The sequence below is a fragment of the Balaenoptera ricei genome, chromosome 14 (assembly GCF_028023285.1).
Source record: "Balaenoptera ricei isolate mBalRic1 chromosome 14, mBalRic1.hap2, whole genome shotgun sequence".
In the NCBI taxonomy this organism is placed as follows: domain Eukaryota; kingdom Metazoa; phylum Chordata; class Mammalia; order Artiodactyla; family Balaenopteridae; genus Balaenoptera; species Balaenoptera ricei.
Genome location: NC_082652.1, coordinates 26530379 through 26591326, shown reverse-complemented (window position 1 = coordinate 26591326; position 60948 = coordinate 26530379). Strand labels below are relative to the sequence as shown.

General features: G+C 54.6%; 2 protein-coding genes across 6 annotated transcripts; both read right to left on the bottom strand.

Moving 5' to 3' along the window:
- Positions 1 to 314: 314 nt before the first annotated feature.
- Positions 315 to 24386, bottom strand: PPM1F (protein phosphatase, Mg2+/Mn2+ dependent 1F). 2 transcript variants are annotated; one of them, XM_059894230.1, is made up of 8 exons: positions 24335 to 24386; positions 19282 to 19524; positions 14151 to 14272; positions 10356 to 10558; positions 9644 to 9832; positions 7007 to 7150; positions 4966 to 5059; positions 315 to 3808 (listed from the first exon to the last, which is right to left on the bottom strand). In XM_059894230.1, exons 2-8 carry the CDS (start codon positions 19521 to 19523, stop codon positions 3501 to 3503), a joined length of 1302 nt encoding a protein of 433 aa, XP_059750213.1. In that variant the 5' UTR covers position 19524; positions 24335 to 24386; the 3' UTR covers positions 315 to 3500. The 2 variants fall into 2 exon arrangements, with proteins under 2 accessions (XP_059750213.1, XP_059750214.1); XM_059894231.1 differs by lacking the exon at positions 9644 to 9832.
- Positions 24387 to 26904: 2518 nt separating this feature from the next.
- TOP3B (DNA topoisomerase III beta) lies at positions 26905 to 44786 on the bottom strand. 4 transcript variants are annotated; one of them, XM_059893944.1, is made up of 19 exons: positions 44709 to 44785; positions 43873 to 44038; positions 40525 to 40702; positions 39311 to 39442; positions 38144 to 38250; positions 37536 to 37610; positions 36211 to 36407; positions 35666 to 35822; positions 34821 to 34934; positions 33332 to 33422; positions 32474 to 32628; positions 32264 to 32369; positions 31447 to 31593; positions 31192 to 31365; positions 29635 to 29763; positions 29268 to 29417; positions 28819 to 28919; positions 28099 to 28300; positions 26905 to 27457 (listed from the first exon to the last, which is right to left on the bottom strand). In XM_059893944.1, exons 3-19 carry the CDS (start codon positions 40592 to 40594, stop codon positions 26979 to 26981), a joined length of 2586 nt encoding a protein of 861 aa, XP_059749927.1. In that variant the 5' UTR covers positions 40595 to 40702; positions 43873 to 44038; positions 44709 to 44785; the 3' UTR covers positions 26905 to 26978. The 4 variants fall into 4 exon arrangements, with proteins under 4 accessions (XP_059749927.1, XP_059749928.1, XP_059749926.1 ...); XM_059893945.1 differs by lacking the exon at positions 43873 to 44038 and having other exon boundaries at positions 44723 to 44786; XM_059893943.1 differs by lacking the exon at positions 43873 to 44038.
- Positions 44787 to 60948: the final 16162 nt, after the last annotated feature.

The following is a 60948-nucleotide window of genomic DNA, read 5'->3' as shown; positions in this document are numbered from 1 at the left end:
CCATGTCCCCTGCGTTGGAAGGCGGATTCTTAACCACTGGACCACCAGGGAAGTCCCCTGACCCCCCTCTTGCCACCCCTGGAAGAGGCTCGCAGTGAACAGCTTTCCTGCTGCTAGTGCTGGCGGGCTCCCAGGGACGGGAACCAGGCTGGCTGGTGGGCCAGAGGGGCTGCAGGCCGGCAGCGCTCTCCCGAATCATCTGCTCGCTTTGCAAGATTGGTAGATGATCCCCCAACAGCTTCCAAACACACCCTGGTCGCCAGGGACCAGGAGCGAGGAGGCCAGAGAAGAAGGCAAGACTCGGGACTCGGGGGTGGGGTTCAGAGCTTATGGTTTATTGACGCGAGCACAGAGGCCCCTGGGACTTGTCCCTTGGATGGGGAAACAGCCACCCTGTCTGGGAACAAGACCTCCTCGCACAGAACACCACTTCCAGGAAGCGCACCAAGATGTGCACGGATAAACCCTGCAAGGCCGCAGGTGCATTTGGCAAAGCTGTGGAGCCTCGGGGAAGAGCGCAGGCCTCCGGGGCTGCCCACTTGGGGCTGCAGCCAGAATCAAACCCAATAGCTCATTCTGCAAAGGCCCACTTGGTCTCCATTTGGCTCGGGTCGGGGCCAGGCCCAGGAGCAGCGCAGCTGTACCCCCACCCTCTGAATACTGCAGACGTGGCCAGGACACCTGAGTCCACGGTGGAACTCTAGCTGCAGGGGAAGGGGCAATGGGGGGGGCCACATGATGGCCCAAGGAGGACAGGGGTCGCTAGGTGACCCAGGACCCCAGACAGACAGCCTGTGCTTCTCCTGTGAGGCCTGCCCCCCGTCGCTCTTCCCCCTGAAACACACCAGTTCCTAGTCCTGGATGCTGAGGATGGGCTGGGTCAGGGAGGCCGCGTTTCCCCCTGGGATTTCGGCACTGGCGCTGGCCCCTCTCCTGGGCCTCCCCCACCCCTGCTGCCTGGGAGCAGCCCCACCTGCGAAAGCAGGGCTCAATAGCTCTGGCTTTTGTTTTCCATATAAGGAAGGCGCTGGCATCAGTAGCTTGATTCTTTCCCAGCCCACTTACTGTTAAGAATAGATACTAATAATACTTAATCACCCCTCCCTGCTGGGGCGGGGGAGGGGCCCTTAGTCCTGGCAGCATCGCCCCAAGATGCCCCAGTTTGCCCAGCACCTCCGGAATTCCAGTGGCGGCTGCACAGACTCAGTGCAACAGACTCAGTACAGAGGGGACACTGAGGCCCAGGGACGCACAAAGATAATGACCGAGTGACAAAGCTGGGGCTTGAGGAGGCGACCAAAGTTTCCAGACCAGTGTCCCTGGCTAGTGGCCCTCTTGGGACTATGACCCGAAGAGGAAGTGGGCCAGGACTCGCAGAGGCTGAAGGTGTCCAGTCCAGAGGGGAGGATGGCTCTGTGCCCAGGCGGTGCACGAGGCAGGGCTCCCTCAGGCCCCCACCCCAACCTGAGGGCTGGATGATCCCTGTCCTGGGAGGGGCCGACGAGGGGGCCTCTGGCTCCCAGAAGGCGGGGCATTCAGGTTAGCCAGAGCAACACCTGGTCACTGGGCCACCAAAGCTGCTCTCTGAATTGTGACCATGCTAAAGATGCTTTCTACCAGGAGCCCCTGAGCACGTGGTCTCAGCCGCTTCATCCCTGCTGGGACGGGGTGGGGGGGAAACGCTGAGCCTGCAGGTGGCATCCCCCTGCTTCCTGGGGACTGGCCTTAGGAGGGGCTCTCACCGCCCTCCCTTCCCTGGGTGAGGGGGGCAGAGGCTCCCTCAGTGCAGCCGGGATCAGGGTGCGCCCTGCACAGCCTGTCCTGGGCCCTGCTACTGCAGGTGGACTCTGACCGCCTCCATGGGACCCTGCAGCCTCAGGGACCCGGCACCACGCCCCCTCAGTGACATCCTCTAAAGCCTCAGCTAAGCCACCCACTGACCTTCCCAGACCTGCCGGCCTCTGCCTGTGGCAGCCTGCCCACCACAGGAAGCCCAGGTCCTCCCACCAGGTACCCCTCTCCCTGGGCCCTGACCTCTGCCTGGAGCCCTTGCCCGGCCCTGCGCTTCCAACCCTATACCCACTCAATGGGAGCCAGCAGGCAGGTGGGCTGCAGGCAAAGCAAGGCAGCAGAGGCCGCCACCCACAGGCAGAGAAGGACAGACTCCCAGTGGCATCCCCCCTGCCTCCAAACACAGCCGGAGACCCTCAGGCTGCCTCGGCCTTGCAGAGCCCTTTAGGTGTGTTTCCTGTTGAAACCAGTTCAACTACCAACACACATGACCTTCTGGAACATTCCAAACAGCAGCAAGGACCCGCCCACTGGCAGAGCTCAGTCCCTCAGCCTGGGGTCCAGTCAGAGACGTGAGAGGCAGGGCCACAGTCACCCCGACTCTGGAGCCCCGAGGCCCAGCCCACGTTCTCATCGGCGCATCACAAAGGCAGAAAACTCTTCCGGGAAGAATTCTGGCCAAAATTATACCATTTTGACAAAACAAATCCTGCTTTTGAAAAAACTGAAACGTGCTATCGGAACCAGTCACAGGCCTGGCAGTTCCAGCCTTGCCTAAAGCTAGCTGTTTAAGGCACTTGAATGGCTTATTTACACCACCTGGAAAAGTGTGTGTTTCAATCCTGATTTAGGGGAAAAAATCCAGTAATACTGCAAAAGAAGTTTCTCAAAAAAAAAAAAAAAAAAAAGCAATTCTTAAGTTTTCTAAGGAATAAAATAAGTGCTGAGCTCTGCTTAAGTTATATGACACAACGGGTCCTATTGGCACTGACAGAACAAGGACAAAACCTGAAATACTGCTTCTGAATTAGACTTTTCCCCGGAAAAAAAAAACCACAAACAAGACACACGTGTCTTTGTCTGAGCGTTCCCTCCCTGGTGCACGAGGGGTGAGCGGGAACCAGGGAGGTCACTGGTGGGCACCACAGATCAGACCCCTGGCGCCGGCCCCCTTCCCCATGAGGCCACCCTCCCCACTTGGGAAGCCACTTGGCTTGGCCAGGACCTGCTGGGCATCAAGACCAGCCAGGAACATCAGTCCATACAAGCCCTCCCAGTAATGGGCAGTGAGGGGCGGATGGGAAAACTTTGCTGGACACCCAGGGCACTGGAAAATGTCTGCGGCTCCTGGTTCTGCCCAAAGGTCCCACACACAGAGTCCTGCTACCCTGCGAGCATGCCCAGTGTCTTTGGTTTGGCTGTGGCCGCTGCCTGTAGCCTCTGGTTCCACCCCTGCCCGATGGGGCCCAGAGCCTGTCCACTTCCTGGGCCCCTTCTCCTCCGTGAAGTCTCCTTCTTGGGCTTCCTTTGGACATCCCGCCATCCCACTGTCACCCCGTCTGCTGTGAGCAGGCGATGCCCCTGGCAGCCACCAGGATGGGGTGACGCAAGCAGGGCCAGAGGCCGTGGGTGGTGTCGCCTGCCCACCTCCTGCCGTGTCCTAAGGCATCCGCGGGGGAGGATCATGGGGGTGGGGGGGCCCGGACCTCCTAGCTTCTTGGCACAGCGTCAGTCTCTGGCTCCAGCAGGTCTCGGGGGTCCCGGAGAAAGACCACCATGACCGTGATGTTGTCGTGGGAGCCCCGCTCCCGGGCGGCAGCCACCAGCTCCTCAGCCACGCGCAGCCCGCTGCCCTGCTGCCCGACCAGGTGGCTCTGCACGAGGCCGGCCACCTCCTGGTGGGGGACCACGTCGAAGAAGCCATCGCAGGCCAGCAGCAGGTAGTCCTCGGAGCCCGTCAGCTCCCGCGAGGCCGTGTCCGCCTCCCCAGACACGTAGGGCTTCTGGAAGACGTCCCCTGGGCGCGGGAGAGAATCGTGAGGGCCACGCCCCTGCTGCTGTCCCTTCCCCGGGCCCTGGCCTGCCTGTGGCCACCCTGCCTCCAACACAGGGTGAAAAGGTAGCTTCGCAGGGTGCCAAGTGCTCCAAAGGAACAGAGCAGGGCGATGCGACAGACTTGCCCTGTGTCCCCGCGGGCAGAGTCAGAACCCAGCAGGGCCAAGGGCAGCCCCCTACAAGAGCTGCCTCACTTCAGAGGGGACACAGGCTGAGGATGCTGTCCGGGTGTGGCCCTGGCCCTCCCCAGTCCCTGCGCTCCCTGCGCACCCAACGGGCGCCTCAGCCGAGTCGGGATGCTGGCTCTGCCTCCCATGCACCCTCTCCCAACCCCCTATCGCAGGAGAGAACAGGGCACAGCCTCGCCCGATCCTGCCCTGGGCTTCTCTCCTGCTCAGGCCTCCCCTGAGGGCTTCCCGCTGGTCCTCCTCCCCCGCTGTGGCCCACTTCTCCCCAGGGCACGAGCCAGACATGTTGCTCCCTGACACGGAGCTGCCCAGTGGTCCCCTCTCCAGTCCCGGTCCCCTTGGAAGGAGCCTGACCCTTCCTGGCCTCCACGTGGGCCACCTCCCGGGGTCCAGCTGTAAGGAAGGCACCATGTGTGTCAAGAAGCACAGAACATTTCAGGAGGCTTGGAGGGGCCGGGGCCACATCTCAGCGTGTGGTGGGGGAGCAGGAAGGGAGCGATTTCTTAGCCCTGGAGGGAGGTCTGAGCCCCAGACCAAGGCCCGGCAGCCACAGGAGAAGACAGGGTGGGGGAGGGGGTGCCGTTTTTCTCACTTTTTTTTTACGATAGAAAAAAGAATCATCAGCGTGAAAGGTGGGTAGGGGAGGGTGAGCCTCATTTATAGACTGTCTACTAAAAATTACCTTTAGCACATACAGTAACTGCCAAGGGTTTCCTCTTAGATCTTTCTCAGAAACTGTTTTAATGAATATAACTTAAGCTGCAATTATCTGTGCAGGATGCAAGTTTCCAAGGTGGCTACACCTGTGCTCTGGATTCACCAGAGCCCTTTTGCAATCTGACTGATGAGCAGGTGAAGCTGCATTCCCAGACCGCCCGGTGAGCACAGTCCCGGGCCCTGGGGCCCCCTCCCATCCCCCTCACCTCCTTACCGATGGCTCTGGAGACGGCCAGGGTCCCGTTGACCCTCCAGCAGTCCATGTGGGACACGAAGCCACCCAGTGCCTCGATGCGGTCCTTCTCGTCCTGCGGAGACAGCCAGGGTGGGCCGGGTAGGCCGCGTGTGCCGATGGGGTGCCCGCGCTGCCCAAGGGGAGACCAGCTGGTTCCACGGCAGCACTGGGAGCCGCGGCTTTGATCAACGCCCAAGGGAAGCCTTAGTGAGGCAGTGAGGAATGATGAACAACCTAAATCATCCCAAAGATGCAGGAATGGCTAAGCAGGTGATGGTGCCAACGAAGACGGACGGCCAGTCCCCGAGCAGCCTTTCGGGGTCCAGGAAATGCTCACGGCAGCAGAAAGAGCCAGAGCCCTGGGGTCCAGGTGGGGATGCTGTGCCTCTCTCAGTGGACCAAGCATGTGTACCTGCAGCCACTCTGCAGGGCTAGATGAAACCTGAACCAGGCCCTGGACGAGCCCTGTGCCCCTGCGTTCTTGTCCTTCTCACCCCACCCCTACCCCCATCCAGGCGCTGTCCAGCTCCACAAAGGACGACGGTGCTCCAGGCCTAAGAGGACAGCACAGAGGCCTGGTCTAGCCATGAGTCCTAAAAACCGTTCGGTCCTATAAACTCCCCCGAAGGAGAGGTTTCCCAGACGTGAGCCTGCTGCCTGAAGGGCGGTAACACAGCGTCTGTGCTGGAGCAAAACCCCATTGCCCCGTGCCCTCCCCTGTGGCTCCCACCTCTGCTACCTCACCTGTACAAGGCTGGGGCATCCTGGGGCTCGGGGCACCCCTATCTTCACCTCCTGTCTCCTGGGACACCTACCGCCTCGGCTGCCCTCTCACCTCATCCTTCCCACCTGCCCGAAACAGCTTCCCCAAGGGCAAGCCCAGAGCTGGTGGCCGGTGGGTGGGTTCCCAGCGGCTTGGCTCAGCAAGGCTCCCTGCCCACTGCTTCCTCTCACCAGCCCCACCTCCTGCCCACTCGCCCAGGGCTGAGGGGCTGAGTGGCTCACCTGTGCGCTGCCCAGGCAGGTGGCCGTTCCTCCTATGCTCCCTGCCACAGGGCTGCGCTCTCCTGCTTCCCCACTACCTCTGATGGGACTCGCCCAGTCTCCTGCCACACCCTCCCCACTGCAGACCCTGCAGCTCCACGCGTGGCCCCCGGGCCCATATCCCCAGCCCCTCCAGTCTTCACGGGGTGTCCCGCCAGCCCCCGCACTCCCAGGGAACATCCCAGCCCTCAGACCCAAAGCTCCCCGAGCTCCCCGGCCCTCAGACCAAAGGCATCACCACCCTCTTAGAGGCCCAAGGCCTCTCTGGCTCCCCATCCCAAAGCCTGGCCTCCCTCTTCTCTGTCCCTCCTGACTTGACAGGCAGGTCCTCCCCACAGCTGGCCAGCGACTACAGTGGCGTCTTTGTGACCCAAGCCTCAGCTTGCCCTCCGCTGGTCCGATCATTCCAGAAGCCATCAGATTCCTTACAAAGTGCCTCCTGCCCCAGGAGCAGCAGCCGTGAGTGCCTCAGTGGCCGGTCCTGGCTTAACCTGCTCTCTCCTGGACTCCAGGCCTGGCCTGCCGGGCCCACACCTGCCTTGGGATCCAGCTCTGCCTCCTTCCCTCTCATTTCCGCATCTCCCAGCAGCTTGTCCATGCCCTGCAGCTCTCAGCCCCAAGTCTGGTCCCTTCCAGCTCCGACTCAGCGTCACCTCCTCCCCCACAGCCCAGGTGGCTGACCACTCCCCACCTGTGTGCAGGAGAGGACCCTGCCCGTTAACTCCACTTACTGAGCCGCCTGCTGGGCAGAGGGCCCAGCTCTCCCCCGCAGCTCTGGGCTCCATGTTGCTGTGACAGGAAGGGCTCACGCGGGATTCCTGCCAGCTAAAGCCCCAAGCGTTATGGGACCCCCAGCCACTCGAGTCAGGCGGGGAGCCCTCCCCTGGAGGAGCACCAGGAGTTTCCTGGGAAGATGGTCCAGGGCTCCTTTACGTCCTAGTCCCCCTGACCGTCTGCCTGCCCGGGGGCCCCTTACCTGCCGCTCAGGTCTGTGTGGCTCCATCAGCTTCACCACCTGCCCCTGCTGCACCAGGACCACCTGGGAGTCCCCGAGCCAGGCCACATGCAGGGTGTTCCCGGCGATGAGCGCGCACACCCCTGTAGTGCCGCTCTGCAGCCGCTGCAGGGAGAGGGCGCACATGGGTGAGGATGGCGAGGCCGCCACAGGCACACGCCCCACGCTGGCCAGACACCGACCCCGGAACAGCGCTCAGAGGGAAACAGGAACAGACCGATGCACGCAGGGACCACGCAGCAGGAAAGGGGCATTTACATCAAGTCAGCAGAGCAGACTCTGCTGTTTCACGGTGTCAGAAAGCAGACAGGTGGGTGTCTGGGGAGCAGTGGGGCGGGGGCGGGGATGACCAAAGACAGAAGAAACTTTGGGGGTGATAAATACATGTTACCATGGTGAGGGGCACACGGGCATAGACACATGCCAAAACCTACCAGACGGTACTCTTTGGACAAGTGGAGTCTCTTATATGTTAATTACGTGTCAGCAAAGGTGTTTTTAATAATACAGCCTAAGCTAAACACCTCTGCCTCAGAGACTCCTTTCTTGACTATGAGCAGCAGCCCTGAGGTCCCGGGTGGCTGGGCTCCCACCTCAGTCTTAGACCTGGAAGGTTTTCTGTTTAGATTCAAATCCAGCCTTGTTGATTCTGGTGAGGTCTGTGTTCAGAGCATCTGATGACAGTGCCTCCTGCCCCCACCACGTCTCCTCCTGAGCCTTGTCGATGGGGCCAGGCCTGAGCTCTCTGGGCCTGTTTCTCCATCTCAGAAAGGGACACGATCTTAGTATCCACCCTGCTAGGAGCACCCCCGAGGTTCCGAGGTGAGATTCAGTGGGCAGTAAGGTCAGAGGGACCGGATGCGTCCTTTCTTCTTTCAGAAACAAACACCTCATCGCGGTAACTGCCGACACCAGCAGCCTAGAGAGACCTGCCCGGGGGGTGGTGTTTGGGGGGTGGGGAGCATCAGGTGGACCACGTGTTGCTGCTTCCCATTATTGCCCTTCGACGATGGTGCATTTTTCACAAATTGAAGGTTTGTGGCAACCCTGCCTCGAGCAAGTTTATCGTCACCATTTTTCCAACAGCATTTGCTCACTTCCTGTCTCTGTGCCACATTTTGGTAACTCCTGCGATATTTCAAACTTTTTCATTATTATTATTCTCTTTCATGGTGATCTGTGATCAGTCATCTTTGATGTTCCTACTGCAAAAAGATCATGACTCGAAGGCTCAGATGATGGCTAACATTTTTTAGCAATAAGGTGTTTTTTACAGTACGTGTGTTGTTTTAGATGTAATTCTGCTGCACGCTTACAGATGAGGGTACAATGTAAACATAGCTTTTATCTGCACTGGGAAACCAAAACATTCATGTGACTCGCTTTATCCCAATATGCACGTTACAAAGGTGGTCTGGAACCAAATCCGCAAGATCTCAGAGGTCTGCCTGTATCGGTGCTGTGTTTTGTTTTCTGTACTTTACGATGTTTAGACAAATCAAGGGCCTTCTGAATCCTGAAGAAAGTACTCCTCCCAGGGCTAATTCTTTTTTTTTTTTTTTTTTTTTTTTTTTTTTATTTTTTTATTTTTTTATTTTTTTTATTTTTTTATTTTTTTTTTTTTTTATTTTTTTAAAAGACTATTTTTCGAGGGGATGATTTTTTTTTTTTTTTTTAATAGCTACTTTATTATTTATTTATTTATTTTTGTTTTGTGTTTTGGGTCTTCGGTTCGTGCGAGGGCTTTCTCTAGTTGCGGCAAGCGGGGGCCACTCTTCATCGCGGTGCGGGGACCGCTCTTCATTGCGGTGCGCGGGCCTTTTCACTATCGCGGCCCCTCCCGTTGCGGGGCACAGGCTCCAGACGCGCAGGCTCAGCAGCTGTGGCTCACGGGTCCAGCTGCTCCGCGGCATGTGGGATCTTCCCAGACCAGGGCTCGAACCCGTGTCCCCTGCATTAGCAGGCAGACTCCCAACCACTGCGCCACCAGGGAAGCCCAGGGCTAATTCTTAAAGAGAGCAAATGTCTCACCAGGGAGTGTGCCTTTTCTGCACAAGCCAGGTGGTCTGAGCCCATGTCCTCAGCCACCTCCTTGGTCCCTTGCCAGGCCAACATCTCCCTGGCCTGGATGGCTGGGGACCACCCCGTAGCCCAGAGCCTGTCAGGCTTATTCAAACCATCTGGTCCTCAGCTTGTGACGTGCCTGCCTACGGAGGTCACGTTGAAGCCTTGGGGCCACGCTTTCCTCTCTCTCGGCCTCCTGGCTGACCCTGGTGCTCCCCGTGTGGCCCTGCGTGGGGTGGCGTCTCCTCTTGGGAACCACAAGGCAGATGCCTCTGCATCTGTCATCCCAATGTACCTGATTAGGAGGAAATCCTGGGTGCATTTTAAGACAAGCTGCCCTTCCCCGTAAGGCCCTCACACCCTCTGCTGGAGCGGGGGCAGCCTCACACTGCTTCTATTCAAGGCCCCTTCCAGGCACGAGTGAAAGGACACGACTGCCAGCAGGGCTGAGCGAGGGCCTTCTGCCAGCACCAGCCACTTCGGCTTCCTTCCCTCTGCGAGGCCTGGCCCCTCTGGCCCCACTGCGGTTCTCACCTCTCGCCTGGCTTTCCAAAGGAACATCTCATCGGTGCAGCGGAAGGCTGCTTGCAGGGCCCCCGTGGGGTCAGTGGGCAGCTCTGGTCGGTGGGCAGCGACAGCGTGCACGTGCACAGATGCGTACCTCGCAGCATCCACCCCTCCGTGCCCATCGAACACGGCAAAGTAGGCACGGTCCACAGAGTCCTGGGGGGGAGCGTGGTGGGGGTCACAGTCCTGCCGGCCCTGGGCCTGACTGAGGCCGCAACCTAGCCAGAGACTCTGGTCTGGGGGTGGAGATGGGCACTTCTGGGACAGGGTGTGGCAGGACAGCACGCTTTCCACCACTGGACAGGCTACATCGGGGGGTCTGGGAGAGGATGACCCTCGGGAGCCTCAACTTATGCTCTGGGCCCAGCTGGGGGGAGCATGGGATGAGGGGAGAGGTGCCAGGTGGCTCCCAGTGGGTGGGGAGAGCAGGCTCAGCAAGCAGGGGTCCAGGTGCATGTGGTGCTGGGGCCTCCCGTTCCTTAGCCCGTCAGCCGGGAAAGCCAGAGGCTGGGGGCTGCCCAGGCCCAGGAGCGCTGGGACCTGGCCCCCTGACGGCAGCCGTGGTCATCCCTCCTGTCTCGGCTCCAGCCGGCAGCCCCGCTCGGCACCTAGGGTCCTCCCCCGACCTTGCAACCTCCCCCTTCCCGCCCGGCCCTCCCTGCCCAGGCAGAGCACTCACCGATAGGCCAAAGAGCAGGTTGAAGGCAGGGAGGCACACGTGCCGGTCCTCCATCCTGCGGCGGGCGTTGCGGATGGCGTGCACGGAGACCAGCCACTGCCGCTGTGGGACCCGGGCAGCCACGGGCACCTGCTTCTGCCACTGGCTGCACACTTCCCAGAGCCGGTCAAAGAGGCTCCGCGCCAGGCCCACAGCGTCCAGCACTGAGGGGCAGGACAGGGGGCTGTTAGGGAAGCGCCACCGCAGGCCCTTGGGGGCTCCCCACTCTCCACGCCCTTCCCGTGGCCCCTGTAGCCCGTCGCCGCCCAGGGCCTCCTGAGCACAGCAGTCTAAGAAACCGCGCGGACAGCCTGTGTCATCAGCATGAGAAGTGTCTGGTTTGGCAACACACACAAGGAACAACCCCCCCCCAACATGGCGAGGCCACGCCCCTCATGGGAGCCCACCCCAAGGAAAGAGCCGGATATGCAAAGATAATTTAAAAACAAGTACAGAATCATTTATAATTGTGTATTAATTAGAAATAATATACGTCTAACAACAGAGTAAATTATGGTTTGTTCTCCCGGCGATGAATTAAGCTGCTATTTTTCACAACTAAACACGTAACTGCCATTTGGCCCAGCAATTGCACCCTGGGGCTCGAATCCCAGAGAAATGGAGACTAGTTCATGTGAGACATGCGCCTGGTGGTCCCAGAAGTGTTATCTGCAACAGCCGAAAGATGGAATCAGCCCAGACATCCTTTAACAGATGAACGATAAACTCCCAAACATCGCACCCCGAACAGTGCTCACAGGAAGGAAGGAAAGAGCTACTGACACACAGAGACCTGGGCGAATCTCAGGGAACCATGCTCAGTGAAAAAAGCCAATCCCGTGTGATTCCATTTATACGCATCCTTGAAACGACAAGATTACAGAGATGGGTGGCTGTCAGGGGTTAGGGTGGGGAGGGGGTATTAGGGTAGCCATAAAGGTAACATGACATCCTTGTGGGATGAGATTACGTCATGATCCTAGTCGTGATATTTCACTAGTTTTCGAGATGTTACCATTGGGGGAAACAGGATAAAGATGCAGGGGGTCCCTCACTGTTATTTCTCACAACCGCACGCGAGGCTACGGTTACCTGAGTTTAATTTTAAAAAGTTAAAGGGTGAAACAGAAATAGACTTTGCAAGCATATGAGATGCTCATGTCACGACATTAAAAAAAATTGATATTAAGAAAAAATGTGGGGCTTCCCTGGTGGCACAGTGGTTAGGAATCCGCCTGCCAATGCAGGGGACACGGGTTTGTGCCCCGGTCCGGGAAGATCCCACATGCCACAGAGCGGCTAGGCCCGTGAGCCACAACTACTGAGCCTGCGTGTCTGGAGCCTGTGCTCCGCAACGGGAGAGGCCGCGACAGTGAGAGGCCCGCGCACCACGATGAAGAGTGGCCCCCGTTTGCCGCAACTGGAGAAAGCCCTTGCACAGAAACGAAGACCCAACACAGCCAAAAATAAATAAATAAATAAATAAATTTATTAAAAAAAAAAAAAGTTTAAAGAAACAATGTGAAAAAAAAAGAAAGAGAGGAAATTACACATATGGTTTGATCATGAGAACGTGAAAAGCCTTCGACCCGCTTGGGCCCAGAAGAGGCGGGAAAGGCATAAACCCCATAAGGTCAGCAGTGGGCATCCGCAGGGCTGGGTCTGTGGCTGAGGCTTTTCCTTAAGGACACTTTTTTGTGCTTTTCCCATATTCCACTACAACCAGGAGCTGGTTTTAAAATTCGTCCATAAATGCTTTGCTACTTCTCCCTTCGAGAATGGGGCCTAATCCCCTCCCCTCGAGGGCAGGAAGGAGGACCTCGGCCCACAGACTCCCCAGGCCGCTCAAGGGAACTGCTCGCTGGGGCAGGGCGGGGTTGTTGGAGGCTCCACCTGCCCGGCCACACAGAGGTCTCAGTCACACCTCCGCCCTCAGGAGTTGATTCTTTTTTTAAAAAAATTAATTTTTATCTGTGTTGGGTCTTAGTTGCGGCATGCGGGATCTTTTGTTGCGGTGCGCAGGCTTCTCTCTAGTTGTGGCATGTAGGTTTTCTCTCCAGTTGTGGTGCGTGGGCTCCAGGGCGTGTGGGTTCTCTCACTGAGGCGCATGAGCTCAGTAGTTGTGGCGCTCGGGCTTAGTTGCCCCGCGGCATGTGGGATCTTAGTTCCCCGACCAGGGATCGAACCTGTGTCCCCTACATTGGAAGGCAGATTCTTTACCACTGGACCACCAGGACAGTGATTATTATAAGTCCCAGGGCAGTGATTATTATAACACCCGAGTGATGCCAGTTTTGCAAGAATGGCTTCGAGAGACTGATTTGACTGTGTTCTACTCCCATGACAGGGGTGAACCGTTGAGGGCGGCGGGCCCAGGCCTGCTTGGAGGGCAGGGCCGGCCGAGATGTCCTTCCCCTTCCCCAGCCCGCAGAGCCCCCAGGCCTGGCTCTAGGGTGTCAGCCGCGCAGTTCCTTCCCGCCAGCAGGTGGCGCTGACTTCCCGCTGGACGTGGGCGGGGCTGGCGGGGCGCCCCTTTGTGGGCCGCGCGCGCGCGGGCAGCAGGCTCTGCAGAGGACAAAGGCGGTCTGTCACCCGCACAGCCTCAGGGCAGGAATTCGGAGCTGGGCTGGGCTGGGCTGGAATGCAGCCGGGCGGGGAGCCAAGGAACAGGGTGGGGGGCGAGGCCACGTGTGTCCCCCCCTCCTGGCTCTGCCCTCCATGTGGCATTAATGCTGAGTTTAAAGGGACATAACTGGATAGTAATTACGTGAGTGGTGGAGGTGTCAGGTAACCATCTGCAATGCATAAATGGACCGACTGGACACATTGTGCACTTAAATTACACAGTTACAAGTCAGTTATGTCTCAATTAAAAAACAAACAATAATAAAGCAACACAGTCCAATAGGAAATGGCAAAGGAGGGGAAATCTGCTGAGGCTCCGGCTGCCCCCGCCACCCCCCACCCAGGGCTGGACCCCAGGACCCACCCTGCTTCTCTGCATCCCGACAGGCCCACAGCCCCGCACCTTCTCCAGCAGTGTGGAGGAACTGAGACCCTGCTCAGGAGGGGCTCACCCAACACTCTGCCAGGGCCTGGCCCACAGGCCCTCACTCTCTGCAGTTCTGGTCCAACGTGAACCGACTTTTGGATGGAATACAGTTGGAAGGAACTACTAGGAAAGGGACAGAAAGGCCTGCAAAACAAGGGCCCTGCCTGATTCCAGGCTCATTCCCATCCTGGGCTCCTCTGGCCGCTGACCGCTGTTCCAGGAGCAGGACACAGGCCTCTGTGGCGCCTCCCCAGGCTCTCAGGGACCCTGGAGTCTCCACCTGACAAGGGTCCCAACCTGGATCAGCTGAGACACGGCCCGAGCTCTGGGTTTTCTACCACTGGACCCCAGGACCGGCTCCCGTATCACCACCCACTTGTCACCCGCTGAAGTGGAAGAGCGTGTGGGTGAGGCCCGTTGGCACCTCGGGCTCCTCCTGTGTGACCCGGGACAGGGCTGTTTGTCTCCCGGGCTGCGGCGCTCACGCCGCTGGCTCCATGCTGGGGAGGTCTCTCCCCGCATCTGGGCTCTGCCACCCTGTCGTGAGCACATGAGCCCGGCGCTGCCCACAACCTCCCTGTCTGCCAGCAAAACGGGAAAGGAAAGGGGGGCCACGTGAGCCCTGACGCTCCCCTGCAGCCTGGCCCCCATCTGGCTGGAGAGTGTTGCCCAATAAGCCCAGGGCCCCAAGAGGGAGAACTCACGGGTCACAGGGGCCTCCTCCTCCTCCTGCTCCGGCAACTTCCTGAACTCAGAAAGGTCCGTCTGCAGCAGCTGGGAAACTGCCTCGTGGGCCAGGCAGGCAGCAAGTGGCGGCGGAGCGCTCCTGGGGGCACGAACCCGGAGTGAGGGGCTGGCTCCTCAGCAGGATCCAGCACCCCAGAGCCTGCCCCACACTCCAGGCAGAGACCCCCAGCCCCTTTCTGCTCCTGGAGGCCCTTCCAGAGGTAGCAGTGACCGCTCACACTCCACGTGCACCCACGACAGGCAGCTCGGCCTCTGGTCCTCGTGCAGCTGGATGGCCATCCACGCAGTACCATTTATGGGGCCCTCACTGGGGCTGGTGGGGAGGGGGAGTCACAGACGTGCGAGCTGCCTCTGTTGGCCTCAGTGGCCAGGCCAAACTGCCCGACGTCCAGCCTTATACCAGCTCCTGGTCCCCAATACCAGCTGGGGACCCTTGGGGGTTGGGGAGTCCTATAAGCTGAACTGTGTCTCCCAAAATGTGTATGTTACAGTTCTAACCCCCAGTGCTTCAGAATGTGACCTTACTTGGAAACGGGGTCGCTGCAGATACAATGAGTTAAAATGAGGTCCCACTGGAGTAGGCTGGGCCCCTAATGCAGTAATGCTGGTGTCCTTATCAAAAGGGGAAATTCAGACAGAGACCCACAGGGAGATGCCCTGTGAAGGTGAAGACTGAGCCTATAGCCGAGGACCTCCAGCAACCGCCAGAGGGACCAGCCCAGCCGACATCCTGCTCTGGGACCTCCAGCCTCCAGAATCCTAAGACAATACGGTTCTGTTGTTTAAGCTGCCCAGCCCAGTGGTGCTTTGTCACGTACGCCCCAGGAAAGGAATCCAGGGAGCGTGGGACCCATGGGCAGTGTCTGGAAGATCAGGCTGTGTGCAGCCCAGGGGGTCCCTGGGCAAGGCAGGCTGTTGGGACAGCTGGTGAAGGGGAACCTGGGGAGGCAGCATGACCTTGGTGTGGCTTGAAGAGAGACATGATATGATCCAATTGGGCTTTTTAATTTTTATTTTATTTTTTTATTTTTATTTTTTTTGCACTTTGATTATTGTGCTTTGCTTTACTGCACTTTGCATACACTGCATTTTTTTTAACATCTTTATTGGAATATAATTGCTTTACAATGGTGTGTCAGCTTCTGCTTTATAACAAAGCGAATCAGCTATACATATACATATATCCCCATATCTCTTCCCTCTTGCGTCTCCCTCCCTCCCACCCTCCCTATCCCACCCCTCTAGGTGGTCACAAAGCACCGACCTGATCTCCCTGTGCTATGTGGCTGCTTCTCACTGGCTATCTATTTTACATTTGGTAGTGTATATATGTCCATGCCACTCTCTCACTTTGTCCCAGCTTACCCTTCTCCCTCCCTGTGTCCTCAACTCCATTCGCTAGTAAGTCTGCATCTTTATTCCCATCTTGCAATTGGGCTTTTTTAGACCTCCTGGCCTCATCTTGGAGGGTGGGCCTGGCAGTGGATGGGAGGGGACAGAGCAGGCATTGGGCAGGGAACCGGGCGGGTCCGCAGTGAGTCTCAGGTTCCACTGAGGTCAAGAGGCCTGTGGCCAGTGGGCACGTGGTCTCGGTGGATGAAAGGGGTGGGGCAGAGAGCGGCCGGAACAGCTGGAGAAGTGGGGTGACCCCAGGGGTGCCACCTGGGGCCGAGTCTGGGAAGCAAGACCTCGATGGCTGCTTCCAAGGTCAGACAGGCTGTGCAGAGCAGAGCTGAGGGTCAGCGCAGGCAGGAGTGGGAAAGCAAACAAGGGGGATGGGAAGCCTCCAGTACGGGACAAGAGGGACACTAGGCAGCTCCGGGAGGTCGGGGGGTGGAGACACCGAGGCCAGTGGGAAGCATTATAGGAAATTCTTTCCACAGGCTCCAGGGCCTGCCCGCCTAGCCCCCAGCCTCGGGGACCCGCTCCAGCCACGAAGGCCCCTGGCTCCCCGAGTATAAGGGGTGGCTCCATCCCCCAGCTGTCCCTGCAGCCTCTAGGACTCATCCTGCATCCTGGCCTGTTCCTGAAGGCTGGGCTGGGTGGGTGGGCACATCCCTCTGGGCGTCCCTGGTGTGTGTCTACAGATGGCCTTAGGGATCTACTGGGATGAATCTGTCATTTTTTAAAATGAGATAGTGACTCAGGGGAGCAGCCTCCGGACCTGCCTTTAAAAAACAACCAGCCATGGACTTCTCTGGTGGTGCAGTGGTTAAGAATCCACCTGCCAATGCAGGGGACACGGGTTCAAGCCCTGGTCCGGGAAGATCCCACATGCCACAGAGCAACTAAGCCCATGCGCCACAACTACTGAGCCTGTGCTCTAGAGCCTGCGAGCCACAACTACTGAGCCCACGTGCCACAACTACTGAAGCCCGCGCGCCTAGAGCCCATGCTCCGCAACAAGAGAAGCAACCACAATGAGAAGCCCCAGCACCGCAATGAAGAGTAGCCCCTGCTTGCCGGAACTAGAGAAAGCCCGCGCGCAGCAACAAAGACCCAAAACAGCCAAAAATAAAAATTAATTAATTAATTAAAAAAAAAACAAAAAAACAACCAGCCAAGTCATGAGAAGTGCGTTCCTCTGCCGTGTGGGGATTTCCTGCCAGCCTCTGGGATTTCCTTTTTCAGGGCGGGGAGAAGTGCACCTCTGCTCCCGGCGCTGGGGGCAGGGAGGTGGCTTCCGGCCATGGGGAGCGGACAATGCCTGGATGTGGGCCCCAGCCTGGCTTCCTGGCCGCCCTCCCGTCTCATCCAGGGGTGATGCCCGGCGCCCCGAGGCCCTTAAAGATGCCAGCGATGCCTCGGAAACCAGGACTAGGTACCCAAGAAATAAGAACTGCTCTTATCTGGCCACTTTGGGGTTTCCAAGGAGCCTCCAGTCTAGAAGCAGAAATGAAAACGCACATCCGTGGCTACAGTGTCAGGGACGCGCCACTTAGGGACCTGAGAGGTGACCGCTGACCACAAGGGGAGGATTGGAGGTAAATCACCGCAGCCCCAACCTCGTGATCTGACTTCTGGACAGTCTCACGCAGGATTCCATTTACAACCCGAAAAACCCCGCGGACCAACACATTCGGGCCTGGATAGCCAAGAACCTGCACACAAGCTGCTGGGACATGCGGGTAGGGGCCCTGACTGCCAGACGTGTGTAGACGTGTGACACGTGTGACATGTGTCTACACAGTAAAGAAATACTGTGACAAAAATAAATCCATTAAAATGGCTGGAAAATATGAGACTTTAAAATACCACGTTTTAACATCCTTCAAGGTTGGGAATTCCCTGGCTGGTTAAGACTGTGCTTGCACTGTCGAGGGCCCAGGTTCGATTCCTGGTCAGGGAACTAAGATCCCGCAAGCCGTGCGGTGGAACCAGAAGAAAAAAAAAAATCCTTCAAGGTGGATTCATGGGGGGCCTACAGGGGCCATGGGAGCCCACCTGCACCACCCCTGTCAGCCTCAGGCTCTGGGGCTGTGAACCCTGGCCTCTTGCCGACCACCGATGGTCTCAGGCCTGCTATGTTATCTGCTAATTAATGGGAGCTCAGTCACCCCCTGTGCTCAGGGCCTGGCACTCTCCCCACCCCCCAGCCTCGCCCACTGCTCAGCCTTGAGGGGCCCCGCTCTACCTTGAGAGTTTCCCCCTATTTGAGGGGGAAACTTGAGGCACTCGCCCTTCCCCATAACTAAACTCACCCCCCAAGGCCCTGCCTGCAAGAAGGTCCTCTCGCCCTCCTCATGCCTGGCAGGGGCACCAGCCCTGCCCAGTGGCTGCTGGGGATTCAGGGCCCCTCAATGTTCCTTCTGTCCCCCAAGTGCCACTGTGGTGCCTGGTGGGCGCCAGGCCCTCCCTCCTCTGCGTTCCCAGCCCCTCGTCTCTCCCATATCCAGCACCCAGACCTCCAACGTGGCCTCGTCAGGCCCCAGGCCCGCTCGGCTCCACTGATCTGCTTTATGCCACCTGCCTCTGAAATATTTTCCCGAAGCAAAACAAAGCAGCCCGCATCGCCCTCTGCACACACCACACCGAGGGACAGGTCACCGGCATTTCCCCCGAGCTCCACGGACGCGGCCCTGGAGTGGGCCCGCAGCCTTTACGTTCCCATTGCTGACTGTTACGGGGCCTCGGGTCCCACCAAGCAGGTGCCCCGGGGGTGCGAGAGGGTGGGGCTGACCTGCCACAAAGAAAGAGCACTCGGGGACACGGAACACCACCACAGAGGCCGGGGCGTGTCCCAGCACAAGGGGTAACCCAGTGACTAGGGCTGGTGGGTGCGGCCCCTGGGGAGGGACGAGGTTCACAGGGGCCGAGTGACCCACCAGCCCTCACCCACGAGCCTCCCTTGTGGCTGCTGGTGGCGCACGGCTCCCCCGACACCTGCCAAGCTGGTCGTGTCCCTCTCTGAACCTTGTCTTCACGGCCTGTGAAACGGGGACAGTGCCACCACCTCTCAGGTCTTGGTGGCCAGGGGACTGCCAGGCCTCAGGCCAGTCTCTTAGCCTCTGCCTCCCTGACTGCGAGACAGGATAGAAATGGGACCTACCGCTAGCACCCATCAGGGGTTGAACTGTGTCTCCCAGAAAGGTCCGCTGAAGTCCTAACCCAGTGGCTCAGGACATGACCTTGTTTGGGATTAGGGTCTTGGCAGGTATAAGATGAGGTCACACAGGAGCAGGGTCCCTAATCCAAAAGGACTAGTGTCCTTACAAGAAGACGAGAAACACAGACAGACAAGGAGGACGCCTGGTGACAACAACAGCCAGTCTGGGGTGATGTGTCTACAGGCCAGGGCACACTCAGGACCAGGCGACACCAGAAGCTAAGAGGAAGGCCTGGAGCGGCCCTGACTTCCAGCCCCCAGGACAATGAGACGGGGCACTTCTATTGCTCTAAGCTGCCTGGTCTGTGGCGCTTGGCGGTGGCAGCCCTGGGAAACCCACGGGGCTGGCAGGGGAGTTCTGCGCAGACCGAAGTCAGCAGGAGTGGAAGGCAGGGGGTGAAGGCAGCCAGGGTCAGGGTCGTGCCCTGTGCTCCCCTCCCCCTTCCATCCTGGGCCCCTGTCCCGGCACCCACACCGCTCACCTGCTGCTCAGGAAGCCCATGGCCAGCTCAGCCAGCTCGCCTTCCACCTCCTCCTGGCTCAGCATCGTCCCTGGGACCTTCCACGGCAAAGGGCTCTCCGGGCCCAGCGGGGCTGGGAAGTCGCGGAGGAGCACGTCCAGGAAGCTGGGGTTCTCCTCTGCCTTCTGGCTATTGTGCTGTGGGGTTTCTGAGGCCATGCCCAGAGCATCCCGGGGGGCTGCTGCTGGGTCGTTGGTCTTCATTCTGGGGAAAGACGTGAGGGTTGGCAAGAATACAGTCGATCGGCGCCCTGAGCTGTGGGTAAGCGCACCCTCGCCCTACAGCGCTGAGTGCCTCACTTTCTCTGCTTCCCCTTGAAGCATTGAGGGGCAGGGGCGGCACCAAGCCCGGGGCTCCAGGCAGAAGAGCAGGGCCACTGGGCCTCACACACAGTTCCGGGGCCCACGTGGGAGGGACAACCCTGAGAGGGGACTGGTGGGTGCGGGGGAGCCCAGAGAAGTGGCTTCAGGAGACAGAGCCCGGGGCAGAGGGATGTCCTGAAGGAGGAGGAAGGCATGTTCCTGTCAGAGGACGGCCGGTGTGGCCAGAGGCAGGCAGGAGAGGGACCCAGGGCCAGGCCATGGAGGCAGGTGGATACGGCCAGAGCAGGGGTTCCACCTGACCCCGGACCTGGGCAGCAGGGAGGTGAGGAGGTGATGCCACTGGGCCTGGGAGCCTGGAAGTCATGCCCAGAGGGGGGCAGGGCTACCTGACGGCACGGTGGCAGGGTCATCGTACAGAGGGCGTGTGGGCAGGAGGGAAGCAGAGGGTTAACCCAGGAGAGTCAGGGCCTTTGGGACATGGTCAAGCCTTATAAGTCCTCTCAGGAGGAGTCCCAGGCCTCCTGAGGCTTAAAAGGTTTGTCCACGTCCACAAACGCCCCGACTGTCCTGGGCTTCAAATGGGCTGGAGGATGGGGGATACAGGGGGCTCACTGCCCACTAAGGATCAGAGCTCCTAACTCAGCACAAGTCTCCTGGAAGAACAGAGACAGGACACAGCAGACAAGCAGGCACGGGGGCGAAGGGGAAGGGGAAGCAAGATGTGTCATCAGTGGAGGGTCTGGAGGGCAAAGAGTGAAGCGTAAAGGGAGGTAAATTAAGAAAGAGGGAATTCCCTGGAGGTCCAGTGGTTAGGAGTCGGCGCTTTCACTGCTGGGGCCTGGGTTCGATCCCTGGTTGGGGAACTAAGATCCCACAAGCCATGTGGCACAGCCAAAGAAAGAAACACAAAACCTCTCTCATCTGTCAGAGAGGAGAATTGGAAGTTAATTTCTTGAAGTAGACACACATGAATAACACAGAAACTGGGGCGCTTGTGATGGAAGGTTCTGGGGACAGGCTCCCACTCATGGCCATCCCTCCTGTCTGCTCACAAGTGAGTGCCACAACACAGCTCCAGGCCGCAAAAAACAAACAGGGAAACAAATGAAGGACATAAGAGAAAGAACAATCACGTGAGAGCAAGCCAGACACCGCGTTATAAACACGAGGGTTTGAGACTGTGAGATGGGGGGCCGGGCCGGGCGCCGTGGGGGTGGTAAGGGCGGGGAGGAGGCAGCCAGGCCGGCCTGAGCCAACGATAAACAACAGGAAGGTGGCGTGAACTTCCCAGGAAGCTCGGACACCCTTGGGCAGGGAAAGAGGCCAAGCTGCCTCTTCTGCCTGTGAAATGCTCTGGCCTGTTGCATAGAGGAGAGAAATGTGAGTGATGCAGAGCTGCCCCAGGCAACACTGGCCCCAGCTCCCCTGCAATTGAGTCCAAACAAATACTCGAGGCCCTGATATCGCTGGTGGCCCAAAGCACGCTCATTAGATACGTGATTGGGGTCAAATGGTGCTCACTGACTTCACAGGGCGCATGGGAGGGCCCACAGCCGAAAGTAAAGCACCGAATTCAGGCCCTTCAGGCCCTTCACCTTCGACCTCGCTGATGGTGGTGGGGTTTTTTTGGGATGCAGGGGCCTCCTTCTTGCCTCCCAGCCTTGGGATGCTGTTCCTTGGGCCTGGACCCCCGTCCTGTGAGTCTGTTTCTCTGGGGGTTGGGAACCCCTCCCCTCTGCAGCATCAAGGCCTGGTCTCCGCTGTGCCCCTGTGCCCACTGCCCCATGCCCAGGCATGACTGCACCTGAGGGGTGCGGGCTGCTACTCTCATGGCCTGGCCCAGCCCCGCCTTTGCTGGACAGGTGGGCATCACAAGGACCTACCAGGCTTGTTTTCGCATAGCCTGGCAGAACAAAGGGCCAGGAAATGAGCCGGGACATGGCTTTTCTTCTCTGGGGCCAGCTGAGGTAAGGGACAAGAGTAACTTCCTTCCTTGCCATCTTCTTCTCAACCAGCTCCTGGATCTGTGACCTACCCCAGCTGATATGAGCCTGGGGCCCGAGATGACGGCAGGAGGGAGAAATTTCTGCCCAAAGGGGCCCAGAGGCAGCCCTGGGAGGGTTAGGAGGGGCAAGGGCAGGACCATAGCCCTGAGCTCTCCAAGGACCAACTGAGGAGCTGGTCAGGAAGGACGGAGGCCAGCAGGCAGGCAGTGGGATGGGGGGATGCGGCGGAGCTGGGCCTGGTGTGGGGGTCCTGACCAGGGAGCTGGTGAGAGGCTGCGGCGGGGATGCGGGGGAGACTCCTGCATGAGGACCTTGGGGGGGGCCGTGGGAGGGACACTGGGCCGCCAGCCCCCACTGCCACCTGCTCCACCGGTCTGGCCAAATGTGGCCCGAGGCCAGGTCCTCCAGCTCCTGGAACGACGCCCCTCTGCACTGCTCATCAGCAGGAATAACGGTGCTGCAGCTAATACCCGCCAGGGGACTGCAGGGCCGCCACCCTCTGAGCGCACTTCCCTTGCCACCTCTTCTTACACCACCCCCCCCAATACCCCGTGTTATTACCCTCACCTTTCAGGCAGGGCGTCAGCGAAAGGGCCAAGTTACCCAGCCAGGGTCCCAGTCAGGCCAAGGTGGGACTGCGGAGCCCGGCTGCTAACTGGACGGAACCCTGCCCACCCCTCATGGGCCGCCGACCCTGGGGCTGGCCGCTCCCAGGCCCCTCTTTCATTTCTGTGCCCATCGCCCAGGTGCAGCCCTGAGAGCTCCGGCCCTGCCTCTGCTGAAATCCCCACACCTGGGGCACAGCCGTCTTCACGGCTCTATAGTACTTCTGCTTGCATCTGACTTGTAAAAGCCCATTTTTTTTTTCCATTTAAAATATTTATTATCCTCCAGTTTAACTGTTTTGACTTCGAAGCTCAACCAATGTGTGTTTGTACAACTGTGTTTTTCTCGGCGGTATGGACAAGATACTTGTCAAGTCCTGTTTGATTTCAGAACAGGAGTGAAGAGAGAAACAGCAATCTTTAGGAAGGGAAACTGCATCACTGTTACAAAAATATCTATTCACAGTTAAACGTTTTTCTGCAAGTAGAGAGCCTTATTCCTTCATTCATAAACAAACACTGGGAAGAGTATGGCAGAAACCCTTCCAGATCTTTTCCCACATATGTATTTTTTTTCTTTTTAAAACACTTATGGTAAACTATACATAACATACAATTTATCATTCTACCCTTTTAAGTGTACAGTTCTGCTGCATTAAGCACGTTCACATTGTCGTGCAAATGCCACTTTTTACAGGCTTGACTTCTCACAATATTATAAGCTGTACTCCCACACCCGGTCTCTCGGCTGTACCACGGCCCTCCGTGCAAGGCCCCTTTGTGCACAGCTGCTGGCACGTGTGGGCAGAGGGAAGATGTTGGCCTCCTCCCAACACCCCCCTGTGGATGGTGTGGGCTGGGAGGTGCAGCCTGAGGCCTGGCCCCTTGAAAGAGGAAGCTAAGACAGTCTGCTAAAGGTGGTGGGCAGCAAACAGGTCCTAAGGACAGGGCTGGCTTCAGGCCATATCGCAAAGGAATTCTAGGAATGAACGTGTGGAGGTTTGCAGAGTGGTCTGCATCCTGTTTACCTCTCACAACTATGCTGAGTACATGCTGTTGGACTCAGCCAGGTTGCAATAAAGAAACAGACTCAGGGAAGGTCAGCAACCTGAGGCCACACAGGCAGGAAATGGCAAAGCCGGAATCAGGTGGGGTCTTCCCACGCCTTTGTCACTTAGAGCTCAGTTGCAGGAGGAAGAGTGAGCTGTGACAATAGGCCGGATATGGCACAAAAGCCAGCAGTGAGCTTCATGTTCTATCTCCCATGGTGGGAGCACAACTCACCCACAGAACTCGCGCCAGGGAATGTCATTAGGATATGTCACTCAGGACGTGTCACTCAAGACATGTGTCCAGCTGAGTGGAAGGCTGCGGGGAGGAGTCCATCACCACTGACTAGGCCCCACTATGTTAAGCCCTGCACTAAAATCCCTACAATCAGCTGCCATATCTCCCTGTTGCACAGAGAGGCTAAGGGGCTTGCCTGAAGTCACACAGCTGCACTGCTGGAGCCATGGCCTCCCTACCGGAGGTTCAATCTCATACGCGTCTCGCTAAAGCTGCTGTAGCCCAAGCACTGGCTTTAACTAAAACACCTTAAATACGCTTGGGGGAGGGCCGGGTGGGGGCAGGCCAGGGGTGGCGGCGCTGCGGCAGAGCTGCAGTCCGGCAAAGGTGCGGGGACTTCTGGGGTAAGGGTCTGGGCAGGGGCCCGACCAGATGCTCCCGTTGGGGCGGAAGGGAAGGAGGAACTCCAAGCAATGGGGGCGCGTCAACCCTCAGCACCCCACCCTGCTTCACGGCCCTCGGCCCCCCGGCTCGGCCACACCCCCGCGGGCCCAAACCCCACCGCTGCACCCTGGGCACGCAGCCCCCAGGCCCGCCCCGGGCTCCCCGGGTCCCGGCTGCCGCCCCCGCTCTGCAGCCCCCACTCGGCTCCCAGCCCCTCGCGGCTCCCCATCTCGGCCTCCCCAGCTCCCCAACCCGCCCCTGCACCCCTGGCGCCGCCGTCGGAGCCTCCCCCGGCGCCGTCAGCCCACCACCCGCGCCCCGCGGCACCCCGGGTCCCCACGGTCCTCACCTGCCACTCGGCCGCCCGGCGCCCTCTAGCAGCTCCTAGCCGGCCCCGCCCACTTCCCGTCCGGCCGCCGCGGGCGCCGCGCAGGCGCAGTCGGGCCCAGGCAGGCGGGGTCGGCTTCTGCTGCCCCCTGGCGGCCCGCTGCGCGCGCCGGTGGCCCCACTCGCCAGGCGAGTGCACCTGCGGCCTGCATCCCGGCCATTGCGGCAGGTCTCTACCTGTGGTGGCTGTGTAGATGGGGCGGTGTCCAGAAATTAGGCAACTTGCGCAGTCAACAGACGGTTAGCAGCAGAACAGGGATGCGAGCCCACACTGCCCAGGGCCCACGACACTTTTAGGGACGGTTAGCTTCCAATGGCCACAAACTCACACACATTTAACATCTACAGGTCTGGAGATCAGAAGCCCATAACGTCTCAATGGGCTAGTTCAAGGGTCATCAGGGTGCCTTCCTTTCTGGGGGCTCTAGGGGAGAACGTTCTCCCTCCTTTTTCAGCTTCTAACTGCCCCGCCCCTTGGCTCATGGCCCCTCCCACCTTCAAAGCCAGGACTGAAAAGACCCTTGTGATGACCTTGGGCCACCCAGATGACCCAGGATAATGTTTTAAAGTCAGATGAGCAACCTTAATCCCACCTGCAGCCCTGATTCCCCTCCACCACGTCACCTAACAGCACAGTTCCAGGGACAAGGACCTGGACATCTTTGGGGGTCATTTTTCTGCCACCTTAGAAGCCCAGGGAAAAAATATGTATTTTTTGGCTGCACCACGCGGCTTGTGGTATCTTAGTTCCCCAATCAGGGATCAAACCCATGCCCCCTGCATTGGAGGCACAGAGTCCTGACCACTGGACCGCTAGGGAATTCCCAGAAAATGTCTTAACGCCAGAAAAGATAAATGAACTTTTAGGTCAAAGAAAATGTCTTAGTATATATTAATATATTCATCTTTATATCAATGCAGTTGTAAAGCATAATTTAAACTTTTTATGGAGGAAGAGCTTTCAGAAGCCCCACTGGGGCCCTGCCCACCTGACCTCCAGGCCCACACATGGCTTTTGTCCATCCCAGGAACTAAGGTTCACTAACAGGAGGGTCTGGAGAACAAGCAGTTGTCAGATTTGAAAGGACACCGTCTGTGGAGGGGGTGGGTGTGGAAGGCAGGGGGTGCCTGGGCAGAGGAAGCAGGGTGGAGCGGGTGCTGCTCATCCCATTCTCCTCCTCACGCCTTCCTACATCCTGTAACCTGTCCATCACCATGGTGACCCCAGCAAGGCCCGCGGCTACTTCTTAGGACCTGTGACCTTGAACATGTTCCTTAGCTGCCCTGTGCCCAGTTTCTTTACCAGAAAAGCGGGGACAATAGCAGCCAATCTATCTCCTAGGGCTGTTGTGCGACCCCGCCTCAGTGTCTCTCAGTGTGCCCAGGACCACTTGCATCAGAATGAGTAAAGGGTGAACTTTGAGAACCACAGTGTGGGTGAGGCAGTCCTGGGACAGGACTCCACATCGCAAAGCCCATGAACGCTGACATACCCATGGGCTTCCTCAGCGGGGCCCACACTAGACTCCTCGGAGCACTGATTCCATTCAAGGCTGGTGCTGGGAGATGACGGGGAAGTGAGACACCACCGCTTGGCCAGGAGCTTGCCTCCTACTGGCGGGTGCTGGGCCAAGGACATGCCGGCGAGCCGACTCGTGCCCTGTGGCTTCTGTCAATCCCTCCCCGCTACATTCCATTCCGCCTCAGCTCCCAGCTCCGCTCCTGCCCTTGGGAAAGGAGCCTCCCCACGTCACCCAGCCCACCCGGCCCCTGAGTTCCAGCCTCTGGGGTGAATCTACAACTGAGGTAGTGGTCCGTGTGTGGGCAGCATGGTTCTGACTGCCCCTTGCACAGGCTCTGAGAGGCGTTTCATGGAGCCTCTTCTTGCGGTGGAGCCTGGGCAGGGGGTGAAATCCCAAAGTGTGGAGGCCTGATGTGAGTGCCCCTTGGGCAGAGCAGGCTTGGGAAGGGGGCAGGTGGCAGGCGGCCTGCAGGGTGGTGTGGCTTGTGGGGTACTTTCTCCACCTGGCACACGGGCGATTCCCTCATGTAAACTGCTGCCTGCCTCTGTCTGAAAGGACAGGTGTTTGAGAACTGAAATGGGAATGGGCCCTAAGGGTGCAGGCCCCACGCTCAGACCCGCTCCCAGACGCCAAGTGGGGAGCGGGGGTCTGGCCCGGGGCAGTGGGTGGGAGTGAGGGCCAACATCCAGGGAGGCTTCTCCCAGCCGCCTCCTCCCACCTGGGACAGCTGGTGGTGGGCAGCTGGTGGCTTCCTGCCTTCCAGGCGCCTGGGCTACCCCCGAGGCATGCACACAGTCACTGTGCCGTGTCTCACATGCGCTAGAACGTGACAGGAGCCTCGGACTGGGTCTGCTCCCCGTTCCGTGTGTGGTGGCCTCCCTGCAGGACGTGGGCGGAGCGGGCACTCAGGGGGCGTGTGCAGGACGAGGGAGAGGCAAGCGGACGGGGCCGTAGGGCCAATGGGGGACGGGCACAACCCTCTGACAGCAGGCAAGGTCCCGCGAGCTGCTCGTTCCGGAGAAGACAATGTGTTTAATGATTTCTGTGACCCAGAGGACGCCATGCAGAGCCTGGGCAGGGCCGTCACACGAAGTAGGCGGCCAGGGCCGACATCTTGTCCTTGGGCCTCCTGGTGCCTGGCTTCCCCGCTGGCCTCCGGCCCCGGCCCCGGCCCCGGCCCTGCCTCCTCCCAGGCCCGCGGTGCATGGGGTGGCAGGAGGCTGCGTGCTTCAGCTCCACCAGCTCCTGGAAGATGGGGTCGCAGAAGACGCAGCCCGTGTGCTGCGTGCCGTCGCCCGGCAGTGGGGACCTGGCCTTGTTGAAGTCGACGTCCAGCAGGGCGGCCTCGCAGGTGCCGCAGGTGTCGGCAGACACACGCACGCGGTGGGCATTCTCGAAGCAGTGCGCCACCACATTGCACCTGTTGCAGGCCACCCGCCACTTGGGGCCTGAGGTGGGGTCGAGCACCAGCACACCGCTCTCACACTCCACGCACTGGCCAATGCCCAGCATGCTTAGCGAGTGCTGGCAGGTGGGGTGTGTGCACTCGTTGCAGCCTGTGCCTGGGGGGAGTGCGGGGGGTAACATTATGCACACCCACCTGCCCGCCCACCCACCCTCAGGACCTCCACCCCAACCCTCATCCCAGCAGATTGCGCTCCTCTCGCCCCGTGCATGCCGGCCCTGGGCTCTTCTTCTCTGAGACCTCCTTGACCTTTGACATCCCCCCACTCTGAGGTTTCCAGACGGCTTCCGGACGGCCTCCAGCCAAGTCCACCCCCCCTTTACTTTGCTTCCCGTGGCCCAGGTGGGGCCATCTGCTGCCCTGTAAGCTGCTGGAGGGCAGGGATGTGTCTCTCTGAGAAAGGTGGTGACTGAGGGCTCACCCCTTGCCGGGGGCGGCCCTCTCCCACTGCATCCTCTCACTCCCCCGAGCCCAGGAGCATGCCCACTGCCCAGATCACAAGTGATCTGACGACGGTCAACCATCCAATCGCGACTAGGCAGAGAGCGGCAGACTGGCCGGCTGGGCCCTGAGCAGTGCCCGAGCACACCTGGGTCCTTGGGGCCCTGTGCAGGGAGCTCAGGAATGGTAGGCGCGGGGTCCCCTCAGAGTCCAGCGTGGCATGAGCAGGGCTGGTGCTGAGGAGGGACCACAGGTGCCCGGGGTACAGGCGAGCTAGCTAGGGAGGGAACGGCTCACCTTTCTTCATGTCTCGGAAAGGTGGGTGGTTGGAGCAATATGGGCACAGCGGGTAGCTCTTGCCCCGCGAGCCTGATGACCACAGAACCAGCTCGAAGTCGTCCAGCGGGCACCGGAGCTCCTTGTAGAGCTTGATGGTGCCGTTCTGGGGGAGGGTGTAGGTCTCATCACAGTGGGAGCAGTGCAGGCGGCTTGGCTTGGCCTGTGGCAGTCGTGGGGGGGGTGGTCACAGGTTTGCTGGGGCTGCCGACCCTCCTGCCCGCCCTCATTCTCCCCGAGACATAGGATACATAACACGTAAGACATAACGTGTAACACCTATAACACGTAACACATAATGCATGATGCTAATGCATAACACGTGTAGGTAGCACATAGTGTGGAATATCACCAGGACCTCTCAGGCAAGGATCCCTGATCACTGAATCTCAGAACACTTGCTCCACACGTACACAAAGGCAGTGCTAAAATCTCTGCACGTACATTAGTATCCGTGACAGCAAGGAACATGTTGTCAAGAGAACATGGACAGTGCGTGTTTCAGTGGCCTAATGGCTTACGTGCTGCTGGGGTCTGGAGGCAGCGGTGGGGGTTTGTTGGCAAAGCTGCCCAGGAACCCCCCGTCACTCCGTGTGAAGGCAGCTGGAGCATGGCCCGCGGGGTGGCAAGACCGCCCATCTGTGCACACCTGCCCCGTGCCTCCCGGCCCCTCCCCCCTACCTGGATGTACTTCATGAACCGGTGGCACTTCCCACAGCGGGAAAGGGGCTTGCCGGTGGCCGCCAGGGGTGAGAAGGACACCTCCATCAGCTCATCCATGCCTGAAAGTGAGCAAGGCGGGACTCACACCCCGACCCCGGGGTGCCCACCTCCACGACAGCCGGTATACTGGGCAGGCTGGAGGGAGCTACCGCACACGGCCAAGAGTCTGAGGGTAAATACGGCCACCCCTGAGGGTGGGGGTCTTTGCGTCAGTAACTGAACGGCAAGCGGCAGCCCTGTTTGTCACACGATCCGCGTGTGCTGCATGTGCTGTCACTACACTCGCTCTGTAATCCCGACAATGGCCTGGAGCCCAGAGCCTGGATCTGGGAGCTGGTATCACTGCCGGAGGCGGCAGCCCTGACCAGGGTCCTCTGGCCGAGGAGCAGGGAAGAGGCAGGCCTCACCCGCGATGGAGTCCACGAAGTAGTGGAACTTCCTCTTGAAGACGTCCAGGGTGTGGCCCAGGACTTGGCGGTAGTCGGCTTTACCCTGGGCGATCAGGTTCAGCTGCTTCTCCACTGCACTGCGAATGGTGGGGAGCACCAGCTCCGCATCTGCGGAGTAGGGGACGCACTGTGAGCCCTCGTGCCACGGGGCCAGGGCTGCCCCCACCTGTGATCTCCCCCGGCACCCCGTGTGGAGTGGCCAGGACACCCCATCTCCAGGACAGTGTCACAGGACGAGGCTGGACCCCAGGGCCCAGTCTGCAGGGAAGAGCCCACGTCCCCCCTTTGTGAGCAGGGCGGGACTCACACCCCGACCTGCACTCACCAATCTTGTAGTAGCCGTGCACCAGTACAATACCAAGGTTGGTGGGCTTGAGCCGGCGCCCACTCTCCACGACCACGTAGTTACGCTGGCAGATGTTGTTGATGTGTACGGGGATGCTGGCATCCGTCCCTGAGACACAGCAGGGCCCTGTCAGACTTGGCTGCCCCTTCACCCCCGCCTGCCTCGTGGCCCCTGGTTCTCAGCCCTGCCCCTGGGCACCACAGGCCTTTTCTGGGCTGTCCTGTGAACCCAGCATCGATGTTCCCAGCTCAGAGAGACTAAGGAACTCCACCAAAGTCACAGAGCTCGGCCGCCTGCCCCTCACATCTGGAAATGTGTCCTCCTTGGCCTCTCCCTGTCTTGACCCTGCGGCACCCACACCTTTCCAGAACCAAGGCCCCAGCCCCCCAAATGCAGAGGAGCCTCCCTGACAAATTGTCCTCCAAAACCTGCCCGGGTTTGCCCGCTTGCTGGCTCCCGGTCCCCGGTGATCAGCCCCCAGGGCAGGCTCCCAGCTGCGGGGTGCACCTGCCCCAAAGACATCAAGGTCGTCTGGCACTGCCAGATGCTGCCTTTACTGTTCCTCAAGGTCCATGGCTGGTGGGATGAGGTGGGCCAGGCTCTGAGCCCCATGCAGCTCTGCAGTGTTGCACCGCACACTCCCGCGGCATCTCCTGCACTCGGGCCACAGCCCCGGGGTCCCCGGTCAACAGGGCCGCCCTTGACTGCTGTCGGGTGGTCCGTGACACTGTCTAGTGTGTGGCCACGAGAAGCCACGGACGTCCCGTCAACGAGAAGGGGCAGAGGGTGCTGTGTGAGCGGCACCCACACCCGCAGCAGGCTGAGGACCACCAGGACCCACTGCAGGCACCCAGGCCCCTGGAAGCAGCAGCCCAGCTCTCCTGGTAAGGCCACCACTGTCACCAGGACCCCGGGCACAGGTAAGAGGCTCCCTGGCAAGGCACCCGCGGGACTGTTAGTGATGGAGCAAAGTCCAGATACCGTGGCCTGGTTGTCCCACAGCCCTCCAGAGCCTGTCAACTGTGAGGGGCCCGGTGAGCTGGGAGAGCCCAACAGGGAACAGGCAGCGCCCCTCGGAGCAAGCACCACCTGGGGAGGTGGCACCGGCACAAGGCCATCCCCTGGGGTGTGAGGCCTCGGGTCACAGCCCCTGGGCCTGGGGACTAGGAGAGACCCTCGCCCGTGAGACGTGTGCTTCAGCGACCCCACTTTTGAGCTCACAAGCTCCCCGGGTGGGGCACGTCCACTCCCCGCGCAGGGAAGCAGTGCTGTGGGAACTTGGCTTTCCTGTCACCTTGTGGATTTGTTCTGAGTTTTGTGTCCTCCCTGTGGGTGAGTCACTGGCAACCTGGGCCAACACTCAGCTCTGGGGGTGGCAGTTAGTGCCTGTGAGGGTGTGTGTTGGCCTTTACAGGCAAGGCCAGGTCCTGAGGTGGAGGCCTCGGCGAGGGCCTGCCCGCGGCCACCCTGCAGGCTCAGCTGGCCACACTGGGCCCCAGCCCTAGGACCCACCGATCCCAGGCATTGTGGACCCACCAATGCCGTGCTTCTCCATGAGCGTGATGAGCTCGGCCTCCGTCAGGTAGTCAGGGGGGCTCGTCTGTTTCTCCAGCATCTTGACCTCAGCCACGGCGAAGGTGTCGCCCCTCTGGCAGGTGGGAAGGCTCTCCTCCAGGGGCACACTCTGCCAAGGCATGATCTCCGTGAAACCTGCGGAGACCGGGCGCCAACACTCAGGGCTGGTGGTCATGTCTGCGGAGGTGGGAGAGGCGCCCGCCTGGCTCCACCTACCTGGGGAGATGACGGTCTTGCCCGTGCAGGTGAAGCGCTCAGGCCCGATCCGGAAGGAGATGGTGCTCTGCAGGTACTTGCAGTCGTGGCTGATCGTGGCGATGAAGTGCCTGGTGATGTACTCGTACAGCCGCCAGGCCTCGCCGCCTGCAACAGGCGCAGCTGTTCAGTGCTGGGCTCTGGCTCCAAGCAGCCCCGGCACTCGTGCTCCAGCAGCAGGGCCTGGGCGCCAGGGCTGGCCGGCTCTAAGCCCTCGAAGGGGGAGGGGACATACAGGAAGGATCACAAGCATCTCCAGGCCTTGGTGGCTCTTTCAGGCCCTGCTTCTGGGTGGGACTGTGCTTCAGGGCCCGACCTACCCCATAAGTGACCTGCCACCATCGCTTCAGATTGGGGCTGTGCACAGGGGCTCCTGTCTCCCTCTCCTGCCTTCTCCCAGCACGCAGGCCACCAGCAGGGCCTCGAGAGTGGGAAGTAAGGGCACCCCATGGTTGAGCCTGTCACCCTGCCCCGGTCTCATCCCACTCCATCTGTGGTCTCCTGCCTGGCCTGCTCCAGCGCCTGCCCGCACATCACACACCTGCCGCCACCACTTCACTCCTGTCCCGTCCATGGCGACAGAGCACAACCTTCAGGTGGCCCCTTCACTGCAGCCGGGGCCGGTGGGGGCCCACACTGCTGATGGGGCCTGACTCCGTCCAAAGGTGCCATGTAGCCAAAGCTCCTCACCCAGCCCTCCTGGGAAGCTTGAAGCGCGCGTGCACGTGCGTGTGTGCGTGTTTGCACATGCGCAGACTTCTGGGGGGAACCCCCATACCTAATTCAGCCTCCGTGGCAGACTTCATGGGGGTGATGGGGGGATGGTCGCCAGCGTCGTGGCCTTTCCGTGGGCGGTTGATACCTTCCGCTAACAGCTGCTTCACCTGAGGGGAAAGCCCGGAGCAAGGCATGAGCCGAGCATGGCTGCCAACCCACATGGGAGGAGTGGCTGCCCATCCTGGCCTGGCCCGTGGGGTCCTGGCCTCACCGTGTCGGCCCAGTAGGGGTGGTTGGCCTGTTGCCGCAGAGGGCCCTTCAGGTCGAAGCTCTCGGGGTAGTGGGTGGTCTCGGTGCGCGGGTAGCTGATGTAGCCCTGCGTGTAGAGCCGCTCTGCGGTCTGCATGGCGTGCTGTGGGCCCATCCCTGCCGGACATGCAGGCTCAGCAGCCCGGACGCCAGGAGAGCAGGCACCCCCGGGCCAGGTTCCCAGGCTCCTGGGAGGTGGGGGCCACACGGCCTGATCCAAGGCCAAGCTCCCCCACCAGGGCGGGGACACCCCAGGGTCACCCTCGAGATGCTGGTAGCCGTACTGCTGAACGTGGCCTTCAGAGCGCCTGTGTCCTACTCGGCCTGGGGTCACACCCACACCCTATGGTCCACACGCGCCCTCTGTCCTGAGCCCCCGGGTGTGTCCGCGCTCACAGCGCTGCAGGGCACTGATGGGGGTTTGTGCTCCTGATCCTCCCCAACCTGCAGAAGCTGGCCTCAGCGAGCGGTCACTCCATGTCATCGCTGCCCCTCGAGCATCCCTGGAGGTGCTGCCCTGAGAGGATGGTGCCCACGGTTTCCTGAGACTGCAGAAGGGCCACCAATGCCTGGAGGCTGCCAGCTCCAGACCATCCTTCCAGCACAACCTTCTCGCTATGCTGGAAACGAGGCTCAGGGCCACGTCACAGCTGTCACACCTGTCGAGTGCTCCGCCCACACCTGGCCTCTCCCTGCACCAGGGACGCCACTGCAGCTGTCCCCCTCAGGTAGCAGCCATCGTCACAATCGCTATTGTCAAGACGCCACGTGCCTGCCCCAAGAAGTCTCCTGGGGGCTTTGAGGCAATGTCCACACTCACCCAGGGAAGAGCTGGCCACACGCAGCATCTCCACAGTGTTCAGGGCCAGTGGCCTCTGCTTGGCCTTCTCCTTCCTGCTCGTGGCCTCCACCTGGGGGACAGAACAGATTCACACATGGGTGCAGGGAGACACCATGACAGGCTCAGGACATGTGGCCAAGGGTCTAGACTCTTTTACCCTCCCAGCTTCTCCAGTTCTCTTCACAGTGGACTCAGGACTTGAATGAACATTTGTTCAGGCCCAGGAAGGGAAAATGAAAGAAAATTCTTTTCCAGGGAAACAGAAAACCTGGAGAAAAGGGGAAGAGTCAGGAGAAAGGGCTGCATATTTGAAACCCAACAGGAGCCAGCATCTGCCAGGCCACGGGGCTGGCGGGGGGTGCAGGGGGCCATGGGGTGAGGGCTTGTTGCAGGGGCAGCTGCTTACCCCTCACTACGCCCACTAGTGTTGCTACACCTGCCAATTTGTCAGGAGAAGCTGGAAATTGGGATTTTTTTATGTGAAATCTCCTAACTTCTAAAAGTGGGTAGCCACTTTGGAACTTGGTAAATACCACGCACTTTAAGGAAAATGGTGGTGAGTAACCACCGTCAGCCTCTGGGCTGAGCAGCTGTCAGAAGAGATGACCGTTTTGTCTGTGGCAAGAACAATCCAAACCTCTCAACCGCCACCCCTCTCCCCTGCCAACCTCACGTGGACCTGGCCAGGGCCGTGCCCCCTGAATTCCGGACAGATGTGAGGCTAACACTGAGGCCAAGTGGTGTCTGTGCAGCAGGGGCAGCTTGGATCACGGGCGGAGGGGAGGGGGCACTCAGACGGGGTGGCCATTGCAGGTAGAAGCACGGGACAGCTTTAGGGGAAGTTCTGGAGCCTGAGTCAACTGCCCTGGGCAAGGGGACGCCCAGGAAGGTTCAGGAAGGAGGAGAGAAGGCGGCTGAAGGAGGCCGGGCGAGCCTCAGTGACCACGGGGGCCGTCACAACTGCAAGGCATAAGCTGTCACGGCCACGGACATGCCCCCACCCATGCGGCCAGCCAGTTGCCAGGTGGCATCAACCTCTTCCTAACAGCCACGCAGCCCACGCTTTCCAATTTGTGAAAACCTGAGTAAGAAACGTAGCACATGAAGGCCACGAAAGCTGATGACCCAGAGACGCCCGCGCTGGCTGTGGGACCTGGGCGGGTTCTTGATGTGCATAGGGGCCTCTAGTTGTTAGCCTGAGGTGTCACAGAAAAGGGACATCTGGGTGGAATCCCCCCAAAGGAGGTAATGCCCACAGGGCACGTGGAGGGCTCAGAGCAGGCACGTGGTGCACGGCAGCTACGGCCTGGGCAGGAATTTCTTAGGGGGAGCGTGTCGTGAGTAACCATTCTTCTGTCTAAAAAGTGTCTGTGTTCCAGAAAGGCAGAGAAAGATATGAGCCTAGGTCAGCAGAGTCTTCCGAGGCCCCCCCAAGGCAGGTGGGACTGACGTGGGTGGAGCAGCCCACCTGGGCCTCCTTCTCCAGCTTGGTCGTATTCAGGAACATCTGTGCGATCTCCCGGTCGAACACGCGCACTCGGTCCCAGTCCAAAAGGAGGGATCGGTCCTTATCGGCATCCACCTGCAGGAGGGGAACAGGAGAGCCCGGGAGAGAAAGCATCCAGGTGAGCCAGCGCCAGCAGGGAGAATCGGGGCAGACAGAGCTGGTCCTCGCCTGGGCCCTGCCTCTAAAGTGTCTCGGCTGTACCTGTTCAGGTACGCAGCCGCAGATGTGCAAGTTGAGGCCCAGCCCCTCCCCAAGTGGAGGCTGCTCTGACACGAGGCCTCCTTGCTGAGATCAGCCAGATGGCCTCAGGAGGGGAGCCTCAAGCCGAGGCTGAGGTGTCCTTAGGGAGCGTCGGAGCCCCCACCTCTCATCCCCTAAGCCCCGCTGGCACTAGATGTGGTCCCACCTAGGAGACCCCAGCCCTGTGTTGACTGAAGTAGCTCTGTATTATGCTCTAAATCTTACAAAAACCTTCCTTTTTACTTGGAGCAGGGGTTCCAAGACTTCTTAGAAGCTCGAAAGTCAGCAGCCCGTGGCCCTCAGTCCAGTCCTTGGACCTGACCACCCCAACCGTGGGCCTGGAGGGTGACCTCACCCTGAGCTGCCAGAGCGTCCAGGCCTGGCCTTGTCCTACAGCCTCCACGAAGGCTGGGGGCCTTTCCCTGGGCACCCACAACCACTTCCTGATGGGACAGCCACCTACAGCTGTGCCCTTGTCCTGGGGACTATGACAATGATGATGGAGGCTCTCAGAATCCATACCCAAACCCGGAAAGACCCAGCATGAACAGGAAAAGGAAGTGAACCTTGGCCTGCAGCACCCAGTAGGTCTCCGGTTTGAAGGACTGGATTTTATCATGTCTCTCCACGCAGAAGCCCAGCGTGGGGGTCTGGCATGGCCCGAAGGAGATAAGCGAGCTGTCTAGGTTGCCGTATTTCCCCTGGAAGTATTTAGTCTGAAACCTATAAAGGGGGGTGGGGGGAGAGGAGGACATTTCGGTCAAACATTCACTCAAATACATCATCGTTAGCTGCTCGTGGGAGTCGGGCAGGAGGCTGGCTGGCGGGTGTGGGAGGAGGCCAAGGCAACTGCTCCCTGCTCAAAAGATGGAGAGGGAAGAGCGGAGGCTCTGTCCACCCTGGCCGGAAGCCCTATTTTATTCCGTGCCCCTCCACTCCCTCAAGACCTGCCCACCCTGCTTGTCGAGCGGGGACCTCTGTGGTCTGCGTCAGCTAAAGAGACAGTTTTCTTGGGGATTTAAAAATGCTGACAATCTCCTGTCGCTGACCAGGCCTGGGGGGAGGCCGGGAGCCAGGCGAGGCAGTGGCCTGGCCAGGGGGCCGGCGGCACCTGGTGAAGGCGCAGCCGATGCGCAGGTCCAGCTCCTGCCGTGCGTCCACTGAGAGTGCCTCGTTGTGGTCGGGCTCGCCCAGGCGGACCATGGCAGTGCAGATGTCTGTGTCTGTGATGGAGCTGAACCGGGCCCGGAACACTGTCTTCTCGCTGCTGTGGGCCTGATTCATGACAGGCAGCACCGCGTCCAGGACCTGGGGAGGCGGCCGGCTGTAATGCCCACACCTCACCTCACCTGGGTGCCAGGCCCCCTCCACTGCCCTCTCCTCCTGGAGCCTCAGTCTCCACGGGCCTCCTGCCATGCGCTTCCTTTCCTTCTGTTCACCGCTGTGTTCAAAGTCCCTTCCTACTGCCGCCCCCTCTCTTCCTACAGTGGTTTCCACCCCCGAACCAGGAGGCGCTACTGCCGGGGACACAAGGGACCCCAGGCTCCAAGTCCACCCCGCTCCACCCACTTTCCCGCCTTCTAGAGGAGGGAGTGCTGGGAGGGCCGAGGGGATTTGGGAGACTTTCCAGAGACTGGAAGAAAGACAGAGAAGGGAAAAGAAGAAGAAAACACAGTGGATAGGAGTGGGGGCCGGTGCATCTCCGGGCTAGAGCAGGGTGGGGGACCTGGGGGGCCTGGAGCCCAGACTCACTAAGAGTTAGTGAAGGCCATGCAGCGGGAGGGGAGTCGCCGCTGGAGCCCGGCCATGCAGCTTCCTTATGGGGAGGGAGTGGCTCCGTTTCTGAGGGGAGAAAGCCCGTGAGCTGCCAACATTCTTCACCCCAGACACAAAGGTCCCTGGGGAGGAGCAGCCCTGCAGGGGAGGGGTCGGGAGAGGGGTGTCTGGGAACAGTTTCCTGAGGTGCCAGGTCCCAGGTGAGAGCTGGGGTGTTCCAGCCTGAGGGGCTCCTGCGGGAGGCAGGCCTGGGAGCTGCCACCTGCTTCCAGCCTGAGGGGGGGAGCGCCTGGGGGCTGGCGGAGACGGGAGGCGGGAGGGTACAGCTTGGGGGGCGGGGGGAGAAGGAGGAGGTATGTGAAAGGGTGTCAAGCAGCACTGGCTGAAGGTCCCTGCATGGCGCCGGGAGGGTGGAGGGTGCGATGCTCAGAACCCACCCTCTCCTCCAGGCAGTCCTCCATCTAGGAAATCCTGCCCTTCCTCACAATGTGCCCTTCAGGCAAAGGGACACTCCCTCCCCTGGGCAGAGCCCGTGCATCTTAAAATATCTACAGAATCACCAGAATTTAAGCCGGTGCCGTGGTTCCCCTGGCAGCATCAGCCCCAGGAGGGGCATGACAGTGGCAGGAAGGCCGATGTATGGACCCCCAGCCCCCTCACCTCGAAGCAGATGTTCTCTCCCTCCTTGTCGCAGTCCAGCCACAGTACGATGTAGTCACAGCCTTTGCCCTCCACCTGAGCACAGCACATGGGGATCACACCTGCCTCGGCCCCCAGTGCCTGCCCATGGCACCCCTGCCCGGCTGGCGGAGCAGAGCCCGGCCCCCGATCACCCTGAGCCCTGGAGCCCAGGGCAGGGCCTAGGCTGAGCCAAGGAGCTGGCTACAGTCAGGCTGGCTTAACCTCTCAGCAAAGAATTTAGTTCAGAACTGCTGTTTTTTGGACAAAAAAGTTATAAATGCCACGTGATCGTAACCTCCAAAACCGCATTTAAAAAAAAGCTAAAATGAAATAACTAAGTATTAACAGTAGTTGTCTCGGATAGTGAAATTATAATTAATTTTTCTTCTTTTTACTTACTTGTATTTTCTAATTTTCATCACATGTATGCATTTGTTTTAAAATTAGGAAATCACCACCACCAAACTATTTTAAAAGCAGGATGTTGCCCCGGGCGCCGGGGAGCCCAGGCTGACTGTGGGGGAGAAGTGGGCCTAAGGGCACCTGTGGGGGCGGGCAGGGGGTGCTCCCTCACGCTCAGGACGCACCTGCAGGAACTTCACCATGTTCAGCTTGGGGTTGGCCTCCTTCTTCTCCGTTGGGGCCTGGCTGAACAGCTCGGCGGGGTCCACCTTGTCCCACTTGTTGTACTTTCCTACAAACACAGGCACTGGACGTCAGAATCACACTTCACGCTTCCCGGGACTTGGACCCCAGGAGGAGGGTGGGGAGGGCGAGGCTCGGAGAACCCTTTGCCCAGAGCAGGACCTCCCTTCGCCTGAGCTGTGAGCCGACAACACACTTGAGCCACGTGTGCGAGCTGCTCCCGGATGTTCCCCGTGGCTGGGGGCACCGCTCCTGGCGGTCTCACTGCCACTCATGCCCTGTCTCCTCCTCCAGCTGGTTTCTGTACCCTCTCCCCGCCCAGCACTTGGCCGGCCCCCGACAGGTGCTCAGCGGATCCCGGGGGCCCTCAGTGTCCTCAGGCCCCCCGTCCAGCACGCCCCGCCCCCCCCCCCCCCACTTCTCTACTTGGCATTCGGGCCTCATGTGCCCAGCCTGTAGGCTTCCTTCTAGGCCTCGCTGGTCAGACACAGCCAAGTTCAAGCCCCAGCTCCCTGACTTCAGGGTCCGAATGCCCTGCCGCAAGGGGAGCAAGAACTGCCGAGGCTTTGCTGTGAGCGGCCCGTGCTCAGTGCTGCACCTCCCGCCCCACTGGGGCCTCAAACAGTCCTGGGAGGCGATGGCACTGATCTCAGACCCTTCACACACGAGAAGCAGAAATGCACGGAGGCCCAGCTCCGGTGCAGCGAGGGTCAGAGCCCAGGTCGGACCCACATCAACTGCGACCCTGCACCCAGCCCCACTGGGTCACTGATGCTGGCCTTCCAATCACCACTGACTGATTGCGGGACAAAAGTCATACTCGGAGGGGCAGCAGCCCTCTGTGGAATGCCTGCACGAGCCAGGCCCCTGCCCAGGTGGGGACCACTGCCTCCACTCTGCACAGGAAGGTGCAGGGCAGACAGTGACCAAGGGGCACCACTGGGACAGGGACCCCAGGTCAGCTCTCCACAGTCTGCTGGCCTCAGGACTCACGGGTTCTGGACAAACCTCTCTGCCTGGAGCCTGCCCTGGGCTCCAGCTGGACCCTGGGCAGCACCAGGCAGGGCTCCTCAGTGCAATGGAGGGTGGGCAGGGGGGCAGAGGCTCACCCAGGAAGTCCAGGGTCATCACATGACCACAGACGGACGTCATCTTGAAGCGGACCAGCTGGCCAGTGAAGGTCCCGGTGTACTCATGCACTGAGCACGTCCCGTTCAGCCCTTTGCGTGAGGACATGCTCCCTGCAGGAGAAGCACAGCCATGCGGGGACCCGGGGCCCTGACGCTGCCTCTTGGAGGGCCGGGGTCCCCTCCCCACAGTGGTCAGTGACAACATTCCTCAGGCCGCAGCAGTCACCGGGTGCTGAGAGATCTAGCGGCTCTCAGGGGAAACACGCAGAGCTGGATGTGTGTGGGGGCCGGGAGCGCCCCCTCTGGACGCTCAAGAGCAGACACTCTCGGGTCGTTCTCTGCATTTCTGTGTTCACTCCTGAATCTGATTTCTGCCCCTTTCAAACCCTACTCAGAGGTTCCCCAGAGACCCCCTAACTATCGAACTCCAGGGTGACCTCTCCACTCCCAACCAATGGCCTCTTCCCTGAACTTTCTCGGCCTCTGGGGACCAGGCACTTCCGGGGTCTCCCTTCTCCTTCAGATGACTTCTCAGCCTGCTGCCCTGGGGTCTCCTCTTCCTTCAGCCGCTGGACTGAGGGGAGGTCAACGTGGACGCCTGCCATCTCTGGGTCCCCAGCACCCACCAACCACCCAGGGGCCAGGGTGAGGCAAGGGCAGGTGTTCTCTTTCCCAGTGCCCTGGGGTCTCAGGGGCACGGCTCAGCCTCGTGGCACCATCAAGTGGCGTGAGGGGCATGGGTGCAGCTGCAGCGGGGTGTCCACAGGGCGGTGGTGCCGATGCCCATGGCATGGCCTCAGCAGACTAGGCCAGGTGGGGTCCTCCCAGTGGACTCTTTCTGCGCAAGTTAGCAGGGCTCATTTCTGCTGCTCGTGACCGACCACCCTGCCCGGCACAGCACTCATCCAGTGGCCTGCCCGGCACAGCACTCATCCAGTGGCCTGCCTGCCACGTGCTGCCAGCTGCGCCTGCACCTTGTGGGAGCCCCGGCTCACGCTCAGCGTGGCAGTAATCGCACCCCACAGGGACTAAGTGACTAAGTGACCGAGGGCTTCATCCATGCCTGCTGTCCTGAACAGACTTGACTCCAGCGGGCTGGGGCTGCTTAGGAAGAAGAAAGGATTGACCTGCAGAGCAGGAACGCCCACGCTCACAGATCAAAGCCGTTGAGAGCGCTGGGGCTGCCCTCCTACCTCGAGAGAGGATTCTGGCGATGGACTGGGCCAAGGACGGCTTCTCAGCCACCATGAGCACCGTCTTCATCTCGTCTCAGGCTGCCAGCACCCTGACTCACTCTGCTCTCAGGGAAATGGCAGTGAAACAGCTCACACACTGCCCTAGGGCAGCGTCACGCTGCTGCCATGCCAACTCCTAAGAGAAAAGACACGCAGAAAACAACAATGCTTCCAGTGGAACCTCTCCCTTTAAACAACAAAACAAACCCGAGGCAAGAAAAAGAAACTCGGGGAAACGTGAAGGCACCTGACAGACAACTGCCTAGGGCAACTGAACCGGATCGGGACCACGGCTTTGTTTGAAAAGCTGAGGTGGCCCCATGACCCCAGGCTGATTTTGTCCCCAAATCCATGCTAGGAAGCCCTGGGGGCCTTTGGGCCTGGCCCCCCTCCCGTGGAGCCGTCGTTTACCCCCAGGGCTGAGACGGCATCCTCACCTTGGCTGAGCATGAGGATGCCCTGGGCACTTTACCCAATGCAGATGCCCAGGCTGGGCACCCATGTCCTCCTGACTCCCGACTGGGCTGAGACCCACTGGCCAGGAGATCCAGCCCCCAGCAGAGCTCGAGAGACACTTTGCAAAAGGCTCTGACCTACCTCCCCACTTGCCCTGCCCCACCTCTCACTTTGCAGGCCAGGGTCTGGCTGGTTAAATTGGACATTGTCGTCTAAAGAAAAAAATACATCTGTTTGCTTGGAATGTTCCACGGATCCTGGGGAAGGCAGCTCTACTGTCAAAGGCCCGGCTCAGGCACTAACTCTTCTTTAAAGGGTTCTCCCTCTTTTAGGGAAAGACAGGATGGATCCTTTTCTGTGAGCTGTTTATTCATATTTGCACCCATTTTTTCCAAGAGGGTTGCTGTCTTATTTAGGAGTCATTTAGATAATGAGGAAATTAGCCCTTTACGGTATGACCTGATGTCCAAAACATTCCCCCAAGCAAAGTACAGCTAGAACGGGCCTGTACTTATGTCACCAGCAAGGGTTGCAGGTGGTGGAGCTGGGGGACAGGCAGACCCGGATGTGGCTGGTGGAATTTGACCGGAGCGACTTGATGATGTCTCTCAAAACTACGAGCATGTGGCCGTAGCAGCCCCACATCCAGGGATGAGCTCAGGGATCCCACATGATTTACAGAGCACCCACTGCACGCTCAGTGTGTCGCCCTGTGCCATGAGGGGCAGAGCAGAGCAGGGGCGGCACAGGGCAGGCATGAGCTGTGCAGTGTCCGGGGGCAGAGTTTCAAGGCGGCCCAGGGACTCCCCTTCCCTCACCCACAGAAGCCAGAGGCCAGAAGGGGAAACTGGCAGCAAAGGGAGTTTCCCATCCCTTCCAAAGTAGGAAGGACTTATCCTAAAATGTTCCCTTAGGTTTTCTCACTTCTGCGTCACAAGAGCAGCCAGCAATTACGGTGTAATTGTCCTGCCAGTGTCCTCGGTGGGGCAGCAGGGTCGGGAAAACCAGAGATCAAGTGGCAGGACCTAAACACACATGCGCAGCCCTCATCCTGTCCAGCCTCCGTGAGCATCCTGGGTGGAGCGGCAGCCCTGCTTTGCTTCCCTACAGCACTGACCACTATACCCGAGAGCCTCTCCAGCTACGTATTTATTTTTTTGTCTCACAGTTCCTAGAATGTCTGTAAACTCCAAGGGGACAGGGTTGTTACTCTAATGACAAGTAACAGACGATGAGCAAATACTGACTGAATAAATAAAAGAGCAATTTTACCTGCAAAGTGAATAATAAAAATACTTTCTTTGATGTCTAAAATTGAAAAACTGACTTTAAATCTGTAAGAGTATTGCAAACATTTCACCTACTCAATGCTCTTTTTTCTTTTTTTAAAAAAATTATTTTTGGCTGTGTTGGGTCTTCGTTGCTGTGTGCAGGCTTTCTCTAGTTGCAGCGAGCGGGGGCTACTCTTCGTTGCAGTGCGCGGGCTTCTCACTGCGGTGGCTTCTGTCATGGAGCACGGACTCTAGGCACGCGGGCTTCAGTAGTTGTGGCACGCAGGCTCAGTAGTTGTGGCTCGTGGGCTCTAGAGCGCAGGCTCAGTAGTTGCGGCACTTGGGCTTAGTTGCTCTGCAGCATGTGGGATCTTCCCGGACCAGGGCTCGAACCTGTGTCCCCTGCATTGGCAGGTGGATTCCTAACCACTGTGCCACCAGGGAAGCCCCTCAGTGTTCTATTTTCCATGGTGTTTCTGGAAGTTTTACATCTCCACTACTCCCCTTCATACCTAAGGATCCTAAATACTCTTCCAGTAAATAATTAACATATTCTTCTGTAAAGATCCCTTTAGAGACAAACATTTTGCCCTAGCATCTTCAAAGGGATTACCTCATTTATCCAGGACAAGGGATACAATTGGACAGTCACAAAAGTCACATCAGCATCAGTCCCAATTTCAGAGCACCTGTCCACCTGTCACTGTGTAGCTGCTATTCCACAGTTGATATGTGGCCTGTCTCCAGCAGCTCTGGCTCTAAAGAAACAGGGGTTCTGGTTTAACAGTTTATACTCCACTACTGCATGAGTAGTTTGTAACCTCCTGAGTACCACTGCTTTATTAGGGGAAAAAAATCACTTTCTTTAAGGATATGGAATCATGGAATCCTGGGGGAAGGAGTCTTGGTGATGATCCAGTACAACCATCTCAAGAGAGAACAAACTAAGACCCAGAGAAAGCGATTTTCCAAAGGTAAGCTGGGAAATTTACCAAGTTGGGGCTGAAACTCATGCTTCCTTACTTCCAGCCAGGTACTTTTTTTTTTTTCTTTTTTCTTTTTAAAATGCACCAGGTTCCACCTTTTAAAAGATTTTGGCAGTCTTAACTGATTAATTGCCTGTGATAATCTTGGGGCCTCCCTATTTTTCCATTAAGGCACATCTCCAATTTCAAAATGGAAGCCAATGAGAACAGAAGCTGAGAGCAGTGGCTTGCAAACTTCATTTATACACCATCTTAATACCTCTGCCTTACCAACATTATTATTCACTTAAGTTTCTGCCTTGAAGAAAAAGCTTAAATACATAAAAAAGGGAAATTTCATAGCCTCTTAGGAGCTGAAAGCCTGTAATCAATAACCAGAACTACATTCTTTCCAGTAACCTACATGGCCTGTCAAGTTTGATCTTGTTGCCTGCCAAAGCTCCGAGCCTGAAGTTTGTCGCCTTATTTCAAAAAGGGAGATTAGCAAGTGCTAAGAGGATGTTGACAGCAAACACCCCAAATTAGGGCTGTAATTAAGAGGGCTGAAAGTCAAGGAAAGTAGAGGTTAGCCTGTTATTAGCCTGTCAACTCACCAGCGATACCACAATGGTACGTGTCCTTGGGAGACACGGTGGATAAAGTCCTTCCACGTCAGTGTCTTATGCACAGGTGGATTCAGCTCGGGAGTGGAGGCCTAGCAGTGGTCCGCACGGCATTTACAGGCCTAGGATTTCCCACCTTAGTGACTTTAGCAAACACCTATGGAGTCAGGGAAAGAACCCTTTCTTAAGCTCCTCCTTTGCAGGCACGCTACAGCTGTAAACGCTACTTTGTTTAATCTTGCTAGCAACCCTACGAAGCCTGTGCTGTAACTTTTTAAACTATGAGTAGACTGAGGTTCAGAACAATACAGACTAGTGTCAGTGATCTTTGGCAAGTCTCTAGGGACTCCATGGCTCGCTGGCCACCAAGCCCGCGTTGGGGTGACTTTCTCACGTCCTGTTCTCACAGGCTGAGCGACAAAAAAGGAAGACGAGGCCACTGTGAGAAAATACTTCCCAGGATTCCAGCTAATTTGTCCACAAAAGTGCCCTCGGCACCCCACCCCCCGCGTCTACACCAACTACTCAGAGAAGCACACCCCGGCGCCCTCCAGACCGGACCGGGCCGGGGACGGCGGGCGACGCCTGGACCCCGACCCTGCCCGACGCGGCGCGGCCTCTGTCCCCGCCTGCGACGCGGACCCCGCCTTGGGGGGCTGCGGGGGACTCGGCGCGGAGAGGCTCCAGCCGCAGCGCCTGCTCCCTCCGGTCACTCCCCGTACCCACTGGCCCGGGAGGAGGCGCCGAGAATGCAGAGCCCGGCCGGGACCGGCTCCCAGCTGCGGGGCTCGGCCCACACCCCGAGCCGCCCGCCGCCCACTGCTCACCGTTCGCCGCTCACCCGCGTCCCGGGTCCCGCTCCGCGCCGCCTCCCGCTCCCGACAGCCGGAGGCGACCTGCTTCCGGGTCCGTCTGCGGACGGCGTCCCCCTCTGCCCTCCGGCGCCGCACGCCCGCGTCCACAGGTTCCGAGGCTCGCGCGTTCCAGGGCACGTCCTCCAGTCGGCCCTAGCACGCGGGGGCCACACGGGTCCCCAAACCCCACCCGACCCCTCCCCGCCTGGGTCCGCAGAGGTCCCCAAACCCCACCCTGGCCAGGGTCCCCAAGCCCTCCACCCGGTTCTTCCTCGCCGCGGGGAGGCAATAATAATTATCTACAAAGATGAAAACTGGATGTTAAGCATGAAAACATATATACTGCTAATAATTAAACTAAAAACTAAAAACTACAGATGCGTGTATAGCAGCTTCTTTCAATGCTATAAACATTTGTGGAATGAGTGAATGAACTATGTAAAACATATCTGAAGATGAATTGGAAAATAAAAGTAATTTTTTGTGTTATAGCAATAGGTTTATGGAAGGTTTAAAATAATTTTCGTGGCTTTATTTTAATATCTTTTAAATAATAGCGTGCACACAATGCCTTTGCTACCTTAGACATTTCCCCCAACTTGCCTTTATTGGAAGACTAGCCCTTATAGTCTGGAAAAAGAAAAATTCTACGGTCAAATTAAGATTGAGAAATGCCCCAAAACTGAGTCACACTGAGATTTCACTTTCAAAACAGAACTCCTGGTGCAAACCCATTCCTTGGCAGGTTCTCCATCTCCAAAATGGCAACTCCATCGTCCTGGTTGCTCAAGCCCAGTGCCTGCAGGCATTCTGGATTCCTCTCTTTTTCTCACCCGTTATCTATCACTATGTTTAAAATATATCTGAGATCCTATCAATCATCCCTGCCTTGGCTGCCACCATCCTGATCCATCTGTCTCCACACAGCCCCCACTTAAGGAGTCCAGGGCTAATGTTGGATCCCGGGTGCCACCAGTTGGCAGAGAGGAAAAACCAGAGCTCCTCCATCATTTAACCCAGCTCAGGGGTTCATTCTGCAGAGCAGGGGGAAGGACTTGAGGCCTGGACACCCAGGGGGCGCTGAGTGGTCTGCTCTGGAAGCCTGGGGGTCTCCATCAGCGCTGAGAAACTGCATTTGGCCTGTGCTCTGTGCCTGGGCAGCCCTGCAGCTGAGTCCTCCCCACAGACCTCCCAGGGAGCTGCCGTCAGGCTGTCCTGGTGACCTTTACGTGGACAAATGACTCAGAGTCAGAGGGACCCTTAGACCCTCCTTACTTATGCATGGGTGCTGGGTGTGGTGGATGATATGGCTGAGAGTTCCTGGGTCTCTCTGCTCTCTGATTGGGCACAGGCTGGACCACGGTCTTCATAGTTCTGTTAATAGTCTACACCAGGACTTCCATGGCAGTCCAGTGGTTAAGACTGTGCTTCCAATGTGGGCGGCGCAGGTTCGATCCCTGGTGGGGGAACTAGGATCGCAGTGCGGTCAAAAAAAAAAGTCAACACCACCCCATGCTTACTCTGTTCTAGGCACATCTCTATTTTTAATGCATTTGATTCTCGTTGCAACATTAGGGACTAGATATTGTTATTATCTTGATTTTATGAGGAAACAAGTCACACAGGTGTAAATGACAGAGCCAAGTTTCAAAACTAGGCAGCTGAATTCCAGAGGCATTTTCCTGTTTCTTGTGCTCACATCTTACTTATGTCAGCTCCACATGCATGTCTGCCTTCGTGGCTAACTATGGTATACTGATAGACCATAAACCACTGTGACTTTTATACTTGGAAGTCAGTTTGGCTGGACCTATATATATTCTTTTTCAGATTCTTTTCCATTATAGGTTATTACAAGATACTGAATATAGTTCCCTGTGCTATGCAGTAGGTCTTTCTCATTTATCTATTTTATATATAGTAGTGTATATATGTTAATCCCAAACTCCTAATTTATCCCTCCGACAAGGAACATTTCTAATAGGTACTCTCTCCTAAACGCTCCTGTTAAGGGTTGAATTTGCCGTGTGTGTGTGTGTGTGTGTGTGTGTGTGTGTGTGTGTGTGTGTGGATTCAGGGCCAGGGAAGGCTGGAGTCAGCAAGCAGTGCCTGTAATACCCTGTCGTAAGCATCAGGGGGCGCTGTGGGCACGTCCCTGAGAGATGCGGAGGCCGTTGCACAGGGGCACCAACTCCTGCCTCCCGGTGCTCAGTGCCCCAGGGGCCCAGCGCTGCCTTCCAGTGCCTGCCCAGGGCACCCTTCGCGGGGCCATCTTGACAGAACGCAGGGAGGGCGGGCCCGGCGCTAAGGAGGGGAGCTGATCTGCACAGAGAGGACCTCCTCTCTTCACTGGGGGGGCAGGTGAGCCGGGCTGCTCACCTCTAGCAGTGGGGCCTCAGTAGGGCTAGTGTTAGGGCTTTAAATGCTTACGGAAATTCATAGGGAAGCCGTCTAGACATGGGGCTTTCTTGGGGGGAAAACTGAAAAATTTAGAGATTCTATTTCTTTTTTAAAAAAATATTTTTTCGTTTATTTATTTATTTACTTACTTATTTTTGGCTGCATTGGGTCTTCGTTGCTGCACGCGTGCTTTCCCTAGTTGCGGCGGGCGGGGGCTAATCTTTGTTGTGATGCATGGGCTTCTCATTGCAGTGACTTCCCTTGTTGTGGAGCACAGGCTCTAGGTGCGCGGGCTTCAGTAGTTGTGGTACACGGGCTCAGTAGTTGTGGCTAGCAGGCTCTAGAGCGCAGGCTCAGTAGTTGTGGCCCATGAGCTTAGTTGTGCCTCAGCATATGGGATCTTCCCAGACCAGGGCTGAAACCCATGTCCCCTGCATTGGCAGGCAGATTCTATCTGCGCCACCAGGAAAGTCCCAGAGATTCTGTTTCTTTAGCAGATATAGGACATTTTAGATTTACTATGTATTCTTCTGTTTCTTTTGGGAAACTGATTTCCAAGGAATTTGTCTATTTCATCTTTGTGGTCAATTTTATAGGCGTAAATTTATTAATGTTATTCCTTTAAGTCTCACCCTCCCCTGGACTGGGTTGTTCTCCATCTTTTCCCATTTCCAACCCAACTGTCCATTTCCGTCTGAGGATGTCACTGGGTGTTATTCTATGGGGTGGCATGGGCCTGGGGCAGAGCAGTGGCAGAGTCCAGGCCCATGTCCTGGGGCAGCAGGGGCCTGGTGGGGCTGTCCCTGGGGCCTGATCAACCAGCCCCCAGGTTTCCTGTCTGCCAATATCTCAGGCTCCCTGGTGATGCAGGGGGTGGGGGAGGGGAGGACATGGATTCCACACCCAAAAGAACAGAGAGACAAATTATTTTATCAGAAATAAAGGGAAGGCAGAGTCAAGATGGCAGTGTGGGAAGACACAGAGTTAGCGTCTCCCCACAACTAGGGCACCTGCTGGCTGCTGGTGGGGGACTCTGACGCCCAAGGAGACGGGAAGAACCCCAGAGTGAACCAGTAGGACGTAGGGGGGCTGATGGGGGAGGAGAAGTGAAGGCCAGGCAGGATCAGCGCCCCTGAGGCCGGGGAGATCAGGAAAGGCAGGCAGGAGGGGCCCTCCCAGACCCCAGACCAGAGGAGCAGGAGAGTAGAGGAGGGCGTTTGTCCCACACACTCGAGTCCAGGAAGCCTGCTGGGCTCCCAGGTGAGGTCCCCTGCCCTCTGAGACCACGGTTGGGGGGCACCCCTGGGCCCCTTCTGTTCCTTGAGCCTAAGCCCCAACCCCCACAGCCCCCAGGGCCTTTTTCAGCCCTGTGGGTCCTGAGTATTGGCCCTGCCAACCGCCCAAACCTCGCCCTTGCTTAGGCCCCGCCCTCCACAGCCAAGGCCTTTCCCCCCCTTTCTTTTTTTTTTTTTCCTTTTCCCTCCTCCTCTTTTTTACTATTGTGGTACTGATGTACCTTCTGGTTGTTGATTCACCTCTATTTTTATTTTTATGTTCTTTTTAACATATCTGTTAGTTTTCCAGTCTTATTTTATTTTTTACTTTGTTTTGTTTTGTTTTGTTTTTTTGCCACCCCACGCGGCTTTTGGGATCTTGGTTCCTGAGGCTGGGGTCGGGCCAAAGCTCCTGCGGTGGGAGCCCCAAGTCCAAACCACTGGACTAACAGAGAACCTCGGACCCCAGGGACTATTCATTGGAGTGAGGTCTCATGGAGGTCCTCCTCTCAGCACCAAGACCCAGCTCTACCCAATAGCCTACAAACTCCAGTGTTGGAAGCCTCAGGCCAAACAACCAGTAAAGCAGGAACACAATCCCACTCATAAAAAAAAAAAAAAATGAGATGGCAAAAAAATATGTCACAGATGAAGAAGCAAGGTAAAAACCTACAAGACCAAATAAATGAAGAGAAAATAGGCAATCTACCTGAAAAAGAATTCAGAGTAATGATAGTAAAGATGATCCAGAAACTCGGAAATAGAATGGAAGCACAGATTGAGAAAATACACGAAATGTTTAACAAAGATCTAGAAGAACTAAAGAACAAACAAACAAAGATGAAGAACACAATAACTGAACTGAAAAATACACTAGAAGGAATCAATAACAGAATAACTGAGGCAGAAGAACAAATAAGTGAGCTGGAAAACAAAACGGTGGAAATGACTGCTGAGGAGCAGAATAAAGAAAAAAGAATGAAAAGAATTGAAGACAATCTCAGAGATCTCTGGACAACACTAAACGCACCAACATTCGAATTATAGGGGTCCCAGAAGAAGAAGAGAAAAAGAAACAGTCTGAGAAAATATTTGAAGAGATTACAGTTGAAAACTTCCCTAACATGGGAAAGGAAATAGTCGCCCAAGTCTAGGAAGCACAGAGAGTCCCATACAGGATAAACCCTAGGAAAAACACACCAAGACACATATTAATCAAACTAACAAAAATTAAATTCAAAGAAAAAATATTAAAAGCAGCAAGGGAAAAACAAAAAATAATGTACAAAGGAATCCCCATAAGGTTATCAGCTGATTTTTCAGTGGAAACTCTGCAGGCCAGAAGGGAGTGGAAGGATATACTTAAAGTGATGAAAGAGAAAAATCTACAACCAAGATTACTCTACCCAGCAAAGATCTCATTCACATTCAATGGAGAAATCAAAAGCTTTTCAGACAAACAAAAGCTAAGAGAGTTCAGCACCACCAAACCAGCTTTACAACAAATACTAAAGGAACTTCTCTAAGCAGTAAACACAAGAGAAGAAGAAGACCCACAAAAACAAACCCAAAACAATAAAGAAAATGGTAATAGGAACATACATATTGATAATAACCTTGAATGTAAATGGATTAAATGCCCCAGCCAAAAGAAATAGACTGGCTGAATGGATACAAAAACAAGACCCATATGTATGCTGTCTACAAGAGACCCACTTCAGACCTAGGGACACATACAGACTGAAAGTGAAGGGACGGAAAAAGATATTACATGCAAATGGAAATCAAAAGAAAGCTGGAGTAGCAATACTCATATCAGATAAAATAGACTTTAAAATAAAGACTGTTAAGAGAGATGAGGGACACTACATAATGATCAAAGGATCAATCCAAGAAGAAGATATAACAATTATAAATGTTTATGCACACAACATAGGAACACCTCAATACATAAGGCAAATGCTAACAACCATGAAAGGAGAAATCGGCAGTAACACAACAATAGTAGGGGACTTTAACACCCCACTTACACCAATGAACAGATCATCCAAACAGAAAATAAATAAGGAAACACAAGCTTTAAATGACACAATAGACCAGATAGATCTAATGGATATTTGTAGAACATTCCACCCAAAAATGGAAGAATACACTTTCTTCTCAAGCGCACATGGAACATTCTCCAGGATAGATCACATCTTGGGTCACAAATCAAGCCTTGGAAAATTTAAGAAAATTGAAATCGTATCAAGCTTCTTTTCTGACCACAATGCTATGAGACTGGAAATCAATTACAGGGAAAAAACTGTAAAGAACACAAATAAATGAAGGCTAAACAGTGTGCTACTAAATAACCAAGAGATCACTGAAGAAATCAAAGAAGAAATTAAAAACTACATAGAAACAAATGACAATGAAAACATGATGACCCAAAAACTATGGGATGCAGCAAAAGTAGTTCTAAGAGGGAAGTTTATAGCAATTCAATCTCACCTCAAGAAACAAGAAAAATCTCAAATAAACAATCTAACCCTACACTTAAAACAACTAGAGAAAGAAGAACAAAGAAAACCCAAAGTCAGTAGAAGGAAAGAAATCATAAAGATCAGAGCAGAAGTAAATGAAATAGAAACAAAGAAAACAATAGCAAAGATCAATAAAACTAAAAGCTGGTTCTTTGAGAAGATAAACAGAATTGATAAATACTTAGCCAGACTCAACAAGGAAAAAAGGGAGAGGACGCAAATCAATACAATTAGAAATTAAAAAGAAGAAATCACAACTGACACTGCAGAAATACAAAGGATTATAAGAGACTACTACAAACAACTGTATGCCAATAAAATGGACAACCATGAAGAAAGGGATGAATTCTTGGAAAGGTACAATTTTCCAAGACTGAACCAGGAAGAATTAAAAAATATAAACAGACCTATCACAAGTAATGAAACTGAAACCGTAATTAAAAATCTTCCAACAAACAAAAGTCCAGGACCAGATGGCATCACAGGCGAATTCTACTAAACATTTAGAGAAGAACTAACACTGATCTTCTCAAATTCTTCCAAAAAATTGCAGAGGGAGAAACACTCCCAAATTCATTCTATGAAGCCACCATCACCCTGCTACTAAAACCAGAAAAAGATATCACAAAAAAAGAAAAATATAGACCAATATCACTGATGAACATAGATGCAAAAATCCTGAACAAAATACTAGCAAACAGAATCCAGCAGCACATTAAAAGGATCATACACCATGATCAATTGGGATTTATCCCAGGGATGCAGGGATTCTTCAATATATGCAAATCAATCAATGTGATACACCACATTAACAATTAAGGAATAAAAACCATATGATCATCTCAATAGATGCAGAAAAAGCTTTTAACAAAATTCAATACCCACTTATGATAAAAACTCTCCAGAAAATGGGCATGGAGGGAACCTACCTCAACATAATAAAGGCCATATATGACAAACCCACAGCAAGCATCATACTCAATGGTGAAAAACTGAAAGCATTTCCACTAAGATCAGGAAGAAGACAAGGATGCCCACTCTCACCACTCTGATTCAACATAGTTTTGGAAGTCCTAGCCACAGCAATCAGAGAAGAAAAAGAAATAAAAGGAATACAAATTGGAAGGAAGTAAACGTTTGCCGATGACATGACACTATAAATAGAAAATCCTAAAGATGCCACCAGAAAACTACTAGAGCTAATCAATGAATTTGGTAAAGTTGCAGGATACAAAATTAATGCACAGAAATCTCTTGCATTCCTATACACTAACAATGAAAGATCAGAAAGAGAAATTAAGGAAACACTCCCATTTACCATTACAACAAAAAGAATAAAATACCTAGGAATAAACCTGCATAAGGAGGCGAAAGACTTGTACTCACAAAACTACAAAACACTGATGAGGGCTTCCCTGGTGGCGCAGTGGTTGAGAGCCTGCCTGCTAATGCAGGGGACACGGGTTCGAGCCCTGCTCTGGGAAGATGCCACATGCCGCGGAGCAACTGGGCCCGTGAGCCACAACTACTGAGCCTGTGCATCTGGAGCCTGTGCTCCGCAACAAGAGAGGCCACGATAGTGAGAGGCCCGCACACCGTGATGAAGAGTGGCCCCTGCTTGCCGCAACTGGAGAAAGACCTAGCACAGAAATGAAGACCCAACATAGCAATCAATCAATCAATCAATCAATAAATCTTTAAAAAAAAAAACACTGATGAAAGAAATCAAAGATGACATAAACAGATGGAGAAATATACCATGTTCTTGGATTGGAAGAATCAATATTGTGAAAATGATTATACTACCCAAAGCAATCTACAGATTCAATGCAATCCCTATCAAACTACCAATGGCATTCTTCACAGAATTAGAACAAAAAATCTTACACTTTGTATGGAAACACAAAAGACCCCGAATAGCCAAAGCAATCTTGAGAAAGAAAAATGGAGTCAGAGGAATCAGGCTCCCCGACTTCAAAGTATACCACAAAGCTACAGCAATCAAGACAGTATGGTACTGGCACAAAAACAGAAATATAGATCAATGATACAGGATAGAATGCCCAGAGATAAACCCACTCACATATGGGCACCTAATTTACGACAAAGGAGGCAAGAACATACAATGGAGAAAAGACAGCCTCTTCAATAAGTGGTGCTGGGAAAACAAAAAGCTACATGTAAAAGAATGAAATTCAAACACTACATAACACCAAACACAAAAATAAGCTCAAAATGGATTAAAGACTTAAATGTAAGACCAGACACTATAAAACTTTTAGAGGAAAACACAGGAAAAACACTCTTTTTTTTTTTTTGAACATACTTTTCAAATATTATTTATAGTCATTTTTATAGTTATTTTTTTATATCTTTATTTCCATCTCCAGCTACCATCTTTTTTTTTTTTAACTTTATTTATTCATTTATTTATGGCTGTGTTGGGTCCTCGTTTCTGTGCGAGGGCTTTCTCCAGTTGCGGCAAGTGGGGGCCACTCTTCATCGCGGTGCGCGGGCCTCTCACTATCGTGGCCTCTCTTGTTGCAGAGCACAGGCTCCAGACGCGCAGGCTCAGTAATTGTGGCTCACGGGCCTAGTCGCTCCGCGGCATGTGGGATCCTCCCAGACCAGGACTCGAACCCGTGTCCCCTGCATTGGCAGGCAGATTCTCAACCACTGCGCCACCAGGGAAGCCCATAAAACACTCTTTGACATGAACTGCAGCAAGATTTTTTTTGACCCACCTCCTAGACTAAGAGAAATAAAAGCAAAAATAAACAAATGGGACTTAATTAAACTTAAAAGCTTTTGCAAAGGAAACCATAAACAAGACAAAAAGACAGCCTTCAGAATGGGAGAAAATATTTGCAAGTGAAACAATAGACAAAGGATTAATCTCCAAAATATATAAACAGCTCATGGAGCTCAATATCAAAAAAAAACAAACAGAGAGCTTCAAGATGGCAGAAGAGTAAGACGCAGAGATCACCCTCCTCCCCACAAATGCATCAGAAATACATCTACATGTGGAACAACTCCTACAGAACACCTACTGAACGCTGGCAGAAGACCTCAGACCTCCCAAAAGGCAAGAAACTCCCCACGTACCTGGGTAGGGCAAAAGAAAACAGAAAAAACAGAGACAAAAGAATAGGGACGGGACCTGCACCAGTGGGAGGGAGCTGTGAAGGAGGAAAGGTTTCCACACACTAGGAAGCCCCTTCGCAGGTGGAGACTGCGGGTGGCGGAGGGGGGAAGCTTCGGAGCCATGGAGGAGAGCACAGCCACAGGGGTGCGGAGGGCAAAGCAGAGAGATTCCCGCTCAGAGGATCGGTGCCTACCAGCACTCACCAGCCCGAGAGGCTTGTCCGCTCACCCGCCGGGGCAGGCGGGGGCTGGGAGCTGAGGCTCGGGCTTCGGAGGTCGGATCCCAGGGAGAGGACTGAGGTTGGCTGTGTGAACACAGCCTGAAGGGGGCTAGTGTGCCACAACTAGCTGGGAGGGAGTCTGGGAAAAAGTCTGGAGCTGCCGAAGAGGCAAGAGACTTTTTCTTGCCTCTTTGTTTCCTGGTGTGCGAGGAGAGGGGATTCAGAGCACCGCTTAACGGAGCTCCAGAGACGGGAGCGAGCCGCGGCTATCAGCGCGGACCCCAGAGACGGGCATGAGACGCTAAGGCTGCTGCTGCAGCCACCAAGAAGCCTGTGTGCAAGCACAGGTCACGATCCACACCTCCCCTCCCGGGAGCCTGTGCAGCCTGCCACTGCCAGAGTCCCGTGATCCAGGGACAACTTCCCCAGCAGAACGCACGGCACGCCTCAGCCTGGTGCAACACCATGCCAGCCTCTGCCGCCGCAGTCTCGCCCGCATCCCGACCCCTCCCTCCCTCCCCCACGGCCTGAGCAAGCCAGAGCCCCCGAATCAGCTGCTCCTTTAACCCCGTCCTGTCTGAGCGAAGAACAGACGCCCTCAGGTGACCTACATGCAGAGCCGGGTCCAAATCCAAAGCTGAACCCCGGGAGCTCTGCGAACAAAGAAGAGAAAGGGAAATCTCTCCCAGCAGCCTCAGGAGCAGCGGATTAAATCTCCACAATCAACTTGATGTACCCTGCATCTGTGGAATACCTGAATAGACAAAGAATCATCCCAAATTGAGGAGGTGGACTTTGGGAGCAAAGATATATATATATTTTTCCCTTTTTCTCTTTTTGTGAGTGTGTATGTGTATGCTTCTGTGTGTGATTTTGTCTGTATAGCTTTGCTTTTACCATTTGTCCTAGGGTTCTGTCTGTCCGTTTGTTTTTTTTTTTTTACTTAAATTTTTTTTCTTAATAATTATTTTTTATTTTAATAACTTTATTTTACTTTATTATATTATATTTTATTTTATTTTATCTTCTTTCTTTCTTTCTTTTTTTCCTCCCTTTTATTCTGAGCCATGTGGAGGACAGGCTCTTGTTGCTCCAGCCAGGCGTCAGGGCTGTGCCACTGAGGTGGGAGAGCCAAGTTCAGGACACTGGTCCACAAGAGACCTCCCAGCTCCACGTAATATCAAACGGCGAAAATCTCCCAGAGATCTCGATCTCAACGCCAAGACCCAGCTCCACTCAACGACCAGCAAGCTACAGTGCTGGACACCCTATGCCAAACAACCAGCAAGACAGGAACAAAACCCCATCCATTAGCACAGAGGCTGCCTAAAATCATAATAAGGCCACAGACACCCCAAAACACACCACCAGATGTGGACCTGCCCACCAGAAAGACAAGATCCAGCCTCATCCACCAGAACACAGGCACTAGTCCCCTCTACCAGGAAGCCTACAGAACCCACTGAACCAACCTTAGCCACTGGGGACAGACACCAAAATCAATGGGAACTATGAATATGCAGCCTGCGAAAAGGAGACCCCAAACACAGTAAGTTCACAGCAGATGAAGAAGCAAGGCAAAAACCCACCAGACCTAACAAATGAAGAGGAAATAGGCAGTCTACCTGAAAAAGAATTCAGAATGATGATAGTAAAGATGATCCAAAATCTTGGAAATAGAATGGAGAAAATACAAGAAACGTTTAACAAGGACCTAGAAGAGCTAAAGAGCAAACAAACAGTGATGAACAACACAATAAATGAAATTAAAAATTCTCAAGAAGGGATCAATAGCAGAATAACTGAGGCAGAAGAACGGATAAGTGACCTGGAAGATAAAATAGTGGAAATAACTACTGCAGAGCAGAATAAAGAAAAAAGAATGAAGAGAATTGAGGACAGTCTCAGAGACCTCTGGGACAACATTAAACGCACCAATATTCGAATTACAGGGGTCCCAGAAGAAGAAGAGAAAAAGAAAGGGACTGAGAAAATATTTGAAGAGATTATAGTTGAAAACTTCTCTAATATGGGAAAAGAAATAGTTAATTAAGTCCAGGAAGCATAGAGAGTCCCATACAGGATAAATCCAAGGAGAAACACGCCAAGACATATATTAATCAAGCTATCAAAAATTACATACAAAGAACAAATATTAAAAGCAGCAAGGGAAAAACCACCAATAACACATAAGGGAATCCCCATAAGGTTAACAGCTGATCTTTCAGCAGAAACTCTGCAAGCCAGAAGGGAGTGGCAGGACTTATTTAAAGTGATGAAGGAGAAAAACCTACAACAAAGATTATTCTACCCAGCAAGGATCTCATTCAGATTTGCCGGAGAAATTAAAACCTTTACAGACAAGCAAAAGCTAAGAGAATTCAGCACCACCAAACCAGCCTTACAATAAATGCTAAAGGAACTTCCCTAGGCAGGAAACACAAGAGAAGGAAAAGACCTACAATAATAAACCCAAAACAATTAAGAAAACGGTAATAGGAACATACCTATCGATAATTACCTTAAATGTAAATGGATTAAATGCTCCAACCAAAAGACATAGATTGGCTGAATGGATACAAAAACAAGACCCATATATATGCTGTCTACGAGACCCACTTCAGACCTAGGGACACATACAGACTGAAAGTGAGGGGATGGAAAAAGATATTCCATGCAAATGGAAATCAAAAGAAAGCTGGAGTAGCAATTCTCATATCAGACAAAATAGACTTTAAAACAAAGACTATTACAAGAGACAAAGAAGGACACTACAGAATGATCAAGGGATCAATCCAAGAAGAAGATATAACAATTGTAAGTATTTATGCTCCCAACATAGGAGCACCTCAATATATAAGGCAAACACTAACAGCCATAAAAGGGGAAATCGACAGTAACACAATCATAGTAGGGGACTTTAACACCCCACTTTCACCAATGGACAGATCATCCAAAATGAAAATAAATAAAGAAACACAAGCTTTAAATGATACATTAAACAAGATGGACTTAATTGGTATTTATAGGACATTCCATCCAAAAACAACAGAATACACATTCTTCTCAAGTGCTCATGGAACATTCTCCAGGATAGATCATATCTTGGGTCACAAATCAAGCCTTGGTAAATTAAAAAAAATTGAAATCATTTCAAGTATCTTTTCCAGCCACAATGCTATGAGACTAGATATCAATTACAGGAAAAAATCTGTAAGAAATAAACACATGGAGGCTAAACAACACACTACTTAATAACCAAGATATCACTGAAGAAATCAAAGAGGAAATCAAAAAATACCTAGAAACAAATGACAATGAAAACACGACAACCCAAAACCTATGGGATGCAGCAAAAGCAGTTCTAAGAGGGAAGTTTATAGCAATACAATCCTACCTTAAGAAACAAGAAACATCTCAAATAAACAACCTAACCTTACACCTAAAGCAATTAGAGAAAGAAGAACAAAAAAACCCCAAAGTTAGCAGAAGGAAAGAAATCATAAAGATCAGATCAGAAATAAATGAAAAAGAAATGAAGGAAACGATAGCAAAGATCAATAAAACTAATAGCTGGTTCTTTGAGAAGATAAACAAAATTGATAAACCATTAGCCAGACTTATCAAGAAGAAAAGGGAGAATACTCAAATCAATAGAATTAGAAATGAAAAAGCAGAAGTAACAACTGATACTGCAGAAATACAAAAGATCATGAGAGATTACAAGCAACTGTATGCCAATAAAATGGACAACCTGGAAGAAATGGACAAATTCGTAGAAATGCACAACCTTCCGAGACTGAACCAGGAAGAAACAGAACTATGAACAGACCAATCACAAGCACTGAAATTGAAACTGTGATTAAAAATCTTCCAACAAACAAAACCCCAGGACCAGATGGCTTCACAGGCGGATTCTATCAAACATTTAGAGAAGGGCTAACACCTATCCTTCTCAAACTCTTCCAAAATATAGCAGAGGGAGGAACACTCCCAAACTCATTCTACAAGGCCACCATCACTCTGACACCAAAACCAGACAAAGATGTCACAAAGAAAGAAAACTACAGGCCAATATCACTGATGAACATAGATGCAAAAATCCTCAACAAAATACTAGCAAACAGAGTCCAACAGCACATTAAAAGGATCATACACTATGATCAAGTGGGGCTTATCCCAGGAATGCAAGGATTCTTCAATATATGCAAATCAATCAATGTGATGCACCATATTAACAAATTGAAGTAGAAAAACTATATGATCATCTCAATAGATGCAGAGAAAGCTTTTGACAAAATTCAACACCCATTTATGATAAAAACCCTCCAGAAAGTAGGCATAGAGGGAACTTTCCTCAACATAATAAAGGCCATATATGACAAACCCACAGCCAATGTCGTCCTCAATGGTGAAAAACTGAAACCATTTCCACTAAGATAAGGAACAAGACAAGGTTGCCCACTCTCACTGCTATTATTCAACATAGTTTTGGAAGTTTTAGCCACAGCAATCAGAGAAGAAAAAGAAATAAAAGGAATCCAAATTGGAAAAGAAGAAGTAAAGCTGTCACTGTTTGCAGATGACAGGATACTATACATAGAGAATACTAAAGATGCTACCAGAAAACTACTAGAGCTAATCAATTAATTTGGTAAAGTAGCAGGATACAAAATTAATGCACAGAAATCTCTTGCATTCCTATACACTAATGATGAAAAATCTGAAAGTGAAATTAAGAAAACACTCCCATTTACCATTGCAACAAAAAGAATAAAATATCTAGGAATAAACCTACCTAAGGAGACAAAAGACCTGTATGCAGAAAATTATAAGACACTGATGAAGGAAATTAAAGATGATACAAATAGATGGAGAGATATACCATGTTCTTGGACTGGAAGAATCAACATTGTGAAAATGACTCTACTACCCAAAGCAGTCTACAGATTCAATGCAATCCCTATCAAACTACCACTGGCATTTTTCACAGAACTAGAACAAAAAATTTCACAACTTGTATGGAAACACAAAAGACCCCGAATAGCCATAGCAATCTTGAGAAAGAAAAACGGAGCTGGAGGAATCAGACTCCCTGACTTCAGACTATACTAGAAAGCTACAGTAATCAAGACAGTATGGTACTGGCACAGAAACAGAAATACAGATCAATGGAACAGGATCGAAAGCCCAGAGATAAACCCATGCACATATGGTCACCTTATCTTTGATAAAGGAGGCAAGAATATACAGTGGAGAAAAGACAGCCTCTTCAATAAGTGGTGCTGGGAAAACTGGACAGCTACATGTAAAAGAATGAAATTAGAACACTCCCTAACACCATACACAAAAATAAACTCAAAATGGATTAAAGACCTAAATGTAAGGCCAGACACCATCAAACTCTTAGAGGAAAACATAGGCAGAACACTCTATGACATAAATCACAGCAAGATCCTTTTTGACCCACCTCCTACAGAAATGGAAATAAAAACAAAAATAAACAAATGGGACCTAATGAAACTTAAAAGCTTTTGCACAGCAAAGGAAACCATAAACAAGACCAAAAGACAACCCTCAGAATGGGAGAAAATATTTGCAAATGAAGCAACTGACAAAGGATTAATCTCCAAAATTTACAAGCAGCTCATGCAACTCAACATTAAAAAAACAAGCAACCCAATCCAAAAATGGGCAGAAGACCTAAATAGACATTTCTCCAAAGAAGATATACAGATTGCCAACAGACACATGAAAGAATGCTCAACATCATTAATCATTAGAGAAATGCAAATCAAAACTACAATGAGATATCATCTCACACCAGTCAGAATGGCCATCATCAAAAAATCTACAAACAATAAATGCTGGAGAGGGTGTGGAGAAAAGAGAACCCTCTTGCACTTCTGGTGGGAATGTAAACTGATACCGCCACTACGGAGAACAGTATGGACGTTCCTTAAAAAACTAAAAATAGAACTACCATATGACCCAGCAATCCCACTACTGGGCATATACCCTGAGAAAACCATAATTCAAAATGAGTCATGTACCAAAATGTTCACTGAAGCTCTATTTACAATAGCCAGGACATGGAAGCAACCAAAGTGTCCATCAACAGATGAATGGATAAAGAAGATGTGGCACATATATACAATGGAATATTACTCAGCCATAAAAAGGAATGAAACTGAGTTATTTGTAGTGAGGTGGATGGACCTAGAGACTGTCATACAGAGTGAAGTAAGTCAGAAAGAGAAAAATAAATACCGTATGCTAACACATATATATGGAATCTAAAAAAAAAAAAAGGTCATGAAGAACCTAGGGGCAAGATGGGAATAAAGATGCAGACTTACTAGAGAATGGACTTGAGGATACGGGGAGGGGGAAGGGTAAGCTGGGACAAAGTGAGAGAGTGGCATGGACATATATACACTACCAAACGTAAAATAGATAGCTAGTGGAAAGCAGCCGCATAGCACAGGGAGATCAGCTCGGTGATTTGTGACCACCTAGAGGGGTGGATAGGGAGGGTGGGAGGGAGGGAGATGCAAGAGGGAAGAGGTATGGGGACATATGTATATGTATAACTGATTCACTTTGTTATAAAGCAGAAACTAACACACCATTGTAAAGCAATTAT

Bases quoted from the DNA above. Each gene is read 5' to 3' on its own strand.
- PPM1F (XM_059894230.1), bottom strand. From the start codon at position 19,523: ATGAAGACCAACGACCCAGCAGCAGCCCCCCGGGATGCTCTGGGCATG. The intron at 14,273-19,281 runs GTGAGCGGTGTG...TCGTGCCCCCAG, and splicing joins ATGGGCTTCCTGAGCAGCAG to GAGCGCTCCGCCGCCACTTG. The intron at 7,151-9,643 runs GTGAGAACCGCA...CTCTCCCTGCAG, and splicing joins TTTGGAAAGCCAGGCGAGAG to CGGCTGCAGAGCGGCACTAC.
- TOP3B (XM_059893945.1), bottom strand. From the start codon at position 40,594: ATGAAGACGGTGCTCATGGTGGCTGAGAAGCCGTCCTTGGCCCAGTCC. The intron at 32,370-32,473 runs GTGAGGCCAGGA...CTTTCCCCTCAG, and splicing joins ACCCCTACTGGGCCGACACG to GTGAAGCAGCTGTTAGCGGA. The intron at 31,366-31,446 runs GTAGGTGGAGCC...CGGTCTCCGCAG, and splicing joins CAAGACCGTCATCTCCCCAG to GTTTCACGGAGATCATGCCT.